This window comes from Manihot esculenta, chromosome 3 (assembly GCF_001659605.2).
Source record: "Manihot esculenta cultivar AM560-2 chromosome 3, M.esculenta_v8, whole genome shotgun sequence".
NCBI classification, from domain to species: domain Eukaryota; kingdom Viridiplantae; phylum Streptophyta; class Magnoliopsida; order Malpighiales; family Euphorbiaceae; genus Manihot; species Manihot esculenta.
Window position 1 is genome coordinate 21,407,918 of NC_035163.2, and position 72,089 is coordinate 21,480,006.

The 72,089-nt window shown below is 40.2% G+C and overlaps 3 protein-coding genes across 3 annotated transcripts in view; 1 reads left to right on the forward strand and 2 right to left on the reverse strand.

Moving 5' to 3' along the window:
- Nucleotides 1-47,783: 47,783 nt before the first annotated feature.
- LOC122723292 (rhamnogalacturonate lyase B-like) lies at nt 47,784-54,647 on the reverse strand. The gene is made up of 16 exons (XM_043955076.1): nt 54,547-54,647; nt 54,316-54,382; nt 54,071-54,192; nt 53,931-53,981; nt 53,720-53,839; nt 53,519-53,638; nt 53,288-53,423; nt 53,026-53,196; nt 52,717-52,869; nt 52,431-52,628; nt 52,195-52,336; nt 51,949-52,108; nt 51,742-51,858; nt 51,527-51,653; nt 51,216-51,442; nt 47,784-47,814 (listed from the first exon to the last, which is right to left on the reverse strand). Exons 1-16 carry the CDS (start codon nt 54,645-54,647, stop codon nt 47,784-47,786), a joined length of 2,043 nt encoding a protein of 680 aa, XP_043811011.1.
- Nucleotides 54,648-61,592: 6,945 nt separating this feature from the next.
- LOC122723293 (rhamnogalacturonate lyase B-like) lies at nt 61,593-69,083 on the reverse strand. Its single transcript, XM_043955077.1, has 18 exons — nt 68,914-69,083; nt 68,731-68,793; nt 68,348-68,459; nt 67,673-67,749; nt 64,707-64,773; nt 64,462-64,583; nt 64,322-64,372; nt 64,111-64,230; nt 63,910-64,029; nt 63,679-63,814; nt 63,417-63,587; nt 63,107-63,259; nt 62,821-63,018; nt 62,585-62,726; nt 62,339-62,498; nt 62,132-62,248; nt 61,917-62,043; nt 61,593-61,832 (listed from the first exon to the last, which is right to left on the reverse strand). Exons 1-18 carry the CDS (start codon nt 69,081-69,083, stop codon nt 61,593-61,595), a joined length of 2,346 nt encoding a protein of 781 aa, XP_043811012.1.
- A 2,944-nt stretch (nt 69,084-72,027) lies between these two features.
- The window catches only part of LOC110612057, a 590-nt gene continuing 528 nt past the window's right edge, over nt 72,028-72,089 (forward strand). Inside the window, exon 1 of the mRNA XM_021752704.2 lies at nt 72,028-72,089. This exon is cut by the window's right edge and continues 528 nt beyond it. The gene's annotated coding sequence lies outside the window, so the exon portion shown is untranslated.

Consider the following 72,089-nt stretch of genomic DNA (forward strand, 5'->3'; position numbering starts at 1 on the left):
GTTTAAGCTAGTCTATGCATGTGGGAGTGAGTATGCATGATGGGGAGAGAGTATGTGAGGATTTGGGTTGTTTTGATGGTTTTGGCCTATGTGGGTCATAAACTATCTATGTATGTTTTTGATGTTGTTTTCAGAGTTTAATCAAGTTGTTAAGCTCCTTTGTGCATGGTTATGGGTTTATGCATGTGTTTGTGAAGTTGGGTGCTTGTTTTGGGGTGTTTGGAAGGTTTGGGAGGCTTGAATGCATGAGAAGCTGAGTTCTGCCCTTCTGGGAAGAACTCAGGTTCGGCCGCCGAACCTGCCTTTGGATGCAGGGATTGGCCGCCTAACCTTGCCCCCGAAAGTTGAGTTTTGGCTTGAAAGCAGACTTTCGGCCGCCGAAGGAAGGTTCGACCGCCGAAAGAGCCCGAGTTTCATCTCTGGAGAGAGGGTTCGGCCGCCAAAGGTGCCGCCGAAAGTGCCCTGTCCAGCCTTTTCATGGTTGTTTTCTATGCATGTTTAAGTGATGTTTAGGGGGGATTTTGGGTAGTTGTTTATGAGTTGTTTAGAGTGTGTTTGGCGCCTCATTCGAGTCCACCTGTGTAGGATCGGACCCGAGGGACCGAGGAGGCCATCAGTGTTAGCAGTTGCAGAGTCAGTCCAGCGTCTGCCAGAGGTGAGTAGAACTAAACTTAATCTTTATTTTACGAAATCAAATGCCTAAAGCATGTTCATGCATCATGTTTATATTTAATATGTTGATTGCACTAGTTACACGAATATGACGCATTGCATTCTTTACTGTTGATGTGGATGGACCAAGGCGACCCCAATGGCCCATAAGTCTGTCACGACAAGAGAAGTCCTGTGGAGCTCCTTTGAGGGCCGGGCACCATGTAGAAAGTCCTGTGTGAGCTCCTTCGGGGGCCAGGCACCATGTTATGTAATGAAAGTCCTGTGTGAGCTCCTTTGGGGGTCAGGCACCGACAGAGGGAGCTTTGGAGGTCATGTCCAATCCGTTATGTGAATTGTTTGTGCTGTGACGCATTTCATAAAAGCATGTAATTAATGAACTGTTTTATTGTTTCTACTCACTGGGCTTTTTAGCTCACCCCTCACCCCTAACCCCAGTTTTGCAGGTTAGAGGTAGGCCAGGAAGACGTCAAGGGTAAAAGTATTGTTTATGTAATAGAGCAGTGTTTTAGTGTGGACATGTAAACTAAACTGAGATAATGGAATGTAAGTTTAGTTATGTTTATATATTAGTACTGTGCTTGGCCCTAAGACTTGGTTAGTCCCTTTTTGTACATGATGTATGTTATGTCAGATGTTGAGTTGTGTTGAACTAAATTGGTGGCATGTGTTGTTTACTACGCTAGTGTTTGATGAGGACCCTAGTGGAGGTCTTATGTTTGTGGTTTTGATGCATGCACAGGTTAGGTTCTAGTTCTTTGGATGTGACTCCGGCTTGATGTATGTTGTGTTGACCCAGCTAGAGTTTTGATGAGGGCTCTAGTAGGGGGGGTTCTTTATGTTTCCAGTTATGTCGCATGCAGGTCAAGCTCGGTCTGTACATCTTATATTATAGTTTTTATGTTAAAGTTTTGATCATGTATGGGATTTGAACAGGTGATAGGAGGTATGTTTGGCTTGCTACGGGTCCCGGCAGCCTTAAGCCAATCTGGATCCTAGCGCCGGTAGCGGTTCGGGCCGTTACAGAAGGGTATCGGTTTCCGGGTCGTTACAGAGTGTTATCAGAGCCTTGGGCCTCAAGTGTACGGTGTGTTGCACATCGGAAAGAGGTTGGCTTAGAGGTCATAGAAGGGCAAGCACAATAGGAAAAATCATGTCCACTAGGATAGGATGTAGAGTCCTGTCTTGAATGATAATGATGTGGAATGCCATGATTTTATGCATGTGCATTAATGTTATGTATGTTATGCTATGAATGCTATGTATGTTGCAGGTTCATGTGTTTTCATATGAACCGTATGATGCTAATGATTGTTTATTTGCTTGTGTGTTGTTCTTCAGAGGAGCCAGAATGCGAGGTGCTCGTTGATCTGTGGAATCGACTGGAGTTCCATCTGAGAGGGAAGGTTTGGACACCTTTCCCCCTACTCTGCCAAGAGCGCAGTCGTGGGGAGTCAACAGATGGGGAACATCAAGGGACCCCGAAAGGTCTTTTGATGTGAGCAGAGAAGGAATGGCTCCAAGAAGGATGTCAGCTAGTGCGAGGGAAGTAGAGTTGGAGGTTTAGAGAAGAGATGTCAGTTGGGGAATCAGAGTGCCAGAAGAAGGTATGGAAGTTTTTCTGGAGGATGCTCAGACTCAGGATTCTAGAATTTCAAGTTCAGGAGGGATTGATCCCTCCACTCTGAGTACAGCCTCCACGAAAAGTAAGAAGTGGGGCAGAACCCGGAGGGGGAAGAGGAAGAAGTTTTGGAAGAATTTGAAAGCTAGTCTGGGATTAGGTGATGGTTCGAGCTCTGGCTCAGGCAGTTCAAGATGCTTGAGGTGCGGAAGGCCGCACAAGGGAGTCTGTCTGATTGGGACTAATCTATGTTTTAGATGCGGTCAGGAAGGGCACATGGTACGTGAGTGTCCCATTGCGCCCTGGTTGGCACAGTCTTAGCGGGCATCTTCAGGTAGAGCGGCTCAGCCAGCAGTTCCAGCCATGGTTCAGGTTAGTGGTCGAGGCAGAGGGAGAGGGTTAGTCCCTCATTCTTTAGGTTCCCGTGGAGAAGGTCCGTCAGCTTCAGCTCGGATCTTCACCCAAGCTCAGCAGGAGGCAGACACATCGAACATGGTGGTGCCAGGTACGCTCACTTTTGAATGTTCTGATGTGTATGTTGTTGTGAACCCTGGTGTTTCTCTTTCTTTAGTTGCTCTAGGAGCCGTCGAGAGGTTGAGTTGATAGCTTCTGGGCTAGAGTGTTCTCTTTGGGTTAGTGGACTCATGTGTGATCCATCTGTGGCAGAGTCAGTCTGCCGGTTCAGTTCTGTGACAGTTGAGGGTAGATGCCTTCCACCCGACTTTGAGGTTCTAGACTTGATTGTCTGGACATCAGTTTAGGGTTGGACTGGGTTTTTCTGCTCGTGGTGCTATCTTGGTCTGTAAAGACAAGGTAGTCAGGTGCAGAGGACATGATGGGTCAGAAGTTTTCTTCTGAGGGAACACAGTAGGGATGCCTAGAGGTTTGATGTCAGCCTGTCAGGTTCGTAGGGTGCATAGGAGGGGTTGTCAGAGGGTTCTAGCTCTTGTTTGAGAGTTTAGTAGTCGGGTCGGGGAACCAGTCTCAGTGCCAGTTGTAGAGAGAGGTAGTAGTCAGAGTAGGGGTGAGACTTGGTAGAAAAGGGGGTTTTATCCGATCTAGTACCTCACCCTGGATTGTTCCAGTGTGGTGGTGGGAAAAGAAGGGTGAATCTTCGAGACTTTGTAACGACTGTAAGCAGTTAAACAGGATCACTACCAAGGGCAGGTATTCCCATACAGGATTGATGATCTATTGGATCAGCTAGCAGGGGCTGGTTGTTTTCCTAGATAGATCTGAAATTCGGGTACTACCTGTGAGAGTTAGAGTTAGTTTTGGGTTAGCAGTGAGAAGAAGCCAGTTAGTAAAGATGAAGAGAAGAGTAAGGATCAGAGAAGCGCAGTGAAAGTCAGTGGAGTTCAGGAGTAGGTTGGGTATTGCTAAGGTGATTCTTTTGGCAAGGGTGATTTCCCTATGGAGAGAATCCATTCGGATTTCCATGTTCCTGTGTTATGGAAGTTCGTGTCAGATCCAAGTAGGGTTTGTAAAGAACCAGAGGTGGAGATCTCAAGGGATCTCACCTATATTGAGCGGTTAGTGCGGATCATGGACGCATAAGTCAGGAAGTTGAGGAACAAGGAATCCTGATGGTGTAAGTCCTTTGGGATCGCCACAGTATGGAAAGGTGTGTTTGGAGGACCCGCGAGTTTATACTCCAGCAGTGCCCGTGTGTCTCTCTTTTATGAGAGAGATTTTTAAGTTTTGCTTGCTTGTTGCTTGCTTGTTTATGTATGATTGATGCTATGTTTTGAGAATGCCTGTTTGTTTGTGGAACATTCGAGGACGAATGTTCTTAAAGAGGGGAAGAATGTAATACCCGGCTAGATTCCGGCATCGGAATCCCTACCTTCCGGCGGAATCTCCATTGGAATCTGGAAATTCTGAAGATGCTAGAGGCTTCTAGAAGGGTAAAATGTGTTTTCTAAAATGTTTTTATTGATTTTATGGTTTTAAATGGAAAATAATTTAGTTTTTAAAAGAAAAGACCAAGGAGGCATTTGCCAGGTTCGGCCGCCAAAAGTGAAGTTCGGCCGCCGAACATGGGAAGGTTTTGGGAGCGCTTTTGGCCTCCGAAAGTCTTGTTTGAACGAGCCAAGGTTCGGCCGCCGAACCTCAAGTTCGGCCGCCGAACATGCATGAGTTTAGGGGGCACGTTAGGCTGCCGAAGGTCTTTGACCAGGCCACCTATAAAGAGCCCTCAGATCGGAAATGGGCGAGTTTTCTCCCCATTCTCGAGCTCAGGTGAGTTTATGTCCTCCTTTGGTCATTTTCATGTTTTTCTTCATCTCCTTCATGTTTTCATGAGTTGTATGGCTGTTTTGAAGAGTTTTCAAGCTTAGATCAAGTTTTGGGAATTTGGAGACCCAAGGAGTTAGTTCCTCCCATCTCCAAGTTAGAGCTCGCACAAACCCTCGATCTTCAAGAGGTAAGTGTGGATCTTTGCTTTCCTTTATGTTTTAATGAAGTTTTAAGAGGTTTTTATGGTTGAGTATGGGTAGATATGCATGTTTAGGTTTATGTGGGTTTTATGCCCAATGTATGCTTATATATGTTTATGAGTGTTTATGTGATGTTTTGATGAAGTTTAAGCTAGTCTATGCATGTGGGAGTGAGTATGCATGATGGGGAGAGAGTATGTGAGGATTTGGGTTATTTTGATGGTTTTGGCCTATGTGGGTCATAAACTATCTATGTATGTTTTTGATGTTGTTTTTGGAGTTTAATCAAGTTGTTAAGCTCCTTTGTGCATGGTTATGGGTTTATGCATGTGTTTGTGAAGTTGGGTGCTTGTTTTAGGGTGTTTGGAAGGTTTGGGAGGCTTGAATGCATGAGAAGCTGAGTTCTGCCCTTCTGGGAAGAACTCAGGTTCGGCCGCCGAAAGTAGCTTCGGCCGCCGAACCTGCCTTTGGATGCAGGGATTGGCCGCCTAACCTTGCCCCCGAAAGTTGAGTTTTGGCTTGAAAGCAGACTTTCGGCCGCCGAAGGAAGGTTCGGCCACCGAAAGTGCCTGACTTTCGTCTTTGGAGAGGGACTTTCGGCCGCCGAAGGTGCCGCCGAAAGTGCCCTGTCCAGCCTTTTCACGGTTGTTTTCTATGCATGTTTAATTGATGTTTAGGGGGGGTTTTTGGGTAGTTGTTTATGAGTTGTTTAGAGTGTGTTTGGCACCTCATTCGAGTCCACCTGTGTAGGATCGGACTCGAGGGACCGAGGAGGCCATCAGTGTTAGCAGTTGCAGAGTCAGTCCAGCGTTTGCCAGAGGTGAGTAGAACTAAACTTAATCTTTATTTTACGAAATCAAATGCCTAAAGCATGTTCATGCATCATGTTTATATGTAATAGGTTGATTGCACTAGTTACACGAATATGACGCATTGCATTCTTTACTGTTGATGTGGATGGACCAAGGCGACCCCAATGGCCCATAAGTCTGTCACGACAAGAGAAGTCCTGTGGAGCTCCTTTGAGGGCCGGGCACCATGTAGAAAGTCCTGTGTGAGCTCCTTCGGGGGCCGGGCACCATGTTATGTAATGAAAGTCCTGTGTGAGCTCCTTTGGATGCCGGGCACCGACAGAGGGAGCTTTGGAGGTCATGTCCAATCCGTTATGTGAATTGTTTGTGCTGTGACGCATTTCATAAAAGCATGTAATTAATGAACTGTTTTATTGTTTCTACTCACTGGGCTTTTTAGCTCACCCCTCTCCCCTAACCCCAGTTTTGCAGGTCAGAGGTAGGCTAGGAAGACGTCAAGGGTAAAAGTCTTGTTTATGTAATAGAGCAGTGTTTTAGTGTGGACATGTAAACTAAACTGAGATAATGGAATGTAAGTTTAGTTATGTTTATGTATTAGTACTGTGCTTAGCCCTAAGACTTGGTTAGTCCCTTTTTGTACATGATGTATGTTATGTCAGATGTTAAGTTGTGTTGAACTAAACTGGTGGCATGTGTTGTTTACTACGCTAGTGTTTGATGAGGGCCCTAGTGGAGGTCTTATGTTTGTGGTTTTGATGCATGCACAGGTTAGGTTCTAGTTCTTTGGATGTGACTCCGGCTTGATGTATGTTGTGTTGACCCAGCTAGAGTTTTGATGAGGGCTCTAGAGGGGGTTCTTTATGTTTCAAGTTATGTCGCATGCAGGTCAAGCTCGGTCTGTACATCTTATATTACAGTTTTTATGTTAAAGTTTTGATCATGTATGGGATTTGACCAGGTGATAGGAGGTATGTTTGGCTTGCTACGGGTCCCGGCGGCCTTAAGCCGATCTGGATCCTAGCGCCGGTAGCGGTTCGGGCCGTTACAGAAGGGTATCGGTTTTCGGGTCGTTACAAGATATCTGGCCATGAAATTCCCAACAGAAGCAGGGGTGGTAGTAGTCAGAGGAAGCCAGGAAGAGGCAAGAGCAGTGTACCTGGCCACGGTATCAGAGCCGAATTCGGCAGGAGAAAAGCTTGACTCGAAAGTTCTAGAGGTCCGAGATGAGAAAAAAGAGGCCAGAACAGAGCCGGTCGGAGAGCTGGAGACTTTTCCCTTATCAGAAGCAGAGACAGATAAGGTCTTGAGTCTTAACACCGGCCTTACTGAAAAGCAGAAAACGGAAGTCATGGCCCTGATCCGAGGTGACGCATCAAGCTTTGCCTGGAAGCCTTCTGACATGTCCGGGATTGTAACGACCCGAAAACCGATACCCCTCTGTAACGGCCCGAACCATCACTGGCACTAGGATCCAGATCGGCTTAAGGCCGCCGGGACCCGTAGCAAGCCAACTATACTCTCTGTGTACCTGATAAATCCCATACATGATACAAAACGACTCAACAATCCTGTAAAACTCTGTAGGCTTAACTACTGCTACTCAGATATGTCAATCTGAAATGGCCCTCAGGGCCTATACCAGGGACTACTATCTGTTGTGGGTCAAGGGATTGAAACCCTTTTAATCTGTAACACGTCTCACTGGTATCACATCAAAGCCATACATTAAGCCTAATACACACATTTCTCATCAAGAAACGTAAAACAAGATTTATGTACCAAGGGATTAATCATACATCACACAACACAACAGCAAAGACACTAGGGAAAGTACAAGTCTATCTAGTATATGATAGTACATAGCTATACATTACATTACAACTAAGCTTTTAATTACATCATGTCCACTATACTATTACAACATACATTCATGCATAACTTTCCTCTGTACTCTTGCTGACTTTAACTTCCCATAGCTATCTCACGACCTGCAAAACTGGGATTAAGGGAGTGGGATGAGCTCTAGAGCCCAGTGAGGAGAAACAATAAAAAACAGTTCATTCATTACATGCTCTCATGAAATGCTTCACATCACAAACGTATCATCTCAAGGATGAATTTGTCACCAATAACCCTCAACTACATGTTATAATAATGCCAACTGTGCCAAGGAGACTATGTCATCACCTGGTCTACACTTATCTCTCTGATATCATAACATGACCAACTGTGCCAAGGAGACGAGATCTCACCTGGTCTACACTTAACTCTGATTTGACAGCCCAGCTGTCTCACTCATAGTACCAGGAGCGACCTGGACTATCCAGGGGCGACCTGATATGGCTATCTCATGCCATAACTCTGTATCTGCTCTCTGTCAAGGGCTAAGGATCATCCAACATTCATTCACAGGAACAACAATATATGCAATGCATCATATTCGTGAAGTCTAATGTAACACAACCTAATACATAACATGGCAGTTTATGATGCATGGATCATGCTAGAATCGTGTCATTTCTCAAGATAAAATATTAAGTTTAGTTCCACTCACCTGTAGCCTCTGCTTGGCTAACTCTGGGCCAACTCTAACTCTGACGCAGCGACTACTGCTCAACTCTTCGATTCCTCGGGTCAAATCCTACAATGGAGGACTGAAATGAGGCACCAAACATACTCTATACAAGTGAATAACAACTCCCCAAAACCCCTCTAGAACACCTCAAAACATGCATGCAAAACAAGCAAAGGAAGGCTGGACAGAACACTTTCGGCGGCAGGTTCGGCGGCCGAATGTCCTCTCCAGAGCCGAAACTCAAGCACCTTCGGCGGCCGAAGCTTTACTTTCGGCTGCCGAATCTTTTCGGGGGCAAGGTTCGGGGACTAACACTCACTCCAGAGACGAAAGTCTCTAACCTTCAGCGGAACCTTCGGCGGCCGAATCCCCTAAACAGAGCCGAACCTCAAAAACACTCGGGGGCAAGCTGTGGCAGCCTAAGCCACCATGCAAGGGGTTCGGCGGCCGAATGCTCCTTCGGCTGCCGAACCTGAGTTCTTCAAGAACTCAGCTTCTCCCGCAACCTAGCTCCTCCATCCTTTCCACCTCTCTAAACATGCATAACTCCATTTCTCAACACACATATACTCAAGTATATAAACAAAGGGGTCCAAAACTACCTAAATACCCCAACACAACAACATACATAACACATATACAAGCTTTCATGCATAAACTATCAAAAACATCAAAACCAAACCTACATATGCAACTCTACCCTTAACCTCGTTAAAAGCTGTCATAAATCATTAAAACAAGTTGAAAAACTTCCCTTACCTCTTGAAACTAGAAGCTGAACAACCTGAACTCAAAACTATGCACCAACACCTCTTCTCCTTCACCAAACCACCAAAGCTCACTTTTGACTCAAAACCTTCAAAACCATGTGAACAAAGCCAAACCTCTGCATAAGTTGATAAAACTCTGCAGATGAGTCATGAGAGACGTGGCCAAATCCTCTGTCTGTGATCTGGAGGCAACACCTGGCCGTTTCACCGACGGAGGAGTGCACAATAGCTGGCTGACCAGCTCAACTTCGGTTGTCGAATCGCATGCAAAACCATGCAACATTCGGGGGCTGAACTTGAACTTCGGGGGCCGAACATTGGGCACTTTCGGCGGCCGAACTTTACCTTCGGCGGCCGAACATGGCAAAATGCCTTCTTGGCCATTTCTCTTCAAAACTCAATCCCTTTCCATTCTAAACCTTTAAAACACTTGAAAACATTTTATTCGTACCCTTCCAGAGACCTCTGACATCCTTTAATTCCACCGGACGGTAGGAATTCTGATGTCTGAATCTAGCCGGGTATTACATTATTCCCCCCTTTAAGAACATTCGTCCTCGAATGTTCACACAACAAACACATATGCAAATAAGCAATTAAGGAAAGCCTAACACTTGCCTCTACAAAGAGACACAGATACCACTGGAGTAAAACTCCTGGGTTGGCTATACTTCCTACCTCTTACCTGTTTAATCTGTGTCCACACTCTATACTGACTGCTAACTTTTCTGTCTCTTTGGCTCTTCTCAGCGTTATTCTCATTATTCTAGTTATACGACTCTTGCTTTTCTTTACTCATTTCGGTCAGAGGAGCAATAACTCTAAGGATATGCTAGATGATTTGGCTATAGCTTTCTTTCTCTCCCCTTACCTTAGAACGCGTATGGTGACACATCATGAGTCACACAAACATGCCCCGAAATCGAACTCAGATGACAGAACTGGGCCTCTATGCCATGGTCTCTGATCTACAACACGTCGTAGATAATGGGCATGCTTCTCTGCTTTTCTAAACTATTCTACGCTTTTGCTGCGCCACTCTGATCCTTGCCCGCCTTTCTTCTTCTTTACTATACTGGCTTTTTCTCTCACTCTCTCTCTCTAACTTTCAACATCTAGTTCCCAACTCTTAGATCTATCGTGGAGGATAATCAGCTCCTACTAGCTGTCTCCACAGATCATTACTCCTGCGTGGGAACACCTGTCCTTGGTAGTGACTTTGTGCAACTGTTCACAGTTGTGACAAAGTCTCAAGGTTTCATCCTTCGTTTCTCACAACGACACTGGAACATTCCAGGGTGTAGTACTACTAAGTCGGATAGAATCCTTATCTACCAAGTTCACAACTATTCTATGATCTCTCTCAATCTTGCAACTGCTTTTCTAGTTCTTATAGCTTTTTCAACTCTTACATGCTACAGGTACCATTTCAAAAGAAGAGGTGAAGATGACTCTAGTCTCCATCCTCACTTAACTGCCACACTTAGTGGTACAACCAATGGAAAACCTGTTAGCTTGTTTGGATAACACATAACACTCTTTTCCTTTTTCTGTCTATGAGTACTGAGGCTGGTTCCCTGACCTGGCTAGTATGCTCTCGAACAAGAGCAAGAAACCCCTAACTACCTTTCCTAACGAATTCATGAGCCTGTAGGGCTGATATCAACCTTCTGGGTATGCTATACTGTCCCCTCTAAGGACTAACTCTGATCCAACCGAGCCTCTGAACTCTGAACTTTCCTACCTTGTCTTTGCAGACCTAGGTAGTTCCTCGAGTAGCTAGCCAATCCGCCCTAGGTTGACATCACCAGTCACCCCTAGAACCATAAGGTCAGCTGGAAGGCATCTACTACTCTCAACAAACTCTATACTGAACCGACAGACTGACTCTGCCACAGATGGATCACACTCTTGGGTCCACTGACCCAAAGAGAACACGCTAAGCCCAGAAGTTATCAAACCCCCCTCTATCTATGGCTGTCAAAACCAGAGGAAAAGAAACATCAGGGTCCATTATGACCTACACATCTGAACACCCTCAAGTGAACGTATCTGACGTCACCGTGTTCGATGTGTTCGCCTCCTACTGAGTCAGGATGAAGATCCAAGCTAAAGCTAATGAATCTTCCCTCGGGAATCGACCAAAGAAAAGGAGAACTCTCTTCTCCTGCCTCAATCACTGTCCTGAAACATGGCTAGAGCTACAGGCTGAGTGACACTACTAGAAGTCATCTGCTGGGACTGTGCCAATCAGGGCCGCAGTAGGACACTCACACAAGATGAGTCCTTTCTGCTCGCATCTATACATGCCGTAGTCCCATACCAACAGACTACTTTTGTGTAAACTCCACGCCTCACATAGCTAGAACTCTCTGAAATAAAGCTCAATCGCCATCTAATCCCAGACTAAACTGAAATCTTTGTCTAAACTTTCTTACTTTACGTTTATTTTATTCTGTTCTTTCTCTGCTCTGTTCTATTTCACTTACTCTTCTCTTACTTACTTTTCTTCTTTTTCTTACTTTTCACTTTCTTACACTATTTTCTGCCTTATTTCTTTACTGGAGGTCTACACTCAAAGATGAGAGATCACTCTCTCTCTACTTGGATTACTACAATCCACGGCTATAGCTCTCAAGCTCTTTTCTGGCTCACTAACCTTTAACCCTTCACTCGTCTCTGAACCTTTATATCTGAACATCTAACTCTATTACCCTTTACTCTTCTCACATCAACTGATATTCTACTAGTGTCTAGAAAACCATACACATCAGAATACTCAAAGTGAGCTTACCTGGCACCACTGCGTTCGGTGTGTCTGTATCTGATTGAACCTGGGTGAAAATCCGAGTCGGAACTGACAGACCTTCACTTAAGGAACTATCTCTGCCCTGCACCAAGGCTGGAGCTTCTGGTGGACTTTTATTGTCTGAAGATGTCTGCGGGAACTGTGCTGATATGGTCATAGTGGGACACTCTCATGCCATGTGCCCCTCCTGTCCGCACCTGAAACATGCTGTTGTCCCAGCCCGACAGACTCCTTTGTGCCTCCTACCGCACTTCGCACATCTAGAACTATCCCAACCAGAACTCGAACCCTCGCGAAAACCCATGCCAAACTTTACCCTAGTCCAGAACTCTCTTTTCTTTGACCCTTTCAGGCCTCTCACTTTCTTTTTATTCTTTGCAGCAGCCTCACCCAAAGGGAAACGATCATTGTTCTCTGGGTAAGTTTCTATACTCATGTTTTCTATCTGCCCTGGCTGCTCACATTCACTCTGTTTACGCTCTCTTAAGCTATCTGGACAAGCCCATCCTGCAAACTCTGTAGCAAACTGCTCCCAAGATAAGCTTTCTACCCTCGGGTTCACATACTGGTTGAACCATTCCCTTGCCTTCTCACATTTCAATGTGACCCCTGCCATCTGTATGGCTCTACTCTCACTGGCGCCTAACTCATCAGTTATCAGCTTAACCATTCTAAGATACTCAACAGGGTCATCGCCAGTCTCAAATTTGGGAACATCCAACCTCAAATAGTCTGTCACCTGCACCATACTTCCTCTAGGTGAACTAGGCTTGGGTGTTTGGACAACTGGGGCTATTGGTTCTATTGGTGGTGGAGGAGGTGCAACATTCCATGGGGTAGGGTTTACTGAATCTGGGTAACAAAAGAAAGGTGGGAACATGGTATACTGTGGATATGACGGTGGATATGGCGGGTAAAAGGAAGGATAAGGCATAAAGGTGGGATATGGGTTATACCTAGGCAACTCTGCTGTACCCCCCATCAGATACTCTGCCCCCCACAGGTAGGGTGGATACTGAGGTGGAACAAACCTCGAGGCCTGAGTGCCTCCTTGTGACTCACCCAAATCTCCTCCTAGCCTGCTCCTGCCACAATTATCATCTCGACTCTACTCATCCTCCTCTATTTCTCTCATATACCCTGACATACCACTCTGAACAACTCCCCTTCTACGCTCATCAACAGACCTTCTAGGGTCTCTTGATGTACCTTCTCTGCTTAAATTATCTGATGTTGCCCTTTGCAGCACGGGGAGATGAGCATCCATGTCCTCATCCTCCGACGGAGCTCCAGTCAATCTAACAGATCGACGAGTTCCTCTCATCCTGCCTCTGAAAAGCACAACATCACACACACAAATATCAGCAAATGATCCATGTGAGAACACATGAATTCTCAGCACATATCAAACATATCAATAATGCACATGCAGCTCATCATGGCATTTCACATCAGCATGCAAGACAGGACTCCACATCCTATCCTAGTGGACATGCTTTTACCTATTGTGCTTCCCCTCCTATACAAGACAACACCTCTTTCCGATGTGGGATATCTCTAGTCCTTGAGTATCTTTTCTCAACACATCGTACTCTTGAGGCCCTATGCTCTAATACCAATTTGTAACGACCCAGAAATCGGTACCCCTCTGTAACGGCTCGAACCATCACTGGCACTAGGATCCAGATCGGCTTAAGGCCGCCGGGACCCGTAGCAAGCCAACTATACTCTCTGTGTACCTGATAAATCCCATACATGATACAAAACGACTCAACAATCCTGTAAAACTCTATAGGCTTAACTACTGCTACTCAGATATGTCAATCTGAAATGGCCCTCAGGGCTTATACCAGGGACTACTGACAGAACGGTTGTCGAAGCCGGTCAAAATAAATAACCTGTTTAACTACCAACGATATTAAAATTACAGACAGTGGTAAGAGGATCGTATCCACAGGGAATTGATACTCGTTTACCTTCCTTGAATAGACCAAATTAAAGAGAGCAGAAAAGAAAAGAAAGTGCAAGTGCATGTAAAGTAAAAATGGGGGTATTGAGATTGATTTGATTAAGCTAATGAAAAGAGTAATTAAAAAGTAAGCAGAAAGTAAATTGAGGGTAAAACAATGATGGTAAAAGCTCTAGTTGAAGATTTAGATCTACTTTAGTTGATGGGATTGATCATTGACTCAAAAGTTCCTTTGTTGATTCAATAAATTGGCCATGGAGATTGAAGAAGCTTCTCACATCCATAGTCTCTCTTTTAGATTAAATTAATTAGGGAAAGTCCACCAATCAATTACTAATTAACAATTGCCAAAGAACGTCTTTGAGCCTTAGGCCTTTTGCAAAAGTCAATCGCATAAAGTAATGGAGAGAACCAATTCTAGTCACCCACATGCATGGAGACAACACTAGATCATGCAATTTCCTTGGTTGTGCACCAAGTGTTCTTATGTTTAAACGATTCAAGCAAATACGGACTTAAAATCATTCAAAACAACAATATATCACTTTGCAACAAAAATCAATGGAGATCTTAAATAACAAAGCAATAATATCCTTAAGCATGAAATCACAAGAATACTGAATAACAAAAGGTAAAACAATGAATGTCCAAGTCTCTCAATCCACAATACAACTAAAGCTTCACTTGATCTTCAACTAGAATGAAAGGTTTCAGCCACTCATGGCTGAAACAAAAACCATAAAGAAAGGTAGAAGAAGAAAAGAAGAAGCCGAAGGTGGTGGAGGCGCGGCCTTGCTTGATCCGGATGGAGAAGGAGAAGATGAGTCTGAAAGTGTCCAAATTCGTGGCTTGCCAAAGAGAGTACCTTTTTATAGAGTTTTGATGCTGCCTAGGTCTTCCTTATTAGTGTAGAGGCTGCCCAAGTTGCTGCCCAAACTCAACTTGCTGCCCAAGTTGTTGCAGAAGAAGAAAGAATCGTAGTGCATGCACTTCAGAAGGCAGGTGCGCGCAGATGGCTTTCAGAATAGGAAAGGAGCGTACCTTGTGTCTGAAAAGGAAGGAAGAGCGATCCAAGGATGCCAATAGAGGAAGAAAAGTCGTGGCTTGCTCTGCAGGAGAGAGGCATGCGCGCGGATAGCACTGAAAGGGAAGGAGGCGCGCGGATCAGGCTTTGCAGAAGAGGTAGGCGCGCGGACAGCACTGTATAGGAAATATTTGCTGTCCAAACTTCCTATTTAGATGGATCCTCTATTGAATTATGAATCTGGACTGTATGAAGGCCAAGTGCATAGAGATCTCCTTCCTGAATAGGGAGTGACGTGCAGATTGTGTTGCAAGAGGCAAGTGGTGCGCAGTCATTGAATGCAGAAGGGAAAGTGGATCTGCCAAGTCTTTCCTTTTTAGGTGGAGCCTTCGTTTGAATTTTAAACGTTGAACGCAGAAGAGGCAAGTGTGCCTTCATGAGATCTCGCTGCCTAAATTGGAAGATATGACTGCTGCAGTATGTGCACATCTTTGAATAAGGAAAGAAATATCTGCGATTTGAATTTTAAATAATCCTCTGACCGAGCTTTCCTTATTTGCTTTTGCCTCTGCACTTTCCTCATTTGAAGACTTTCCTTTTTTGAAAATTTGCCTTATTTGAAGACTTTCCTTTCTTGGCACACGTTCTAAACAAGGCAGGAAGGATTCTGCAGTTCGAATTTCGGACAGTTTGCTGGCTGCGCTCTTTGACTCTTTCCTTGTTTGGCACTTTCCATATATGAAACTTTCCTTATTTGGAACTTTCCATATATGAAAACTTTCCTTTTCTGGAACTTTCCATATTTGGCACTTTTTGGCAGTTTTAACCACATTTTCTCCAGAATGTCTTTTCACACCTAGTTTCTGTAGAACATGAACAAAACAACCAAATTAGGCAGAAACTGTGCAAATAAACATCATTAAGATCATGATAATATGGCCTAAAATGCGCTCTGTCAAATACCCCCACACCTAACCCTTTGCTTGTCCTCAAGCAAACAAACACAGTTGAACAAACTCTCTTCACTTAGATCCTTTATGTCTACTTAAGCTCTTACTCTAGACCCCTATTTTGAATCATTGCAATAAAGAATGTATGCATCAAGGTTACTTACCTCTTTCCTTGTTTCCCTTTACTTACCATGGTTAGGATTGGTTTTCCTCAAAAGAGAGATCATACATGCATTAGTTCTTGTTCATTCAAAGACTTAATCTAGCTTTCAGAGTGACTTGCCCTTACCTTGAAGTACTTAATTCAGCCTTTTTGCACTTTAAACTTGCTTGGATAAGTCACCAACCTTTTGACGTGAAGGTACATATTGGTGATACCCACCCCCAGTTACTCAGTTGGTCACCTGTCCAAGTGGCTACTAGCTCTGTTCATAGTCTGTTGACCATTGGAACAATTTTCACATTGTGCTTATGAAGTCTAGGCCTTTTCTGAATTTCTTTTCTCAATGATTTGGGCAAATCAACACCAATTGCTAACAAGTCACATTAAGTTCATTCACACAATTTCAATTTATTCTCATCAGTTGAGGGTCATCAATATGTTTTTCACCATGGCAAGCTCAAGGATTCAATTCAAAAGCAATTCCCAAACATGAATACATCTTATTGCAATTGATTCAACCTAGGTTTAAAGAGTCATCACATCAATGGGGTCATGGAGAGAAAGTTCATTCAACATAGTTTGTTCAGTTTGAGTAAAGCAAATCAAGAAGAAGATTGTGGATGAGTGTGTTATTGAAAGCAAGAAAAAACGAAAAATTTTAAAAAACTGAAAGCAAAAAAAAGCGCAAACTGAAAAACTGAAAGCAAAGACGCAAAAATCTAAAGCAAAAATTAAAATGCAAAAATTAAAATGTCGTACCCCCACACCTAAATCATACATTGTCCTCAATGTAATAGAAACATAAAAGAACAAAGAAACTGAGTACTTCCCTTGGTGTGGTTGGCATGGTGCGATGAGCCTATTCAGAGTGAGTGACGATCTAGTGGAATTTCTTCCACTAGTTGTACTTTGAATCCTTCGTAGTAAGGCTTCAGGCGATGGCCATTCACCTTGAACTGCTTTCCTGTATCTATACTGCGAATGTCTACTGCTCCATGAGGGTAAGTGTACTCAACAATGAATGGTCCAATCCACCTAGATCGTAGCTTCCCTAGAAACAATTTCAAACGAGAATCAAAAAGTAAGACTTTATCACCAACCTCGAAGTGCTTCCTTGAAATTCGGTTGTCATGGGAGGCCTTGATCTTGGTTTTGTAGTCCCACGAAGTGTCATATGCATCTCTTCTTATCTCTTCTAGCTCTTGCAGTTGCAACTTGCGATGGTGTCCAGCTTCTTTTAGATCCATGTTGCAATTCTTGACAGCCCAGTAGGCTTTGTGCTCTATTTCAACTGGAAGGTGACATGCTTTTCCATAGACCAGTCTATAAGGAGACATACCTATGGGTGTTTTGTAGGCTGTTCTGTATGCCCACAAGGCGTCTTCCAATTTTGTACTCCAATCTTTTCTGCTAGGTGACACGGTTTTTTCTAGAATGGCTTTGATCTCTCTGTTGGACACTTCAGCTTGTCCATTAGTCTGCGGATGATATGCGGTGGATGTTCTGTGCACCACATTGTGCTTCTTGAGAAGATTTGCAACGACCTTGTTGCAAAAGTGGGTGCCTCTATCACTGATGATTGCCTTGGGAACTCCATGCCTAGCAAAAATGTTAGTTTTTACAAAATCAACTACTGCCCTTGCATCATCTGTCTTAGTTGCTTTGGCCTCCACCCATTTGGACACATAGTCCACTGCAAGAATGATGTAAGTGTATCCAAAAGAAGGTGGGAAGGGGCCCATGAAATCTATGCCCCATACATCAAATACCTCACAAACCATGATGGGGTTTTGTGGCATTTGGCTTTTGTTGCCAAGATTTCCTGTTTGTTGGCATCTACCACATGTCCTGCAAAACAGATTAGCATCTCGAAAAAGAGTAGGCCAAAAGAATCCACATTCAAGTATTTTATGAGCTGTTTTTCGTGGTCCGAAATGGCCACCACAACTGTATGAGTGACAGAATGTGAGTACTGAAGCGATTTCTTGATCTGGAATGCATCTCCTTATCATCTGATCAGAACAATGTCTCCACAGGTATGGTTCATCCCAAACATAGTACTTTGCATCATTCTTTATTTTGTCTCTTGTGTGCTTGGGCATGTCAGAAGGTAGATTACCTGTAGCAAGGTAGTTTACAATATCTGCGTACCATGGTTCATCATCCTGGGTGTGGTGGACCTGCTCATAGAGGTCATTCTCACTCTCTTCAGACTTCAGAATTTGTTGTGAAGGGGATTCTGTTTGTTCATGAACCATTTGCGCTGGAGCTGGAGGCAGAAGATGTTGCGGAAGTGGCTCAGGAGGCGCCGATTGAGGCATTGAGGAGTTCGGCGGCCTAAGGATGCCTTTCTGCGGAAGCTGAAAGGTCTTCTGCGATTGGTCCTGCAGTCCTTTCTGGAGTGGTGCGATTTCCACCTGTTCTTCCTGCAGTGGTTTGCAGCTCAGCTCTTGAATGCTGCAGACGGTTTCTGTCAATTCTGGCTCTTCATTTTTCAGATCAGATTCCCTGCAAAAGTCACGGTTTAGCACATCAGCATGATTCTCATTAAAAATCTGTTGACTCAAACAATCAATCATGTCTAAACCATAAACAGGGGAAAAATCGTGGGGAAATTTCATTGCATCATAGACATTAAATTTGATTACTTCCCCTTCAAATTCCATGGTCAAGGTACCATCGTGCACATCTATTTTGGTTCTGGCAGTGCTCAAGAAAGGACGTCCAAGAAGGATGTCTGAAGATGTGCTGCAGCGGTCTTCCTTAGTGTCAATCATGTAAAAGTCTGCTGGGAAGACAAGCTCATCTACTTGCACTAGAACATCTTCGAGCACACCTTTTGGGTATACCACGGATCTGTCAGCTAGTTGAATTACAACTCTAGTTTCCTTCAGTGCACCTGCATTCAAAGAATTGTAAATGGACAGGGGCATAACATTTATTGATGCACCTAGATCACACATAGCCTTTCTAATCCCAACATTTCTTATCTTACAAGAGATTGCAAACATGCCCTTGTCCTTACACTTGGCTGGAAGTTCTCTTTTAATGACAGCTGTAACAACTTCACCTACACTTACCTTTTCCCTCTCTGCCAGCTTCCTTCTGTTGGTACATAGTTCTTTCAAAAATTTCGCGTACCTGGGAATCTGCTTCACAGCATCTAGCAGAGGTATGTTGATCTGCACCTTCCTGAAGGTGTCAAGGATCTCCCTTTCCTCTTTTTCTTTCTGTGCTTTCTCAAATCTCTTCGGAAAAGGGGGAGGGATCTGAAAACGTACCTGGGGGTCATCCTTTTGCGCAGAAGGTGCTTCAGTTTGCGCAGGAGGATGGCTAGCTGGCTCAGGTGGATGTTGCGCAGGGGTGGTTTCAGCCGAAACCTCTGATTCTTGCGCAGGAATGGTTTCTGGCTCATCTGTCTTGGCATGTTGGAGCTCCTTCCCACTTCTCAGTGTTATAGCATTCACATTCTCTCTAGGATTGTCTTCTGTTTGAGAAGGTAACTTACCTTGAATGCCAGATCTGTTCATTGCGGAGGCCAATTCCCCGATCTGCAGTTGCAGCATTTGTATCGTCTTTGTCAACTCACCAATGGCATGGTCTGAATTTGCAGGTGCTGGTTGGACTTGATTCCTGGGGCTGATCTGATTGTTTGCCCTGGCGTAGCTGAAATTGGGATGGTCTCTCCAACCTGGGTTATATGTGTTAGAATAAGGATCACGTCTTACCTGATTGTTGTACCCTCCAATTGCATTAACGTGCTGGTCCTCTTCTTGAAGTGTGGGACATTGATCAGTTGGGTGTCCCACATAGGCAAATAAACCACATGGTCGAAGTTGCTGAGGCTGTTGGACTTGATGAACTTGTTGAGCTTGGCTAAGGAGAAGCTTTTCCACAAGACAAGTTAGCTTTGAAACTTGAGAATCAGAATTACTTACCTCATGGATCCCTCTTTGCATCTGCTTTTCCTCCCCATATTGCCTAGATGAGGCTGCAAGAGTGGAGATCAGCTCCCTCATCTCTCCAGGTGTCTTGTCCTTGATGGATCCCCCACAGGCTACATCGATGTATCTCTTTTCTGATGACAACAATCCTCCGTAGAAAAATTGTATAAGGGACCTGTCTGTCATATCATGTTGTGGACAACCTGTACAAAGCCTTTCAAACCTTTCCCAATAGTCATATAAATCTTCAGCAGGTTTCTGTCTTATGCTAGTTATTTCTCTTATTATGCCAATTGATTTAGATGTTGGGAAGTATTTGTTCAAAAAAGTTTGAACCATTTCTTCCCAAGAATTAATAGATCCAGGTGGCAAATAGAATAACCAATCTCTAGCAAGGTCCTCAAGAGAGAAAGGAAAAGCTATTAATCTAACATGTTCTTCAGTAATTCCTTGAGGTCTCATGGATGAACAAATAATGGTGAATTCCTTCAAGTGCTTGTGTGGGTTTTCATTTTCTAACCCTCTAAATTTTGGGAGAATATGAATCAAACCTGTTTTGAGCTCAAAAGGAACGGTCAGAGGTGGATAGTTGATGCACAGAGGTGCTTGATCACCTGTTGGGGTTGCCCATTCTCCCATGGTTCTTATTCTTGGCTCTGGGGCCCTTACGGCTGGATTTCCTTGAGGTATTTCCTCACGGACAGCATGTTCAGCATCTACAGCAGGTGGTGCCACGTTTTCAGCCATTTCAGATGGTTCAGGATGCGTTGGAGTGGTTTCAGAAGGCTGATCTGCGATTTCAAGGTGTCTTTGCGCAGATCCGGATTGCGCAGTCCTCAAATGTGTACCTGTTTGCTTACCTAATCTCCTGATTGTGCGCTCAATTTCTGGATTGTAAGGTAGAATTTCCTCGCGTCCAGATCTGGTCATAAAAGAAAGAAAATAAACAAGTTAGACAACTCCCCGGCAACGGCGCCAATTTTGACAGAACGGTTGTCGAAGCCGGTCAAAATAAATAACCTGTTTAACTACCAACGATATTAAAATTGCAGACAGTGGTAAGAGGATCGTATCCACAGGGAATTGATACTCGTTTACCTTCCTTGAATAGACCAAATTAAAGAGAGCAGAAAAGAAAAGAAAGTGCAAGTGCATGTAAAGTAAAAATGGGGGTATTGAGATTGATTTGATTAAGCTAATGAAAAGAGTAATTAAAAAGTAAGCAGAAAGTAAATTGAGGGTAAAACAATGATGGTAAAAGCTCTAGTTGAAGATTTAGATCTACTTTAGTTGATGGGATTGATCATTGACTCAAAAGTTCCTTTGTTGATTCAATAAATTGGCCATGGAGATTGAAGAAGCTTCTCACATCCATAGTCTCTCTTTTAGATTAAATTAATTAGGGAAAGTCCACCAATCAATTACTAATTAACAATTGCCAAAGAACGTCTTTGAGCCTTAGGCCTTTTGCAAAAGTCAATCGCATAAAGTAATGGAGAGAACCAATTCTAGTCACCCACATGCATGGAGACAACACTAGATCATGCAATTTCCTTGGTTGTGCACCAAGTGTTCTTATGTTTAAACGATTCAAGCAAATACGGACTTAAAATCATTCAAAACAACAATATATCACTTTGCAACAAAAATCAATGGAGATCTTAAATAACAAAGCAATAATATCCTTAAGCATGAAATCACAAGAATACTGAATAACAAAAGGTAAAACAATGAATGTCCAAGTCTCTCAATCCACAATACAACTAAAGCTTCACTTGATCTTCAACTAGAATGAAAGGTTTCAGCCACTCATGGCTGAAACAAAAACCATAAAGAAAGGTAGAAGAAGAAAAGAAGAAGCCGAAGGTGGTGGAGGCGCGGCCTTGCTTGATCCGGATGGAGAAGGAGAAGATGAGTCTGAAAGTGTCCAAATTCGTGGCTTGCCAAAGAGAGTACCTTTTTATAGAGTTTTGATGCTGCCTAGGTCTTCCTTATTAGTGTAGAGGCTGCCCAAGTTGCTGCCCAAACTCAACTTGCTGCCCAAGTTGTTGCAGAAGAAGAAAGAATCGTAGTGCATGCACTTCAGAAGGCAGGTGCGCGCAGATGGCTTTCAGAATAGGAAAGGAGCGTACCTTGTGTCTGAAAAGGAAGGAAGAGCGATCCAAGGATGCCAATAGAGGAAGAAAAGTCGTGGCTTGCTCTGCAGGAGAGAGGCATGCGCGCGGATAGCACTGAAAGGGAAGGAGGCGCGCGGATCAGGCTTTGCAGAAGAGGTAGGCGCGCGGACAGCACTGTATAGGAAATATTTGCTGTCCAAACTTCCTATTTAGATGGATCCTCTATTGAATTATGAATCTGGACTGTATGAAGGCCAAGTGCATAGAGATCTCCTTCCTGAATAGGGAGTGGCGCGCAGATTGTGTTGCAAGAGGCAAGTGGTGCGCAGTCATTGAATGCAGAAGGGAAAGTGGATCTGCCAAGTCTTTCCTTTTTAGGTGGAGCCTTCGTTTGAATTTTAAACGTTGAACGCAGAAGAGGCAAGTGTGCCTTCATGAGATCTCGCTGCCTAAATTGGAAGATATGACTGCTGCAGTATGTGCACATCTTTGAATAAGGAAAGAAATATCTGCGATTTGAATTTTAAATAATCCTCTGACCGAGCTTTCCTTATTTGCTTTTGCCTCTGCACTTTCCTCATTTGAAGACTTTCCTTTTTTGAAAACTTGCCTTATTTGAAGACTTTCCTTTCTTGGCACACGTTCTAAACAAGGCAGGAAGGATTCTGCAGTTCGAATTTCGGACAGTTTGCTGGCTGCGCTCTTTGACTCTTTCCTTGTTTGGCACTTTCCATATATGAAACTTTCCTTATTTGGAACTTTCCATATATGAAAACTTTCCTTTTCTGGAACTTTCCATATTTGGCACTTTTTGGCAGTTTTAACCACATTTTCTCCAGAATGTCTTTTCACACCTAGTTTCTGTAGAACATGAACAAAACAACCAAATTAGGCAGAAACTGTGCAAATAAACATCATTAAGATCATGATAATATGGCCTAAAATGCGCTCTGTCAACTACTATCTGCTGTGGGTCAAGGGATTGAAACCCTTTTAATCTGTAACACGTCTCACTGGTATCACATCAAAGCCATACATTAAGCCTAATACACACATTTCTCATCAAGAAACGTAAAACAAGATTTATGTACCAAGGGATTAATCATACATCACACAACACAACAGCAAAGACACTAGGGAAAGCACAAGTCTATCCAGTATATGACGGTACATAGCTATACATTACATTACAACTAAGCTTTTAATTACATCATGTCCACTATACTATTACAACATACATTCATGCATAACTTTCCTCTGTACTCTTGCTGACTTTGACTTCCCATAGCTATCTCACGACCTGCAAAACTGGGATTAAGGGAGTGGGATGAGCTCTAGAGCCCAGTGAGGAGGAACAATAAAAAACAGTTCATTCATTACATGCTCTCATGAAATGCTTCACATCACAAACGTATCATCTCAAGGATGAATTTGTCACCAATAACCCTCAACTACATGTTATAATAATGCCAACTGTGCAAAGGAGACTGTCATCACCTGGTCTACATTTATCTCTCTGATATCATAACATGACCAACTGTGCCAAGGAGACGAGGTCTCACCTGGTCTACACTTAACTCTGATTTGACAGCCCAGCTGTCTCACTCATAGTACCAGGAGCGACCTGGACTATCCAGGGGCGACCTGGTATGGCTATCTCATGCCATAACTCTGTATCTGCTCTCTGTCAAGGACTAAGGATCATCCAACATTCATCCACAGGAACAACAATATATGCAATGCATCATATTCGTGAAGTCTAATGCAATACAACCTAATACATAACATGGCAGTTTATGATGCATGGATCATGTTAGAATCGTGTCATTTCTCAAGATAAAATATTAAGTTTAGTTCCACTCACATGTAGCCTCTGCTTGGCTAACTCTGGGCCAACTCTAACTCTGACGCAGCGACTACTGCTCAACTCTTCGGTTCCTCGGGTCAAATCCTACAATGGAGGACTCAAATGAGGCACCAAACATACTCTATACAACTGAATAACAACTCCCCAAAACCCCTCTAGAACACCTCAAAACATGCATGCAAAACAAGCAAAGGAAGGCTGGACAGAACACTTTCGGCGGCAGGTTCGGCGGCTGAATGTCCTCTCCATAGCCGAAACTCAAGCACCTTCGGCGGCCGAAGCTTTACTTTCGGCTGCCGAATCTTTTCGGGGGCAAGGTTCGAGGACTAACACTCACTCCAGAGACGAAAGTCTCTAACCTTCGGCGGCCGAATCCCCTAAACAGAGCCGAACCTCAAAAACACTCGGGGGCAAGCTGTGGCAGCCTAAGCCATCATCATGCAAGGGGTTCGGCGGCCGAATGCTCCTTCGGCTGCCGAACCTGAGTTCTTCAAGAACTCAGCTTCTCCCGCAACCTAGCTCCTCCATCCTTTCCACCTCTCTAAACATGCATAACTCCATTCCTCAACACACATATACTCAAGTATATAAACAAAGGGGTCCAAAACTACCTAAAAACCCCAACACAACAACATACATAACACATATACAAGCTTTCATGCATAAACTATAAAAAACATCAAAACCAAACCTACATATGCAACTCTACCCTTAACCTCGTTAAAAGCTGTCATAAATCATTAAAACAAGTTGAAAAACTTCCCTTACCTCTTGAAACTAGAAGCTGAACAACCTGAACTCAAAACTATGCACCAACACCTCTTCTCCTTCACCAAACCACCAAAGCTCACTTTTGACTCAAAACCTTCAAAACCATGTGAACAAAGCCAAACCTCTGCATAAGTTGATAAAACTCTGCAGATGAGTCATGAGAGACGTGGCCAAATCCTCTGTCTGTGATCTGGAGGCAACACCTGGCCGTTTCACCGACGGAGGAGTGCACAATAGCTGGCTGACCAGCTCAACTTCGGCTGCCGAATCGCATGCAAAACCATGCAATATTCGGGGGCCGAACTTGAACTTCAAGGGCCGAACATTGGGCACTTTTGGCGGCCGAACTTTACCTTCGGCGGCCGAACATGGCAAAATGCCTTCTTGGCCATTTCTCTTCAAAACTCAATCCCTTTCCATTCTAAACCTTTAAAACACTTGAAAACATTTTATTCGTACCCTTTCAGAGACCTCTGACATCCTCTAATTCCACCGGACGGTAGGAATTCCGATGTCTGAATATAGCCGGGTATTACAGGGATTGACCCTGAAGTGATTACACACAGGCTGAACGTCCTTCCGGAGACCAGACCAGTAAAGCAAAAGAAGAGGGTAGTGGGAAGAGAGAAGCAGCAGGCCACCAGGGAGGAAGTGCAGAAGTTAGAAGAGGCAGGGTTTATCAGGGAAGTGATGTACCCTCAATGGTTAGCAAATCCTGTATTAGTCAAAAAAGCCAATGGAAAATATAGGATGTGTATAGATTTCACTGACCTGAATCAAGCATGTCCCAAAGATTGTTACCCCCTCCCTGATATGAATAAAATGGTCGACTACACGGCCGGTTTTGATTATATGTCGTCTTTGGATGCTATGTCTGGTTACCATCAAATTCCAATGGATAGGTCGGATGAAGAAAAGACCTCATTCATAACAGAAGATGGGACCTACTGCTATAGGCCATGCCTTTCGGGCTGAAAAATGCCGGAGCAACATACCAAAGACTGATGAATAAAATCTTCAAAGATCAGATCGGCAGGAATATCGAAGTATATGTGGATGATATGGTGGTGAAGAGTCCGACTTTTCAGCAGCACTTGGTTGACCTGAGGGAAGTGTTCGAGGTGCTGGAACAGTACCGAATGAGGCTAAACCCAGCAAAGTGTAGCTTCTTTATCAGGGGAGAAAAGTTCCTGAGATACATGGTGAGTGGGAAAGGCATCGAGCCTAATCCCGAGAAGGTGGAAGCTATCTTGAACATGCCCGAACCGACCTGTGTTAGGGATGTCCAGAGACTTACTGGAAGAGTGGTGGCACTCAATTGTTTCATGTCGAGGTCGGCAGAGAGATGCTTGCCGTTTTTTAAGAAATTGAGGAAGGTCCCGAACTTCGAATGGACCGAGGATCGCCGAGAGGCTTTCAAAGAGCTCAAAAGCTATCTTAGCTCACCTCACGTGCTTAGCAATCCGTTGGAAGGAGAAGAGCTCCTGATTTACTTGTCGGCCTCGGAACAAGCTATCAGTGCTGTATGGGTGAGAGTAGAAAGAGGAGAGCAGAAGCCTGTTTTCTATGTCAGCAAAGTACTTAAAGACGCCGAGATCAGATATCTGAACATCGAGAAGATAGCATATGCTATGTTGCTAGCAGTCAGGAAATTCAGAGTCTATCTGGAAAGCCACCAGGGGGTAGTAATGATAGACCAGCCGCTGAAGAAGATTCTCCACAGACCGGAAACCTCAAGTCGGATGCTGGCATGGTCCATCGAGATTAGCCCTTACTGTTTAGATTACCGACCTCGGACCACCATAAATCTCAAGCCCTTGCTGACTTCATAGCAGAGTGCTCGTTCAATGAAGAACAGATGGAGCAGGGTGAGTCATCTTTGGCAGCGTTGGGGAATGAGAGAGAAGGGTAGTCCTCTCAAGAATTCAATTGGAAGCTGTATGTAGACGGGGCATCTGGCACTGGGGGCAGCGGTGCAGAAATAATGCTAAAAGGACCTGAGGGTTTCAAAGTCTGTTATGCTCTGCGCCTGGAATTTAAAGCCTCCAACAATGTAGTAGAATATGAAGTTATGATAAATGGGATGCTGGTAGCAACAGAAGTAGGGGCAACTGACCTCGAGGTGAATAGTGATTCCTAGTTAGTGATTAACCAGATTACCAGGGCATATCAGGCCAGAGACCCTACCATGCAGAACTACCTGACAAATGTAATACCCGGCTAGACTCCGGTATCGGAATTCCTACCGTTCGGTGGAATCTCGGATGTCGAAAACCTCTAGAAGGGTAAAGCCATGTTTTCATAAAATGTTTTAATGTATTTTATGGTTTTAAGCAAGAAAGAAAATTGAGTTTTGAATGAAAAAGACCAAGGAGGCATTTCCAGGTTCGACCGCCGAACCTCAAGTTCGGCCGCCGAACATTGGATAGTTGAGGGGGGCAAGTTAGGCTTCCGAAAGTTTCAAAGGTTCGGCCGCCGAACCTCATGTTCGGCCGCCGAACTTGCATGAGTTTTGGAGGCACTTTAGGCTGCCGAAAGGTGGTCTGGCAACCCCTATAAAAGGACTCCATGGCCGAAACGGGCGAGTTTTCTCCCCATTTTCGGCCACGGTGAGTTCCTGCTCTCCCATGGTTGATCTTTGATGTTTTTCCTCCAATCTTTCATGTTTTAACAAGGTTTATGTTGATTTGAAGATATTTGAACAAAAAGATCAAGTTTTGAAGCTTGGAGACTAAAGAGTTGATTTCTCCCCATCTCCGAGCTAGGATCGTCTCTCCTCTCATTCTTCAAGAGGTAAGAGTAGATCCATAGTCCATTTCATGTTTTAAGCAAGTTTTATGAAGTTTCTTGGGGTAGAAATGCATGTGTAGGTTTATGTTGAGTTTTTGGTTAAATGTGTGTTTATGAGTAATGTATGTTGGTTATGCATGTTTGATGTGTTGTAGTTAGGGTTTAGGATAGTTTGAAGACCCTAGGAGCCTATATGCTTGAGTATGCATGTTGTAGAATAGGAAAATGCATGATTGAATGAGTTGGGAGGCATTTATGCATGAGAAAGGCTGGGTTCTACCACTTTGGGAGGACCCAGGTTCGGCAGCCGAAGGCTCTTTCGGCCACCGAACCTGCCTGTGGAGGCCAGCCTTTGGCTGCCGAACCCTGCCCCCGAAAGTAGACTTTCGGCTCTAGAAGGGAGTTTCAACCGCCGAAGGTGCCGCCGAATATGCATGAGTTTCGTCTCTGGAGAGAACCTTCAGCCGCCGAAAGTGCCGCCGAAGGTGCATGACTTTCGGCTCTGGAGGGACTTTCGGCCGCCGAACCTGCCGCCGAAAGTGCCCTGTTCAGCCTTCCTTTGCATGATTTATGTGATTGTTTTAAGGTGTTTTAGGGGGTTTTTGGGGAGTATTTTAGAGTCATGTTCATGGATGTTTGGTCCCTCATTTGAGTCCACCTGTGTAGGTTCGGACCCGAGGAACCGAGGACCTCAGCAGTGAGATAGCTGCTTCAGAGTCATTAGAGCTTCAGCCAGAGGTAAGTGGAATAACTCTTCACATTCAAAAGCAAATAAATAAATTTTGAGCATGATACATGCATCATGTATGCCATGAGATATACTAGGTTGTTTGCATTAGAATTCACGAATATGTTGCATTGCATTATTTGATGTTGATGTGGATGGATGTTGGATGATCCTTTAGTCCTCGTATGATATGATATGATGATGATACAGTATGGAAGACCAGTGAGGCCCATTCTACGCCCCTGGCACTATGGTAAGAGAAAGACCAGTGAGGCCCATTCTACGCCCCTGGCACAGTTGGAATGTTATGCTATGTTATGCTATGGTAAGAGAAAGACCAGTGAGGCGCATTCTACGCTCCTGGCACAGTTGGAATGTTATGCTATGTTATGCTATGGTAAGAGAAAGACCAGTGAGGCCCATTCTACGCCCCTGGCACAATTGGACTATGTTGAGGACTATTGGTGACAAGTCCATCCTTGATGTGAATTGTTTGTGATGTGTTGCATTTCATGAAAGTATGAAATTTAAATTGAATGTTTATTTATTCTGCTCACTGGGCTTTATAGCTCACCCCTCTCCCTTAACCCCCAGATTTGTAGGTACAGGGTAGACCAAGAGGTCAGCAGGAGTAGAGTCATGTTTTTGTAATAGCTAGATGTGGACATGAATATGATGTAATGTAAAAGTATATTATAGAAATGTAATGTAATGATGCTTATGGAGGTTTAGAGTTGTGCTTGACCATAGTATGTTGTTAATCCCTCTCTAGTACATGATCTTAAATGTTTAATGATGATTATTGTGAACCAAGCTTAATGTATGTTATGTTACCCCATTGGAGTATTTGATGAGGACTCCAGTGACAGGTTTTATGTTGTGATTTGTGCATGCACAGGTTAAGCTTGGTGAAAGAAAGAATGAATGAATGAATGATTAAATGAGAAAGTTTTAAATTTTTATGTAATTGTTGATCATGTATGGGATTATACAGGTATAAAGGATGAATGTTTGGCTTGCTACGGGTCCCGGCGGCCTTAAGCCAATCTGGATCCTAGCGCTGGTAGCGGTCTGATTTTCGGGTCGTTACAATAAAGGTAAAGGCTATAGAAGCCGAGCTCAAAAGTCGAGGAATCACAGTCAAATACCAGAGAATACCTCAGGAGAAGAATGAGGAGGCAGACTTGCTCAGTCGGTTGTCTAAAGAAGAGCTGGAACAACTCCCTGATGAGGTATACATATAGCACATTAACGTACCTGCCTTTGATAAAATGGCCCTTGTAATGCAGGTTGAGCAAAGCCAAAGCTGGATGACCCCATACCTGGAATACTTGGAGAAGGGAAAGCTCCCTGAAGACAAGGATGAAGCGAAGAAGATAGCTGTTCGAGCTGCTAATTACCAAGCAATAAAAGGGACCTTGTACAGAAGGGGAAAATCCAGCCCGTGGCTCCAATGTGTGAGCCCGGAAGAGGCAATAAAAGTGATGGAAGAGATACACCGAGGAATGTGTGGAGCTCACGAAGGAGCAAGAACGCTGGCTAATAAAATATTCAGGCAAGGGTATTACTGGCCCACTATTAAAAAGGAGGCAGAAGAGTTTGTCCGAAGATGCGATATATGCTAGAGGTTTGCTAATGCCATCAATGTCCCAGCCACTCCTCAGTCCAGCATATCCAGCTCGTGGCCATTCTCACAGTGGGGAATAGACATCCTAGGACCTTTTTCCAAGACCACGGGGCAGAAGAAATTTATAGTGGTAGCTGTGGAGTACTTCTCGAAATGACCAGAGGCAGAGGCAATCCCCACAATCACAGCCCGTAAGATGATAGACTTCGAATGGGGCAGCATCATCTGCAGGTTCGGAATACCGAGGGTAGTCATTTCAGACAACGGGAGACAATTTGACTGTAGTGCCTTCAGAGCATTCACGGCGAACATGGGCATATGGTACAAATTCTCTTCGGTGGCTCACCCTCAGACCAATGGCCAAACAGAAGTCACTAACAGAGCTATCCTCCAGGGATTGAAGAAGCGGCTAGATGGGGCAAAGGCAAATTGGGCAGAGGAGCTCAACAGCATCCTGTGGACACTCCGAACTACCCCCAGGACGTCCACCAAAGAGACACCTTTTGCACTTGCATTTGGCACTGAGGCTGTGGTCCCAATCGAGTTGCAGGTTCCTACCCATCGAGTCCAATTCAGTAGTGAGAGCACCAATGATGATAAGTTAAGAAGTAACCTGGATGCTCTGGAGGAGGTAAGAGAAGAAGCTCAAATCCGTATTGCCGCGTATCAACAAAGAGCAGCTCGTTATTACAATCAAAAGGTCAGAGAAAGAAGCCTGAAAGTAGGAGATCTGGCCCTGAGAAATCTGGAAGCTACGGAAAAAAGAGCGGCTGTAGGAAAGCTGGCGCCGACTTGGGAGGGCCCGTTCAAAATAGTCAAAGTAGTCAAACCAGGGGTATATCGGATCGAAGAATTATAGGGAAACCCTGAGCCTCATGCTTGGAATATCCAGCATTTGAAAATGTACTTCTCCTAAGATGTTATTAAATGTAAAAAGACTGATTGTATTTCAAAAAGCACAGTAATAAAATAGACGTTGTTATCGTCCAATTCTTTATTTGCCATAACTTACATTGCTTTTATGAAGAGAAATAGAAAAGAAAGATAAAACAGGCATAAAGGCCCAAGCCTCAGGGAGGTAGGTGACCGGGATCCCCAAGGTCTCCCGGCGCTACAAAACCGAACTGAAATGACGAAGCGACAGTAAGGCCACATTGTCTGAATCTTGTGCAAGATCTCAGGGAGGTAGGTGATCGGGATCCCTAAGATCTCCCGGCGCCACAGACCGAGCTGAGATGATGAAGCGACAGTAAGACCACAGTGCCTGAATCTCGCGCAAGGCCTCAGGGAGGTAGTGACCGGGATCCCCAAGATCTCCCGGCGCCGCAGACTGAGCTGAGATGATGAAGCGACAGTAAGGCCATAGTGCCTGAATCTCGCGCAAGGCCTCAGGGAGGTAGGTGACCGAGATCCCCAAGATCTCCCGGCGCCGCAGACCGAGCTGAGATGATGAAGCGACAGTAAAGCCACAGTGCCTGAATCTTGCGCAAGGCCTCAGGGAGGTAGGTGACTGGGATCCCCAAGATCTCCCGGCGCCGTAGACCGAGCTAAGATGATGAAGCGACAGTAAGGCCACAGTGCCTGAATCTTGCGCAAGACCTCAGGGAGGTAGGTGACAGGGATCCCCAAGATCTCCCGGCGCTGCAGACCGAGTTGAGATGATGAAGCAACAGTAAGGCCACAGTGCCTGAATCTTGCGCAAGACCTCAGGGAGGTAGGTGACCGGGATCCCCAAGATCTCCCGGCGCCGCAGACCGAGTTGAGATGATGAAGTGACCGGGCTCCCCAAACGCCCCTGGCACCACAAAGCCAGGCTGAGATACACAGATCTGAGCTCGGATAAAACAATCAAGAGAATAATCAAGGCCAAGAGAAGGCAAACGACAGAATAGAGGTTACAAATCCTCCGTGACCCAAGCAAAATAAATTGAAGGCACAAAGCAGTGAATAAAACCATGGCTTCAGCCCTACTCAACGCGGGACGGAGAACAAAACACGGGAGTTAAGCTCGTCATATTAAAAGGTACATGATTGAACTTATGATTATTATGTAAAGGCTATACACCCGAACTCATATTAATGAAGTAATGAAAGAAAAATGAAGATGTTCTTGCGAGAATCATAAAAACTCGTAAGCTGAAAGTCCAGTCAACTGTTAAAACTGAGCTCAGGGTGAAGACCTAATGTGGTTGAATCCTGCGAGAGATTAAGTAAACATACAGCTTAAACGTTTTTATCCTTAAGGCAAATTCAGCTCGGAAAAGGCTTGCAGACAAGAATCCCTTTGTGAGATTGGAAAAATTCATAAGTTAGAAATTTAGTTTATTGATAGAATTTTAGCTCTAAATTGGCTCAAGGGCAAGAAATGAAAAATAGTATAATTGATTCCTTATAAAAGTTACTGAGTATATGGGTTAAATGTTTTATTCTTAACATATTGGATTTTTACAGAATGAGTAGTTTGGTAAAACCAGAGAAATAAACAAAAACAAAAGATAACCCAAGTATGAACAACAAACAAAAGTAAAATTTCATTAAAAGAAAAATAAAAATTACAACCTATTCTAAGCACCTATTCTACTGAAGGAAAAACTGTCCTTAAAGGACTTACATGCCTAGGTGTATCAATATCTACATTGCTATTGTCTACACTACTATCTACAAAGGGTACAATTGCCCCTGCTTGGGGCCCTGCGTCCTCTTCCCCCTGAGGCCCAGCATCTTCGCCCTCCTCTCCTAGCTCGGCATCCTCCTCAGAAGGTCCAGCTGCAGTGCGAGGAGCTCCTTTGGGTAAGGGTCTGTCATCCTCTCTGTAGAGCACCTCCTCGCCATCAGAGTCTTCCTCAACAGCTCGGAGTTCAGCCAACGGGGTGGAAGGGGCATATCTGGCAGTCCTCAAGCATTGATTGTAACCAGAGACGAACATACGGAAGCTCTTATTCCATATAGCCGTCTTCATCTCGCCAGAGGCTTTAAATTCCGCAAGTCGCTCCTCGCAGGCCTCAGCTATCTTGGTTTTCAGCTCCAAAGAGTCCTTATAGCTCTGAAGATAAGCCTCACAGGCCTGCTCAATCTCTTTTTTCAGTTCGGCCGACTCCTTTTACTCCCTTAGCCGTTCCTCGCACTCCAGCTGGACCCCATCTTCTGCAAGTTTGGCGTCCTCTAGCAGAGCTGAGCACCTCTTCTTAAGAGCCTCGACTTCCTGGCAGAGATGCTGGTTTTGAAGTTTAGATGCTTCTACTGCCAAACCCAGGTCTTTCTCATTATCAGCATGCTTGCTCAGCTCCTGCTCGAGGACCACGACCCGAGCTAGGGCTTCATCCTTCTGCGCTAGCAAGGCATCAAAATTTGCCTTCAGCGCCTCGTGCTGGTACCGGGCCTCGTCCCTTTGGCTCATGGCCTCATCTCTTCCCCGCTGAACCTCCTCCAGAGAGGACAGCTGCTCTAATGCTTCATATCGTCGAATCTCTGCCGCAGCTGCCCTCCCATCAGCCCTCTTGAGGGCCTCCAACGCAGTAGATAGCTTTACCTGGAGGGACTTGGAGTGCTCTTGTGCAGCTGCAAGATTGCTCCGGGCATCGCTAGTCGCCGACAAGTTCTCCTCAAGACGCGCCTCCTCGATACGGTTGTAACGACCCGAAAATCGGACCGCTATCGGCGCTAGGATCCAGATCGGCATAAGGTCGCCGGGACCCGTAGCAAGCTTGACATACATCCTGTGATCCTGTTTAATCCCATACATGATCAACAACATACATAAAAATTTGAACTTTTCTTTTACCAAGCTCAACCTGTGCATGCCCATAAACATATACATAAACATAAACATAAACCCCACACTGGAGCTCTCATCAAATGCTCCAACGGGGCATCTCATCATACACAAGCTTGGTGGAACATAAACATCATAAAACATAGATCATGTTTACAAAAGGGATTACTATACAAACTCAGTCAAGCACAATTTCTAAACCTCAATCTCAATATTAACATAACATGACATAACTATTCGCAACATTACATCATTTTACAATTTATCATGTCCACAGTCTATCTATTACATACACATGACTTCACCCATCTTGACTTCTCTGTCTAGTCCATACCTGCAACCCTGGGGGATTAGGGAAAGGGGTGAGCTACTAGAGCCCAGTGAGCAGAATAATAAAAACATTTAAATCATATGCCATAATGGAATGCAACACATCACAGACAAATCACATCATGAATGGTATTGTCACCAATAGTCCTCTACATTTCAAAGTGCCGGGACGTAGAATGGGTCAATCAGTCTTTCTCTTAAACATATCATAACATAACATTTCCAAGGTGCTGGGACGTAGAATGGGTCAACCGGACTTCCATACCATGACATACCGTACCATATCACATCATATCATATGAGGACTAAAGGATCATCCAATAACCAATCCACATCAACATCATAGAATGCAATGCAACATATTCGTGAATTCTAATGCAAACAACCTAAGATATCACATGGCATTCATGATGCATGAACATGCTCAAACTTTATAATTTATTTGCTTTAAAATATAAAGGTTTATTCTACTCACCTCAGCTAGCTCTGACAAAGACTGAAGCAGCTGACTCACTGCTGGGGTCCTCGGTTCCTCGGGTCCGAACCTACACAGGTGGACTCAAATGAAGGACCAAACATACTAGCACATGACTCTAAAACATCCCCTAAAAACCCCCCCTAAAACACCTCAAAACCATCATGCAAAATATGCAAAGGAAGGCTGAACAGGGCACTTTCGGCGGCAGGTTCGGTGGCCGAAAGTCCCTCCAGAGCCGAAAGTCAGATAGGTTCGGCGGCACCTTCGGCAGCCGAAAGTGCCCTCCAGAGACGAAAGTCTCTTTTCGGGGGCAGGCTTCGGCAGCCGAAAGGCTTGCCTCCAAGGTAGGTTCGGCGGCCGAAAGTCCTTCGGCTGCCGAACCTGGTTTCTGCCAAAAGGGCAGAAACTCGGCTCCTCATGCACATTTGCCTCCCAAAACCTTCAATCAAGCATTTTTCCTATTCTACAACATGCATACTCAAGCATAACAGCTCCTAGGGGCTTCAAACTATCCTAAACCCCATCTACAACACATCAAACATGCATATCCAACATACATTGTCCATAAAACACATAAAACCTAACAATGCTCAACTAACATAAACATACATTTCTACCCCATGAATCAACTTAAAACTTGTTTAAAACATATAGTGAACTCAAGATCGGCCCTTACCTCTTGATGATCAAGAGGAAAACGACCCTAGCTCGGAGATGGGAGAGATTGAGTTTCTTGAACCTCAAAGCTCCAAAACTTGCTTTATACTCAAAAATCTTCAAAACAAAGTAAAAACTTGTGAAAATCGTGAAAGATCTGAAGGAAGGAACTCAAAATCGACGAGGGGTGGCGGAGAGCTCACTTTGGCCGAAAATGGGGAGAAAAGGCTTGCCCGTTTTTGGTTATGGGACCCCTTTATAGGTGGCTGGCCAGGCCACATTCGGGAGCCAAACGTGCCTCCGCATGCATGCCATGTTCGGCGGCCGAACATAAGGTTCGGCGGCCGAACCTGGGCTTCCCTCACTTACGCTTTCAGGGGCCTAAAGCGCTCCCGAAGTGCATGCATGTTCGGCGTCCGAACCTGAGTTTTCCTCCAAGGCTATTTTCATGCAAAAACTCATTTTCCTTCTAGCTTAAAAACATAAAATACATTAAAACATTTTATAGAAACATGGTTTTACCCTTCTAGATGTCTCCGACACCCGAGATTCCACCGGACGGTAGGAATTCCGATACCAGAGTCTAGCCGGGTATTACATTCTCCCCCCCTTAAGAACATTCGTCCCCGAATGTTCCTCAACTAGCACATGCAAGGCACACAACATAACATACACATAAAACACATGAACTCACAAGGAACTAACCTTAGAAAAGATAAGGGTATTGTTGGAGCATGGACTCCCGTGTCTCCCAGGTGCACTCTTCCATATTGTGGTGGTTCCACAGGACTTTCACCATCGGGATTTCCTTGTTTCTCAGCTTCCTGATCTGGGTGTCTATGATCCGTACTGGCTGCTCAACATAAGTGAGATCTTCTTGGATCTCAACATCTGGCTCACTAAGAACCTTGCCCGAATCTGACACAAACTTCCTCAACATGGAAACATGGAAAACCGGATGGATTCTTTCCATTAAAGCAGGTAAATCCAGCTTGTACGACTCATTCCCAATCTTTTGCAAGATTTCAAAGGGTCTGATGTATCGTGGGGCTAGTTTACCTTTCTTCCCAAAGCGAACCACTCCTTTCATAGGAGACACCTTGAGCAATACCAGATCCCCCTCCTGAAACTCTACTTGCCTTCTGCGGATGTCTGCATAACTCTTCTGTCTGCTTGCAGCAGTCTTGATCCTTTCTCTGATTATGGGTACCACCCTGCTGGTGATCTCTACTAGCTCAGGCCTTGCCAAGGCCTTCTCTCCAACTTCCTCCCAGCAAACAGGTGACCTGCACTTCCTTCCATATAAAGCTTCATATGGAGCCATCCCGATGCTAGCATGATGGCTGTTATTGTAGGCAAACTCCACCAAGGGTAGATGCTGCCTCCAAGAACCGCCAAAATCCAGCACACACATTCTAAGTATATCCTCTATCGTCTGGATGGTCCTCTCAGATTGTCCGTCCGTCTGTGGATGGAAGGCAGTACTGAAATCCAACCTGATACCCATGGCATTCTGCAGACTCCGCCAAAACCTGGAGGTGAACTGGGGTCCTCTATCGGACACTATTGAAACAGGAACCCCATGCAGCCTGACGATCTCATCAACATACACCTGCGCTAACTTGTCCACAGAATAGCCACTCCTGACAGGGATGAAGTGAGCAGATTTGGTGAGTCTGTCCATAATCACCCATATGGAGTCCAATCTGTTAGACGCTGCCGGTAACCCCACTACGAAGTCCATAGCTATATTCTCCCATTTCCACTCTGGAATAGGTAGCGGGTTAAGCATTCCAGCCGGCTTCTGATGTTCCAGCTTCACCCTCTGACACACTTCGCAGGCTGACACAAACTGTGCCACTTCTCTCTTCATAGCTGGCCACCAATAAACTTTCTTCAGATCTTGATACATCTTGGTGGCTCCGGGGTGAACGCTGTATCTTGCATTATGAGCCTCTCTCATAATGTCTCCTTTTAGCCCTATATCGTCTGGTACACACAATCGGCCCCCACAGCGGAGGATCCCCTTGTTGTCGAATCTGAACTCACTATCCTTGCCTGACTGAACAGCCCTGGCAATCTTCACTAATTCTGGGTCCTCATGCTGTTTCTGAGCCACCTGCTCCAGAAACACAGGCGCCACTCTCATCTGAGCAATCAATGCACCTGTACCAGACAACTCCAACTGTAGACCTTCATCAATGAGCTTGTAAAACTCCTTCACCACTGGTCTCCTCTCAGCCGTGATGTGGGATAGACTGCCTAGTGACTTCCGGCTTAGGGCGTCTGCCACAACATTCGCCTTACCCGGATGGTACTGAATCTTGCAATCATAGTCACTCAGCAGCTCTACCCATCTTCTCTGTCTCAAGTTCAGATCTCTTTGACTCAGGATGTACTGCAGGCTCTTATGATCTGTGAAGATCTCGCATTTAACCCCATAGAGGTAGTGCCTCCACATCTTGAGTGCAAAGATTACTGCTGCCATCTCCAGGTCATGTGTGGGGTAATTCAACTCATGCTTCTTCAGCTGTCTAGAAGCATAAGCAATCACCCTTTCATTCTGCATTAACACACAACCCAATCCCACTCGGGATGCATCACAGAAAACTGTGAAATCCTCATTGCTAGCTGGCAAAGCTAACATTGGTGCTGACGTTAACCTCTTCTTAAGCTCTTCAAAACTCTCTTCGCACTGGTCAATCCACACAAACTTCTGATTCTTCCTGGTTAGTCTGATCAGAGGAGCTGCAATTTTTGAGAAGTCCTGAACGAACCTCCTGTAGTAACCTGCCAAACCCAAGAAACTTCTAATCTCTGTCACTAACGTGGGTCTAGGCCAGTTAGCCACAGCTTCTATCTTCTTGGGGTCCACCTCTATCCCATTTTCTGACATAACATGCCCCAAGAATGAGATGCTCCTCAACCAGAACTCACACTTGGAGAACTTGGCATACAAGCCGTGTTCCCTCAAAGTCTGCAGAACCAACCTCAAATGATGGGCATGCTCCTCTGCATTCCTGGAATACACTAAGATATCATCTATGAAGACAATAACAAAGTGATCCAGGTACTGGCTAAACACTCTGTTCATGAGATCCATGAATGCTGCAGGGGCGTTGGTTAACCCGAACGGCATTACAAGGAACTCAAAATGCCCATATCTGGTCTTGAAAGCCGTCTTTGGCACATCTTCTTCTCTGATCCTCAGCTGATGATACCCGGACCTCAGATCTATTTTGGAGAAACAACCCGCTCCTGCTAGCTAGTCGAATAGATCATCGATCCTTGGCAATGGGTACTTATTCTTGGTAGTGACTTTGTTCAACTGCCTGTAGTCGATACAAAGTCTAAGGGATCCATCCTTCTTCCTCACAAACAGCACTGGAGCACCCCAAGGTGAGGTACTCGGTCGGATGAAACCCTTGTCTACCAGCTCTTACAACTGCTCTTTCAATTCCTTCAACTCAGCTGGAGCCATCCTGTAGGGAGGGATAGAGATCGGTCTGGTTCCAGGCATCAATTCTATCTCGAACTCTATCTCCCTAGCAGGTGGTAAACCTGGCAGTTCGTCTGGGAAGACGTCTAGAAACTCTCTAACCACTGGCACCGAGGCGGGTTCTCTCACCTGATTGCTAAGCTCTCTCACATGAGCCAAATACCCCTGACATCCCTTCCTAAGCAACCTACGAGCCTGAAGAGCTGATATCAGACCTCTAGGTGTACCCCTCCTGTCTCCCCTGAAGACAACCTCTAACCCATCCTGACCTCTGAACCTGACTACTTTGTCCCTGCAGTCCAAGGTAGCACCATGGGTAGATAACCAGTCCATCCCTAGAATGACGTCAAAATCTGTCAAGTCTAGAACCACAAGGTCGGCAGAAAGGCATCTTCCTTCAACAAAGACTGGACTGCACTAGCAGACTGACTCTGCCACTGATGGATCACACTTGGGTCCACTGACCCAGAGAGGACACTCTAACCCAGAGATCATCAGACCCAACCTCTCTACGGCTCTCGGAGCAATAAAAGAATGAGATGCACCAGGGTCCATCAAGGCATACACATCTGAACAACAAATGACTAAGTTACCTGCCACCACGGTGTTAGATGCATCTGCCTCCTGCTGAGTCATCGTGAAGATCCGTGCTGGAGCTGATGGACCTTCACCTCTGAAACCCGCTGAAGAAGAGGCTGACCCTCTCCCTCTGCCTCTGCCACTGGCCTGTGTCGTGGCTGGAGCTACTGGCTGGAGCTACTGGCTGTGCTACACTACCTGAAGCTGTCTGCTGGGACTGAGCCATAGGTACTGTCCTAGGACACTCCCGAGCCATGTGTCCCTCTTGCCCGCATCTGAAGCAGGCTGCTGTCCTAGCCCGGCAAACTCCTTTGTGTGGCTTACCACACCTTGCACAAACGGCATTATCCGCACCAGAGCTTAAGCCACTCCCTAATCCCAGACTGGACTTGATCTTGTTCTAGAACTTATTCTTCTTCGGCTTCCTAGTGGTGTTACCCCACCTTTTGCTACCTGAAGCTGCTGCACTCAAGGATGAGGGATCCAGCCTTCCCCCCACCCGGGGTCTTGGAACTAGAAGACTGTGCCACTGACTGCTTAACTGTCCCCTGAATGATGGCACTGGCCTCCATTTTCTGGGCCATATCCACTATGGCATGGAAGCTCTCCCTATCTGCTGACTGGATCAAGGAGGAATACCTGGAATGGAGTTTCATGATATACCTCCTTGACTTCTTCTGGTCTGAGTCAAGATTTTGCCCTGCAAATGGCAACAGCTCCAAGAATCTGTCTGTGAACTCATCCACACTCATATCATTAGTCTGCCTCAACTGTTCAAACACTATCATCTTCAGCTCCCTTGAACTATCGGGGAAAGCCCATCCTGCAAACTCGTTTGCAAACTCTTCCCAAGACATGCTGTCCACCCTCGGGTTCACATAATTCTTAAACCACTCTCGTGCCTTCTTGCACTTAAGCGTGAACCCAGCCATCTGAATGGCTCTACTGTCATCAGCCCCAATCTCATCTGTGATCACCTTGACCCTTTCAAGATACACAAACGGGTCATCCCCTTTTTCATACTGAGGAGCACCCAGCTTCATGTAGTCGGTCATCTTGACCTTGCTCCCACCTGATGAGCTAGGCTTAGGTACTGGGGTTTCTGAAACTGTGGGTTCTGCTGGTGGAGGAGGAGGAGCAGCATCCCCTGGGATAGGGTTTGCTGGATTTGGATAGTAGGGCGGGGGTGGATACATTGGGTACTGTGGATATGGTGGGTAGTAAGGTGGGTATGGCATCTGTGTGGGATAAGGGTTAAAGCTAGGGTAATCCGATGTGCCCCCATCGAATACCCGGGGTTTCGTGAGAAAGGTGGGTAGTAAGGTGGCTGAACAAATCCCGAGGCCTGAGTGCCTCCTTGGGACTCTCCCATTCCCTCTTCTGACATGCTAACCCTCAGACTGCCATCCCTTCTCTGATCAACATCCATATCATCCCCCATGTCCTCTGACATTCCTCCCTGAACTGTTCCCCTCACTGATCTGCTTCTACCTAGAACCAAAGACCTTCTAGGGTCTCTTATTGCTCGTTCTCTGCTGGACCTACTTGACATTGCCCTAGGCAATGCAGGAGGACGGGCGCTCGTGCCTTCATCCTCAGGTGGTACTCCAGTCAATCATGCAGATCGACGAGTCCCTCTCATCCTGTTTTCTGAAAAATAGTACACATCACATAAACATTAGTATCATATGGTTCATGTGGGAACACATGAACCCGCATCACATACATCACATACAAAACATATCATTCATATCATAGCATTAATGCACATGTATATAATCATGGCATTTCACATCATTATACAAGACAGGACTCCACATCCTATCCTAGTGGACATGATCTTTCCTATTGTGCTTGACCTTCTATAACATCTATGAGCCCGACACTCTAGGTCAGACCATATGAACTTAGGGCTCTGATAACATTCTGTAACGACCCGAAAATCGGACCGCTACCGGCGCTAGGATCCAGATCGGCATAAGGCCGCCGGGACCCGTAGTAAGCCTGACATACATCCTGTGATCCTGTTTAATCCCATACATGATCAACAACATACATAAAAATTTGAACTTTTCTTTTGCCAAGCTCAACCTGTGCATGCCCATAAACATATACATAAACATAAACAAAAACCTCACACTGGAGCTCTCATCAAATGCTCCAATGGGGCATCTCATCATACACAAGCTTGGTGGAACATAAACATCATAAAACATATATCATGTTTACAAAAGGGATTCCAATACAAACTCGGTCAAGCATAATTTCTAAACCTCAATTTCAATATTAACATAACATGACATAACTATTCGCAACATTACATCATTTTACAATTTATCATGTCTACAGTCTATCTATTACATACACATGACTTCACCCATCTTGACTTCTCTGTCTAGTCCGTACCTGCAACCCTGGGGGATTAGGGAAAGGGGTGAGCTACTAGAGCCCAGTGAGCAGAATAATAAAAACATTTAAATCATATGCCATAATGGAATGCAACACATCACAGACAAATCACATCACGGATGGTATTGTCACCAATAGTCCTCTACATTCCAAAGTGCCGGGACGTAGAATGGGTCAACCGGTCTTTCTCTTAAACATATCATAACATAACATTTCCAAGGTGCCGGGACGTAGAATGGGTCAACCGGTCTTTCTCTTACATAGTGTTGGGACGTAGAATGGGTCAACCGGACTTCCATACCATGACATACCGTACCATATCACATCATATCATATGAGGACTAAAGGATCATCCAATAACCAATCCACATCAACATCATAGAATGCAATGCAACATATTCGTGAATTCTAATGCAAACAACCTAAGATATCACATGGCATTCATGATGCATGAACATGCTCAAACTTTATAATTTATTTGCTTTAAAACATAAAGGTTTATTCTACTCACCTCAGCTAGCTTTGACAAAGACTGAAGCAGCTGACTCACTGCTGGGGTCCTCGGTTCCTCGGGTCCGAACCTACACAGGTGGACTCAAATGAGGGACCAAACATACTAGAACATGACTCTAAAACATCCCCCAAAAACCCCCTAAAACACCTCAAAACCATCATGCAAAACATGCAAAGGAAGGCTGAACAGGGCACTTTCGGCGGCAGGTTCGGCGACCGAAAGTCCCTCCAGAGCTGAAAGTCAGGCAGGTTCGGCGGCACCTTCGGCGGCCGAAAGTGCCCTCCAGAGACGAAAGTCTCTTTTCGGGGGCAGGCTTCGGCAGCCGAAAGGCTTGCCTCCCAGGCAAGTTCGGTGGCCGAAAGTCCTTTGGCTGCCGAACCTGGTTTCTGCCAAAAGGGCAGAAACTCGGCTCCTCATGCACATTTGCCTCCCAAAACCTTCAATCAAGCATTTTTCCTATTCTACAACATGCATACTCAAGCATAACAGCTCCTAGGGGCTTCAAACTATCCTAAACCCCATCTACAACACATCAAACATGCATATCCAACATACATTGTCCATAAAACACATAAAACCTAACAATGCTCAACTAACATAAACATACATTTCTACCCCATGAATCAACTTAAAACTTGTTTAAAACATATAGTGAGCTCAAGATCGGCCCTTACCTCTTGAAGATCGAAAGGAAAACGACCCTAGCTCGGAGATGGGAGAGATTGAGTTTCTTGAACCTCAAAGCTCCAAAACTTGCTTTATACTCGAAAATCTTCAAAACAAAGTAAAAACTTGTGAAAATCGTGAAAGATCTGAAGGAAGGAACTCAAAATCGGCGAGGGGTGGCGGAGAGCTCACCTTGGCCGAAAATGGGGAGAAAAGGCTCGCCCGTTTTCGGCTAAGGGACCCCTTTATAGGTGGCTGGCCAGGCCACATTCGGGAGCCGAATGTGCCTCCGCATCCATGCCATGTTCGGTGGCCAAACATAAGGTTCGGCGGCCGAACCTGGGGTTCCCTCACTTACGCTTTCGGGGGCCTAAATAGCTCCCGAAGTGCATGCATGTTCGGCGGCCGAACTTGAGGTGCGGCCGAACCTGAGTTTTCCTCCAAGGCTATTTTCATGCAAAAACTCATTTTCCTTCTAGCTTAAAAACATAAAATACATTAAAACATTTTATAGAAACATGGTTTTACCCTTCTAGAGGTCTCCGACACCCGAGATTCCACCGGACGGTAGGAATTCCGATACCAGAGTCCAGCCGGGTATTACAACGGTGGTCTACGGAGTCCCTAAGAGCGCGATCCCGGGCATCTATCTCCATGAAAATGCCCATTGCCTGGCAAAAGAGAAAATAAATGAAGTCAGAAGGTAAAGAAAGGTAAAAGAAAATTAAAAATAGAAAAGGAACAAGCGTGAATTACCATCAAGAGCATCTCTCTGGCTGTATCCCCAAGCTGCTCTCTGGACCGAGCCCGGAAGGCCGCCTGCTCTTGAGTAGAGCTGGCCAAGAGGCCAGTGAGAGCCAGCAGGCGAGGATCTAAAGCCTCCACGACCCCTCCAAACATCCGCTCCCGGATTATTTTTGCAATCACGCTCGCCTGGGACTGATGGGTGATGTCCTCTGTGTTCAAGATATCATTATCTGGGGCAGACAGCAGAGGCACCACCGGAGTCTTCTTCTTCTCTAGCAGAGGCAGAGCTGGGGTAGTACGTCTGGAGGCCCGAGATTTCTTAGGAATAGGGACATGAGCGTCAGAGGGAGGAGGACGCTTGCTCCTTGCCCCCTTTGTAATGCCCTCGAGGGCAATCAACGACTTCCCCTGAGGAAGGACCTCATCTACGGGCTCAAACCCGGCCCTCTCCTCGGTAACAGGGGCGACCTCGACAGGAGTCCCCTAAACGCTCTCACCAGCAGGGACAATCCCCATCCCCCTTCAAGGACCCTCTCTTCAGTTGTGGAGGCCTCGAGCCTCTCCCCGGAAACATCGCCAGAAGGCAAGGCAGGCTTCGTCCTCACCAACTCGGTGTCTTCGACCGGCCTAGGAGCCACCCTCGGAGCCTTTCTCGTCCCCTCAGTAGAAGTCCGTGGGGACCTAGGGGCTTGAGCAGATTGAGGAGCCGAGCTCGACCTGCTACGGCTAGATGGCCTGGAAGACCTGACACCTCGGGAGCTCGGCTTGGGAGCTCGGGAAGAGGCTAGAACAGGAGGCCGTTCAGCCGACCTGGACGAAATAACTTCGGCAACCTTCTAAGCAGCTTCTCCCACCGATCACCCGGCCAGGAGGGAGTCCAGAGCTGCGTTCATGCTCTCCCGTGATAGCGTGAAGTTCTTCAGAGACTTAATCTGGTCCATTTTCACTCCGGAGGCTGCGAAAATCCAAAATCAGGGCAAGTTAGAGCAACCCTCAGCAAAAATCACAAAAACATGACAAAACAGGTAAATGAAATAAAGTACCCGCGTCCTTGATATCCCAAAGGTTGGACGCATACATGCACTTTTCGACATCATACTTCTTTTCAATAGAAGTCAGTCGAATGTACCCGACCTGCTCAGTAAGGCTCAGTTGGGGGAGGTCGTTGCAGCCTAGATGGACGTCCTCCCAGGAGAGATCTACCTCCCAGGACAACCCAGACTCTTTGTTCAGTTCGACTATTGTGAACCCCTCGACCCAGCCTTTTATCGAGTTCTTGTGACCCGTAAAGAGGGACAGCCCCTACGGGGGGCAAAATAGTAAAAGCCTTGACTCGCTTTCACTAGCCTAAAGAAGGTGATGAAGAGACGCGCTGTGGGTGTGAACCCCCAGCTCAGGCAGATTGACTCGAAAAAACACATGAACAAGACAGAGTTGGGGGTAAGCATTTGAGGGGTTATCTCGAAATACCGGAAAGTTTCGATGAAGAAGGGAGAGAAAGGAAAGGACAAACCATATTCCTTCTGTTTAGCGAAGAAAACCAAACAGAGGTCCTTCTGAGGGTTGATTAGACTAGAGGGAGGAGGGTCGGGAAGAACGATCCTCTCGTTCCGGTAAGGAGCCCGAATGTGAAAAGGGGGGTATCCAAGTATTCCCTAGAAAAGAAATTTCTAATGGTGGATGGAGTGATGCTAGACTCTAGGTTAACAACGTCGGGAAGACTTGGGATATCCATAGAAGGATGAAGAGCGAAGAACGTACCTTGAAAGCAAAGAGGGTAGAGAGACGAAGCTAGCAAAGTGCATAGAGAGCAAAGGGGAGCAAGAGTTTTGAGAAGACAGAGGGAATTCGAAATTTGAAACAGTAATAAGGTGAAAAGATGTTTTGAGGCAGACTGTACTTAGACGGCGCGGTCATAATGATTCTCGATATTTACCCCCTCATCAGTCGGAAAATAACTGATGAGAAGGTAAAGGGGCAATTGATGACCGCTGGATTTCTCCACCCCGGTCTGAGGTCAGGCCCATAACGACAGCCCATTACTTGGAGATCCTCAAGTCTCCCGCATGAGTCAAGTCCAGCCCGCTCAGCCTTAAGACCAGGCTCCACCTAGATTTCTCAATCAGGCCGGCCCAGCCTTTTCGACCCAATGATCAGATCTCCTCTGGGCTCAGCCTTAATCTCATCTTCCAACCCAACCCGGAAAAAGGAAGGTGGCCAGCCCATCCGCCTGGTGGGTCCATCCGCATGCGTGTCAGAGGAGAATTAAATGGCCGTTACCCGATACTCTCGTACGTCCGTATCAGTATGGCAGAGACATGTGGCCCAATGGAAGTAAGGCCATGACACGTCCTGGCAGACAAGGAAAAAGAATAAAAGGAGAGAAACACTCTCCTCTCGGATCAAGTTTTTCCAAGCCTACAGAACCCTTGTAAAACCCTATTTTCTGGATCTCAGATTATCAGTGTATTTCAAATATAAAAATAATCTTTTCACCACTTGCCAATGTGATATAGTAGGCGAATGCATAAATTGAGATAACTTATTGACTGCAAAATTGATATCCGGCTTGGTGAATGATAAATATTGAAGCTTGCCAATTGCTTCACGATATTGGGTCACATATGTGGAACCTGGAACCTGTACCATCCTGCAATGTAAGCAGAGTAGAAGCCATAGGAGTAGAAATACCATGACAGTCATGCATATTTACTTCTTGATAAGATCAAATATATACTTCTATTGTGATAACATGAATCCTTCAAGCATTGTGGACACTTTGACTCCAAGAAAATAATGAAGTAACCCAAGATCTTTAAGAGAAAAATGTTTGGATAAGGTAGAAACCACATTAGTAAGAGCAATCTGATCATTACCTGTGATGATTATATCATTAACATAAACCAAAACATAGATTGTCTTGACGAGATCATAATTTGTATTTTGGGTTCAAGATGTATAGATTAGCTTGCTTAATCATCTGAGTAGGAAGTTCAGCGGAACCATCAACAAAATGAAATAAATCATAACCATATAAAAGAGTAAAAATTTAGGCTTTCCATGTTAGAAAGTTTGTAATGTTGGACAGCTTGATAGGAAGCTGTGATGTGATGAAGGGTTGAATGTGATGAAGGGTTGAATGTGATGATTTGATTGTTTTGAAGAATGGTTGATATATGTCTAGTGTTAAGTACCGTGGGAGTTCTTGGTGAGGATGAGTCAAATTCAGTTTGAGTTGTAATTGGATTGATTTAATGATCGTGGAAAGGAAGGAAAAGTAAGTATAGTATCGTGCATTAATTATTAGGAATAATAAATTTAATGCGATTCAAACATTTAATTACATCTATAGTGACTAGGATTTTTTTATTTTAGTGTGAATTTTGGATCTCAGTAATATTTGGATTTCCTTTAACTTGGAAATTGCTCCCGAGTGTATGCCACTATCCGCTGATGAAACAGAATACCTGATGGCTCTAAAAGCTGACAAAGCTATGTGGACCACCTGTTGTAAAAGTATTTGGAGGCAGAAAGCTCGTATGAACTGGTGCAAACTAGGTGATAGAAACACTAAAATTTTCCACTTGCGATGTTCCAATAGGTGGAGGAAAAACTCAATTCTTCGAATCTCAGATGGATCTTCCTCCTTTACCAATGCTTTGAGCATCAAGAAGGTTATCCTGGACCATTTTAAGGATCGGTTTTGCCAACTTAAACCTTTCTCTGGTTTTTACCCAAATATGGCTTTACAGTATTTGTCTTCTGAAATCGGCCTTAATCTTGAGCTACCCTTCTCTCTAGATGAAATTAAAGCTATGGTTTGGGACTGTGACTCCACCAAGGCACCTGGACCTGATGGTGCTAATTTCTTTTTCTATAAGCGAGCTTGGATTCTTATTAAGGATGACCTTCTGGAGCTTTTCAATTCTTTCTTCTCAAGCGCTTCTTTGCCTAGCTCGATTCATGCATTCTTTATTGCCTTAATTCTAAAGGTAAGGTGTGCATCAAAAGCACAAGACTTCAGGCCCATATTTCTCATCAATGGCATATAAAAAGTTGCTTCTAAAGTTCTGGCACGCAGGCTCAAAAGGGTCCTTCCTTCCATCATAAACAAGAACCAGAGCGCTTTTATCTCAGGCAGACAAATCTTAGATTCTTTCCTTATTGCCTCTGAAGTAATTGAGTTTGATAAGAAATAGGGAAAAGGGTGCTTCTTGTTCAAGATTGATTTTGAGAAAGTCTTTGAATCTATTTCCTGGAGTCATTTGGATCACACTATGTTTTGTATGGGTTTTAGTGTAAAATGGAGAGCATGGATCTCATCTTGTATGTCGAAGGCTCGAATTAATATTCTGATTAATGGCTGCCCTTCTGAAGAAATCTATATGAAAAAAGGGTTGCGCTAAGGTGACCCTCTCTCATCTTCTCTTTTCATCATTGCAACAGAACCTCTGAGTTTCCTCATTAGTCAAGCTTTGGAGCAGGGTCAGCTTAAAGGAGTTGAGTTAGAAGGTGGCAGTAATTGTATCTCTATTTTCCATCAATTCTTTGCCGATGACACTATTTTCTTTAGAGAGCCTAATTTGGACAATAGTGTTGTTATTACGAGAATTCTTAGATGCTTTCAATACATGTTCGGGCTTTCTGTTGATTTTCACAAAACCATGTTGTTTAGTATCAATGTTGACTTTGATCTTATTCTGCAAGCCTCTAATTTTTGCTGCTGCAAAGTGGGATCTCTTCTTACCCGATATTTGGATTTCCCTCTTGGAGCAAAATGTAGAAGAAGTAGCATCTGGGAACCTGTTTTGCAAAACAGGTTCATCTGGTTCTCATAAAATCCTGTATAAGCAACCTTCCTCTCTATTTTTTATCAGTCTTTAAGATTCCTAAAAATATTGCAAAGAGAATGGAAGTATGTATGAGAGACTTCTTTTGGTTAGGGGTTTTAAAGAAAAAGATTCATCTGGTTCGTTGGGATTCTCTAATTCAACCAAGAAAAAATAGTGGTTTGGGCATAAAAGACATCTCCCTAGACAATCAAGCTCTCTTATTTAAATGGATTTGGAGATTTAATCAACAACCCGATTCTCTTTGGGCCCAAGTTCTGAAGGCTAAATACTCTTTTCAATCAGAAAGTGGTATATCTTTAGTAGTGGGGAATAATCTGTCACCCATGTGGAAGGATATACAAAAATTCCTGAGAACAAATGGGTCATTCTCTATCTTGAATAACATCTCCTCTGCTATTGGGAATGGAGAAAGTACGAAGTTTTGGTATGATAAATTGTTAGGTGAGGTTCCTCTTAAATTTCACTTTGGTAGGCTTTTTAACTTATGTTCTAATCCAGATACTTTGATTTCTGACCTTGGTTGGGAAAATGGGACCTGGACTTGGAAATTCTTTTAGAGAAGAAATTTATGGAATTGGGAATTGCAATTGTTTGCACAACTTCTGGCTATTATTAGTGGTGTTAATCTCTGCCAGTTGAAACACGACCGGCTGATTTGGAAACCTGAAATTAATGGCATTTTTTCTGTTAAATCCTTATATAATTGTTTGTTGTCTTCCTCTTGTGATCCGAACTGGAGTATGCCCTTTGTGTCGCTGGGTTTAGCTCCTCCAAAAGTTGAAAATCTGGTTTGGTTAATCAATTATGACAGATTATGCTTAAGAGATTGGCTGTCATTTGGGAATTATACCTCTTGACCAGAACTTGTGCTCCAGATGTGGTATGTATTCAGAATATGTTTCGCATATTTTTATCCACTGTATCTTCTCGTGGAGTGTTTGGGTTTGGTTCTTGAAATGAGAAAATGTTTGAAAGTAAATTTTTGTCTGTGGATTGCATTTGTTCCTTAATTTTGCATCGAGTTTCCATATGGCTTAAGGTTGCTGATGTGTCTTTTTATCATTCTAGGCTGAATCTGCTTCTATCCCCAGAGACCATTAAATGCTAGTTAGCTCCTCTCCCTCTCCTCGGCCGTTCACCCAATGGGAAAACCAACATATGATTGATTTAAATGGAATGTGGATGGATTTACTATAGGAAAACCTCGCTCGGCTGGTAATGGTGGAGTTCTTCGTGACTATAATGATAAATACTTATGTATCTTTTCCGGTTTGGTTGGTGTTCTTGACTGAAATGAGGCCGAATTTTTATTCATCGAAAAGGCTTTGTCTATTATTTTAAAAAAGCCTAGTGTTTGGAGAGATTGTGTGGGAATTGTTTTAGAATCTTATTCTAAAAATGCTGTTTCCTGGGCTTCTTCTTCTGGAAACCATCCATAGAAGCTTGAGAATATGTATAGTTCTGCTGTTAATCATGCTAATTTGTTTTTCTTGCTGCGTTTTGAGCATATTTTTCATGAAGCCAATTGGGTTGCTAACTCTCTCGCAAAATAAGGAGTGCATAGAGATGAACGTCTATGTTGGTTATCCTTCCTGTTTTGGTCATGGTTTTTTATGTTTTGCTGTTCGTTGTTCTCTTCTCCTCTTTGTTTTCGGTACTTATCCTTGAGGCTGTTGTTGTTTTTGTCTTGATTGTATCTTATTCGTTTGAGGTTCTCCAGATTTTTTCACTTAGCATACAAATATTTAGGTTCAAGTTGTTTAGTTAGCAGTACGTGCGATACTAAATTTTTCTTGGATTATTAATAAAATTTCTATTCTTATAAACAAAAAAGAAAAAACTCCTTATGCACACGTACTTTTATTAGTTGTTAGGCCTCCAGCTCCATTTGTTTGCCTTGTGTACAAACTTATATATAAAAAGCTTTATTGAAGAATAAGATGTTTCCATTTATATTCTTGTTCATTTCTTATTATAATGTCATGGCCATAATCACTGCTTTAAAAAATCTAAGACATTGTTTGGTTGGTAATAACTCGATTAAGAAACTTTAAGTTTCCAAGAGATGCTAAAAATTTTGTTTATTTAATTAACTACTTACTTTGACTACCTAAGAAAGCTCTTCATTTATTCTAGTTACTTCCCTTAATTTTAAGTTACATTCTAGGAAGTGAAATCAAATGAGCTATTTAAACCAATCAAGACCTATGATAAGTTTTAATTCACTTTACTCATTTGCTTAATTTATCTTTTTGTTATGGCTACTAAATCATCTTTCGGATCATTAAATCAATCTATAGATCATTTAACAAATCCATTAAATCCTTCTGCTTCCTAGTCTATTGAAAAAATCTCACTTCAGTACCTGCTTCTCACTATTCATTAGAGCAGACAAACATGATTAGGTAAGAACTAGGCTCACCGCGGTGAACAAATATTTATTTTGCTTACTCATTTATTTGCAATTAGATAAGGAAGTGAGGACTTTGTTGAGTTAAATTACTTTGGCCATCTCCTCAATCGTGAACCCAATAGTTATAAATAGCCATTTTGGATTTCTATATTTTTTTATCTACAGAGGAAATTTAGAAAAAATTATAATTTAGTCCCTCATATTTTAAAACTCGCATATTTAGTTCTCAATATTTCTAAAACTCACCTATGGTTATTTAGATATAAGCGAGATAAGTATTATATATGTAATCGAACTCTATTTAGATATAAGCGAGATAAGAATTATATATGTAATCGAACTCTCTCATGAGTTGACTTCACTAAAAGTTGTTAAGATATGTTCTACGTTACTTGGTGATTATTTTTTTCTTGTTTTTATAGAATTGCTCCTACTTATATGATGATTATTTTGTGAGTGTTTTGATAATGTTATTTTAATAGATAAGCAATCGATTTCAAAATATTAATTAAATGAATGATAAAAGACAAAAATAAAAAGTTCAAAATATAGTAGCTATGCATTAAAAAAGAAAAAAAAAGTCTTTCTAAATATTTATATATATAAACATTTTACAAATCAATGTTTTACCAACCATTATTAAGCTTTTATTGGTGCTTCTAAACGAATATAATCATACATAATGCCATTGAAAGGGCTTCCCTTTCTAGACTGAGTAAGATAAATTATATTCTTTCCTTGGAGAAGTTGAGTACTTGGTACTTGAATGCTATACAACCAATATAAGCCATGAATTCCCATTCTTGCAATAGCATTATCCCTGCCTATTAGCCTTGTTGTGAAAAGAGGTCGTTTAGCTTTGGCATTGTTGAACCGCACCTTTTTCATATATGATAGATTTTTTATTATTAAATTTAGGATATAAGAATAATGAAATTGCTAATTAAACAGTGAATGACATACCTGAAGTTCAGAATTAGTAGCTGATGCCAAGGCTATTTGTAGAGTGTAACTTCCACTTAGCTTTGCACTTTTAAGTTCAAATATGATCTGCCATGTAGTTGCCTCATATGCCATATTTCCTACCCTTCTGCAATGTGAATAACCAACCTTAGAATAACTATTATTATTATACTTAAGGTAATTAAGGATTTAGAGGAATAGGTGTTAATAAGTACCTATTAACATGGGCATAGAACCAATCTTTAGCATAATTACTAACACCAACTGTATATATGAGATCATTCTTAGGATATAGATCGGTATATCTGTCCCACAATCCATATTGTCTAAATCTGTACAAGAAAGGCAATAATAAAAAATTATGCATGATATTAACTTTGGATGAAACAAGAAGGCATGCGGCAATGTGGAAGAGAGCTAACTTATTTGCTGGGCTATTAATATACAATTTGTTGATGAGTGTTGGGTTTGGGTCTGGTATATAGAATTCAGCAGCGGTACGATCAGGAATGCCTATTTCCCAAAGAGTTGGACCATTTCTTGGAGGATCATATGTAAGGACACCCAATTTGATATTAGATCCTGTAGTTCAACATGTACATAATTTCATCAACTAATTAAAGAAAATTAGTTTAACTATTTATAAAACTACTATAAGCTATAAATACCCGGTTGAATAATGATATCAACATTATACTTGTAATCTCCAATAAAACCAGGAACAAATGCATATAAACTATATTTCCCAGCTCTGATGTTTTTAATTGAGAAACTTCCTTTCTTATCAGCTTGAGTCCAAAATTGGTAACCCTATAAGTAAATCGAAAAGGCATAGAAATGTTAGCCAAGAAATTCCTCATCTCACTAGATAATTTGGGAATAAAATTTCACATTTGTTTCTAACCTTTGCTTCTGTTTGCCATGAGCCCGCAACACCTGGCGCTGCCAATCCCACATAAGCAAAACTTGCATCCATCGATCTTTTATTAATGTACTGCTCACGAACTACTAATCGACCTACAACATTTCCCCGTTGACCAGAAGAAGGGAAATCTTGAGATCGAGGAAAATTATATGGCCAGCTTTTAACTTCAGTTGACATCTAATAATCAACAAGATAGCATGAGTACTCAAAATTGCGTCCAAGATTCTCATGAATAAAAAGAATGAATATGCAAAGAGATATGTACTTGTCTTTTAGCATCTTCCCAGAGAGCTTTGGGATTTACAGAAGGAACAGAATTAAGATAGACGAAAACAGGGCCAAAAACTTTTTTCCATGGCTCTCCATTTCGATATGCTGCATTTAAGTCCTTTCCAGCATAATGAACACTACCAAACATCTAAAAAAAATGAACGAACTATAATTAATATATATAAATGATAAAAAAAAATTTTGAAGAGAAATGACCATCTCATGTTGACAACATTGAGGCGTTCTACTATTAATATTATAAATTGTTAACAATAATGAAAATTTCTAAATATCATGTACTGACATTGAGAACAATAGGCCCCACATGAGAGGTCAGGTCTTGCTTGACAGGTCCAGCATCGCGAAATTCATTACTGGGTGTGATCATCCAAAATCCGACTGGTGGATCATTTGATATCCATCCATGTACCTTGTTATCTTTATTCTCACAAGAGTATTGGTATTTGTCATCCACCTGCTTACACCATTCCAACAATATTAATGGATCAAACCACTCTGCACTATCAATTTACTAGTGGGAAATTGAAATGACAAGAGTTAATTACCTCCCCTTTTTGTTTAGGGTTGACTGGATTGGTTAAACGAACAGCTTCAGGAAAGGCTAGAGGCTGGCCAGTGACACGATCTTGAGGCATTGGCATTTCTCTTTGCCTATCATCGGATATTGCCATGTAGTGAAACCTGACCATTGATTTCATAAATAAATGTTCTTACGGCCTTTAATTGATTAATATAAAATAAATAATGATAAAAATATTGATTAATTATTCATTTACTTTTTACTCTGAAGCTTGAAAACCACCCTAATTTGATCCATATCAACGTCAGGCCACCCTTTCAAGCGTTCCATTATGGCATACAAATAAAGTCCTGAGCTTCCACGCTGAACTATGTACCTATAACGTTGAAGTCGGTGTGTAGAAATCAAACTTTCATAAACTTTGTTTATTTCTTATATACAATGAACTAGAGCTCACCTTTTGTCTACCTTCAAAGGGACTATGGTTTTATCCATTGAAGGGCTCCAAATCTTAGAGAATGAAATCTCTACTCGGTCATTATTTTGCACTATAATACTAAACTTGGTAGCTTGCAGCCTAAGAATTATAGTAACAATTAAAATTTCAACTTGGAAACAACATAAGCTTAATTAGAGTTTATAAAGTATTAATTTAGATATGGGTTTACTTGTCAAAGATGTTAGACTCTCCAGGTCGGTTCCATACCACGTCCCAGTATCTAAACTCCAAGAATTACTAACCATGATTAGAATTTATAATCACAAAGTAATGAACAAATAGAAAATGATAAAGGATTAAATGACATACCCTCGATTATCTTCTTTGTTCTTGATTTCAAGTGCATTATCGATTGTTTTGTATTTAATTCCAATAACATCACCTCCTGGATTAGAGAAAGTGACTTGGACAATTCCATTGTCAACCACCACCTTATTTAAACACATTAAATAATTAATTAATTGTATGGAATATGTCGATAATAATAAAATACAACTAGGGAGATTTATAAATAACAAATAATAAAAGTAAGATGGAAAATTTAAGTATATTACTTGCTTATCAGTTACTTGTAGCTGCACCCCAAGAGCTGGGTTGTTATTAGTTCTACTTGGAACTTTTCTGCAAATGGAAAAGTATGCATGTTATGCCTAATAAGTTTAATTAACTTACTTTTTTTCTCTCCCTTTTGTCACCACATACCACAAAAAAAAAAAATAAAATAAAAAGAAGTAATGAAAATCACAACGAATAAACAAATAAAGAGGAAGATCACGAGGATGAACCTTGCTGGGATATTCGCAGAGGAAGCAATGAAAAAGAAGAAGAAGAAGCAAAGAACGATAGCAGGCCAGCTAGACCCCACAAGCAAATGCATTTTGCCCATTTTGTGCTTTCTATAAAACACGAAGCAAGGAAGAAAGAAATTAAATAACTCAAGAAATATAAGGTTGATCAAAGAAAATTATAATAATGGCTGAACAGAAAATATAAGACATACTTTGCTTAATACCACTATGTGCTCTCGAATATTGATTGTCAATACAAAAGAAAGTATTGAAAAAGAAAGAAGGCTAAGAAATATGACAAAGAGGAGTAGTATAATTTTATTTTCCCTCTTAATAGCAATCAATCAAAAAGAAAAAAGCCAAATGCCACTCGGAGGTGGAGAGGGAAAACCCACGCTCCGAGTGGGAAGGAAGATAGGTTTCCCTCTATTCAGACGAGAAAGGAAGGAGCCGACAGTGCGGCAAACAATGAAAACTTACTCCAAAGAAAGAAATAGAAAAAAAAAAGAGTACCTCTCTCTAAAAAATTTTAGAGAGAGGTTCTTTTAAATAAATGTCTAGTTTGGAATTGCCCAATGATAACTCATGAGAATCTAAGGTGGTTATAAAGGTGTAATTAAAGCACTAAAACATCTAACATCTTCTATTTATGGCATTTCTATTTTAATGTGATGATTCTTCCTTTAGAATCGTTCATGGTGTTAATTTTGGATTTTTTTTGTTTTCTTTACTTGCTGTTTATTGATATACTAAAATATTTTGTATTAGAAAATTGAAAGGAAAAATAAAAGAGAGTGGAGGAGGTCATGCTAGAGAGCGAATTTATTGACGGCCACACAAAAAACATTTAAAAATAGAAAAGAAAATTTACATTCCATTAGTTTGTTGAAAATAACTTATATTTAGAAAATATTTTCTGTATAAAATATTTTTTAAAAATATAATTTATTTTTAATCACTTCATTTTAATTTTAAAAAATAAAATTTATTAATAAATTTATATATAAAAATTTAACAAATATCACATAATTGTAAAAGGATTTCAATGTCCATAATCGATTGTGTTATAATTCAGCTACGCATACAAGCATGGTTGTACCTTTATAAGTTCAAAAATTTGGAAATAAAAATAGGCTAAATTAATTTGATTCAATTTAGTTTGATTTTATTTTGAAACTCTTTAATTTTAATTTAGTTAGAATAGTTCTATGAAAAAGGCTAAACCAATTCAATCCATCCAAATTATATATTCTTACTATTTTGATTTTATTTATATTTTAAGTAATCATAATATTTTGATTTTTCATGTAGTATCTTAATGATTTATTATTTAGTTTGTCATATCAAATTATCAACTTAATTAACGGATAATGACTTCATTAAAATATAAAATTTTTTAAAAATTATGGCATTTTAAAATAATAAAAAGTTTAAATTGCAAAGATACAATTATAAGCTTATCTCATTACAATAACAAAAATTATTGCTATCTTCTCATATTTTTTCTTAAAAATATAATTTAGAAGATGATGGTTGTAATAATTTATTATAAAAAGTTTAGTTAAAAAATATTGATTATAATTAAATTAATTCAAAATTTATAATATTTTGTATTATTAACTTATAAAACTTTTATAAAATATATTTATAATATTTTTAACTGTAAAAAAATGAATATGATTTAATATTTCACAAGCACAATTATAATTTTTAAAATAATAGTTTATCATTTTAATAGCTTGTCGATAACAATCTAGAAATTATATGTGCATTTTTATCTCAAACTCATAAAAAAAAGTTATACATCTGATCCCTCTCTTTACAAGGAAATCCATTTCCTGTATTCCTTGGATTATGATCGATTTTTTTTTTCTCTGAGCTGAGTTCTATATAGTTTAAAGTCATTAACTAGTTTCAATAATTTAGCTAGGCAGTTTTAGTTAGTTAATTAACTCCTTCTCTTTTATAGGAAATGTGAGGATACAAGCTGACGCCATATTATTTTGTGAGACCTATTCTTTAATTTTAAATATGTTTGGGAATTATACCTCTTGACCAGAACTTGTGCTCCAGATGTGGTATGTATTCAGAATATGTTTCGCATATTTTTATCCACTGTATCTTCTCGTGGAGTGTGTGGATTTGGTTCTTGAAATGAGAAAATGTTTGCAAGTAAATTTTTGTCTGTGGATTGCATTTGTTCCTTAATTTTGCATCGAGTTTCCATATGGCTTAAGGTTGCTGATGTGTCTTTTTATTATTCTAGGCTGAATCTGCTTCTATCCCCAGAGACCATTAAATGCTAGTTAGCTCCTCTCCCTCTCCTCGGCCGTTCACCCAATGGGAAAACCAACATATGATTGATTTAAATGGAATGTGGATGGATTTGCTATAGGAACACCTTGCTCGGCTGGTATTGGTGGAGTTCTTCGTGACTATAATGATAAATACTTTATGTATCTTTTCCGGTTTGATTGGTGTTCTTGACTGAAATGAGGCCGAATTTTTATTCATCGAAAAGGCTTTGTCTATTATCTAAAAAAAGCCTAGTGTTTGGAGAGATTGTGTGGGAATTGTTTTAGAATCTTATTCTAAAAATGCTGTTTCCTGGGCTTCTTCTTCTGGAAACCATCCATAGAAGCTTGAGAATATGTATAGTTCTGCTGTTAATCATGCTAATTTGTTTTTCTTGCTGCGTTTTGAGCATATTTTTCATGAAGCCAATTGGGTTGCTAACTCTCTTGCAAAATAAGGAGTGCATAGAGATGAACGTCTATGTTGGATGAACCTTGCTGGGATATTCGCAGAGGAAGCAATGAAAAAGAAGAAGAAGAAGCAAAGAACGATAGCAGGCCAGCTAGACCCCACAAGCAAATGCATTTTGCCCATTTTGTGCTTTCTATAAAACACGAAGCAAGGAAGAAAGAAATTAAATAACTCAAGAAATATAAGGTTGATCAAAGAAAATTATAATAATGGCTGAACAGAAAATATAAGACATACTTTGCTTAATACCACTATGTGCTCTCGAATATTGATTGTCAATACAAAAGAAAGTATTGAAAAAGAAAGAAGGCTAAGAAATATGACAAAGAGGAGTAGTATAATTTTATTTTCCCTCTTAATAGCAATCAATCAAAAAGAAAAAAGCCAAATGCCACTCGGAGGTGGAGAGGGAAAACCCACGCTCCGAGTGGGAAGGAAGATAGGTTTCCCTCTATTCAGACGAGAAAGGAAGGAGCCGACAGTGCGGCAAACAATGAAAACTTACTCCAAAGAAAGAAATAGAAAAAAAAAAGAGTACCTCTCTCTAAAAAATTTTAGAGAGAGGTTCTTTTAAATAAATGTCTAGTTTGGAATTGCCCAATGATAACTCATGAGAATCTAAGGTGGTTATAAAGGTGTAATTAAAGCACTAAAACATCTAACATCTTCTATTTATGGCATTTCTATTTTAATGTGATGATTCTTCCTTTAGAATCGTTCATGGTGTTAATTTTGGATTTTTTTTGTTTTCTTTACTTGCTGTTTATTGATATACTAAAATATTTTGTATTAGAAAATTGAAAGGAAAAATAAAAGAGAGTGGAGGAGGTCATGCTAGAGAGCGAATTTATTGACGGCCACACAAAAAACATTTAAAAATAGAAAAGAAAATTTACATTCCATTAGTTTGTTGAAAATAACTTATATTTAGAAAATATTTTCTGTATAAAATATTTTTTAAAAATATAATTTATTTTTAATCACTTCATTTTAATTTTAAAAAATAAAATTTATTAATAAATTTATATATAAAAATTTAACAAATATCACATAATTGTAAAAGGATTTCAATGTCCATAATCGATTGTGTTATAATTCAGCTACGCATACAAGCATGGTTGTACCTTTATAAGTTCAAAAATTTGGAAATAAAAATAGGCTAAATTAATTTGATTCAATTTAGTTTGATTTTATTTTGAAACTCTTTAATTTTAATTTAGTTAGAATAGTTCTATGAAAAAGGCTAAACCAATTCAATCCATCCAAATTATATATTCTTACTATTTTGATTTTATTTATATTTTAAGTAATCATAATATTTTGATTTTTCATGTAGTATCTTAATGATTTATTATTTAGTTTGTCATATCAAATTATCAACTTAATTAACGGATAATGACTTCATTAAAATATAAAATTTTTTAAAAATTATGGCATTTTAAAATAATAAAAAGTTTAAATTGCAAAGATACAATTATAAGCTTATCTCATTACAATAACAAAAATTATTGCTATCTTCTCATATTTTTTCTTAAAAATATAATTTAGAAGATGATGGTTGTAATAATTTATTATAAAAAGTTTAGTTAAAAAATATTGATTATAATTAAATTAATTCAAAATTTATAATATTTTGTATTATTAACTTATAAAACTTTTATAAAATATATTTATAATATTTTTAACTGTAAAAAAATGAATATGATTTAATATTTCACAAGCACAATTATAATTTTTAAAATAATAGTTTATCATTTTAATAGCTTGTCGATAACAATCTAGAAATTATATGTGCATTTTTATCTCAAACTCATAAAAAAAAGTTATACATCTGATCCCTCTCTTTACAAGGAAATCCATTTCCTGTATTCCTTGGATTATGATCGATTTTTTTTTTCTCTGAGCTGAGTTCTATATAGTTTAAAGTCATTAACTAGTTTCAATAATTTAGCTAGGCAGTTTTAGTTAGTTAATTAACTCCTTCTCTTTTATAGGAAATGTGAGGATACAAGCTGACGCCATATTATTTTGTGAGACCTATTCTTTAATTTTAAATATGTTTGGGAATTATACCTCTTGACCAGAACTTGTGCTCCAGATGTGGTATGTATTCAGAATATGTTTCGCATATTTTTATCCACTGTATCTTCTCGTGGAGTGTGTGGATTTGGTTCTTGAAATGAGAAAATGTTTGCAAGTAAATTTTTGTCTGTGGATTGCATTTGTTCCTTAATTTTGCATCGAGTTTCCATATGGCTTAAGGTTGCTGATGTGTCTTTTTATTATTCTAGGCTGAATCTGCTTCTATCCCCAGAGACCATTAAATGCTAGTTAGCTCCTCTCCCTCTCCTCGGCCGTTCACCCAATGGGAAAACCAACATATGATTGATTTAAATGGAATGTGGATGGATTTGCTATAGGAACACCTTGCTCGGCTGGTATTGGTGGAGTTCTTCGTGACTATAATGATAAATACTTTATGTATCTTTTCCGGTTTGATTGGTGTTCTTGACTGAAATGAGGCCGAATTTTTATTCATCGAAAAGGCTTTGTCTATTATCTAAAAAAAGCCTAGTGTTTGGAGAGATTGTGTGGGAATTGTTTTAGAATCTTATTCTAAAAATGCTGTTTCCTGGGCTTCTTCTTCTGGAAACCATCCATAGAAGCTTGAGAATATGTATAGTTCTGCTGTTAATCATGCTAATTTGTTTTTCTTGCTGCGTTTTGAGCATATTTTTCATGAAGCCAATTGGGTTGCTAACTCTCTTGCAAAATAAGGAGTGCATAGAGATGAACGTCTATGTTGGTTATCCTTCCTGTTTTGGTCATGGTTTTTTATGTTTTGCTGTTCGTTGTTCTCTTCTCCTCTTTGTTTTCGGTACTTATCCTTGAGGCTGTTGTTGTTTTTGTCTTGATTGTATCTTATTCGTTTGAGGTTCTCCAGATTTTTTCACTTAGCATACAAATCTTTAGGTTCAAGTTGTTTAGTTAGCAGTACGTGCGATACTAAATTTTTCTTGGATTATTAATAAAATTTCTATTCTTATAAACAAAAAAGAAAAAACTCCTTATGCACACGTACTTTTATTAGTTGTTAGGCCTCCAGCTCCATTTGTTTGCCTTGTGTACAAACTTATATATAAAAAGCTTTATTGAAGAATAAGATGTTTCCATTTATATTCTTGTTCATTTCTTATTATAATGTCATGGCCATAATCACTGCTTTAAAAAATCTAAGACATTGTTTGGTTGGTAATAACTCGATTAAGAAACTTTAAGTTTCCAAGAGATGCTAAAAATTTTATTTATTTAATTAGCTACTTACTTTGACTACCTAAGAAAGCTCTTCATTTATTCTAGTTACTTCCCTTAATTTTAAGTTACATTCTAGGAAGTGAAATCAAATGAGCTATTTAAACCAATCAAGACCTATGATAAGTTTTAATTCACTTTACTCATTTGCTTAATTTATCTTTTTGTTATGGCTACTAAATCATCTTTCGGATCATCAAATCAATCTATTAATCATTTAACAAATCCATTAAATCCTTCTTCTTCCCAGTCTATTGAAAAAATCTCACTTCAGTACCTGCTTCTCACTATTCATTAGAGCAGACAAACATGATTAGGTAAGAACTAGGCTCACCGCGGTGAACAAATATTTATTTTGCTTACTCATTTATTTGCAATTAGATAAGGAAGTGAGGACTTTGTTGAGTTAAATTACTTTGGCCATCTCCTCAATCGTGAACCCAATAGTTATAAATAGCCATTTTGGATTTCTATATTTTTTTTATCTACAGAGGAAATTTAGAAAAAATTATAATTTAGTCCCTCATATTTTAAAACTCGCATATTTAGTTCTCAATATTTCTAAAACTCACCTATGGTTATTTAGATATAAGCGAGATAAGTATTATATATGTAATCGAACTCTATTTAGATATAAGCGAGATAAGAATTATATATGTAATCGAACTCTCTCATGAGTTGACTTCACTAAAAGTTGTTAAGATATGTTCTACGTTACTTGGTGATTATTTTTTTCTTGTTTTTATAGAATTGCTCCTACTTATATGATGATTATTTTGTGAGTGTTTTGATAATGTTATTTTAATAGATAAGCAATCGATTTCAAAATATTAATTAAATGAATGATAAAAGACAAAAATAAAAAGTTCAAAATATAGTAGCTATGCATTAAAAAAGAAAAAAAAAGTCTTTCTAAATATTTATATATATAAACATTTTACAAATCAATGTTTTACCAACCATTATTAAGCTTTTATTGGTGCTTCTAAACGAATATAATCATACATAATGCCAGTGAAAGGGCTTCCCTTTCTAGACTGAGTAAGATAAATTATATTCTTTCCTTGGAGAAGTTGAGTACTTGGTACTTGAATGCTATACAACCAATATAAGCCATGAATTCCCATTCTTGCAATAGCATTATCCCTGCCTATTAGCCTTGTTGTGAAAAGAGGTCGTTTAGCTTTGGCATTGTTGAACCGCACCTTTTTCATATATGATAGATTTTTTATTATTAAATTTAGGATATAAGAATAATGAAATTGCTAATTAAACAGTGAATGACATACCTGAAGTTCAGAATTAGTAGCTGATGCCAAGGCTATTTGTAGAGTGTAACTTCCACTTAGCTTTGCACTTTTAAGTTCAAATATGATCTGCCATGTAGTTGCCTCATATGCCATATTTCCTACCCTTCTGCAATGTGAATAACCAACCTTAGAATAACTATTATTATTATACTTAAGGTAATTAAGGATTTAGAGGAATAGGTGTTAATAAGTACCTATTAACATGGGCATAGAACCAATCTTTAGCATAATTACTAACACCAACTGTATATATGAGATCATTCTTAGGATATAGATCGGTATATCTGTCCCACAATCCATATTGTCTAAATCTGTACAAGAAAGGCAATAATAAAAAATTATGCATGATATTAACTTTGGATGAAACAAGAAGGCATGCGGCAATGTGGAAGAGAGCTAACTTATTTGCTGGGCTATTAATATACAATTTGTTGATGAGTGTTGGGTTTGGGTCTGGTATATAGAATTCAGCAGCGGTACGATCAGGAATGCCTATTTCCCAAAGAGTTGGACCATTTCTTGGAGGATCATATGTAAGGACACCCAATTTGATATTAGATCCTGTAGTTCAACATGTACATAATTTCATCAACTAATTAAAGAAAATTAGTTTAACTATTTATAAAACTACTATAAGCTATAAATACCCGGTTGAATAATGATATCAACATTATACTTGTAATCTCCAATAAAACCAGGAACAAATGCATATAAACTATATTTCCCAGCTCTGATGTTTTTAATTGAGAAACTTCCTTTCTTATCAGCTTGAGTCCAAAATTGGTAACCCTATAAGTAAATCGAAAAGGCATAGAAATGTTAGCCAAGAAATTCCTCATCTCACTAGATAATTTGGGAATAAAATTTCACATTTGTTTCTAACCTTTGCTTCTGTTTGCCATGAGCCCGCAACACCTGGCGCTGCCAATCCCACATAAGCAAAACTTGCATCCATCGATCTTTTATTAATGTACTGCTCACGAACTACTAATCGACCTACAACATTTCCCCGTTGACCAGAAGAAGGGAAATCTTGAGATCGAGGAAAATTATATGGCCAGCTTTTAACTTCAGTTGACATCTAATAATCAACAAGATAGCATGAGTACTCAAAATTGCGTCCAAGATTCTCATGAATAAAAAGAATGAATATGCAAAGAGATATGTACTTGTCTTTTAGCATCTTCCCAGAGAGCTTTGGGATTTACAGAAGGAACAGAATTAAGATAGACGAAAACAGGGCCAAAAACTTTTTTCCATGGCTCTCCATTTCGATATGCTGCATTTAAGTCCTTTCCAGCATAATGAACACTACCAAACATCTAAAAAAAATGAACGAACTATAATTAATATATATAAATGATAAAAAAAAAATTTTGAAGAGAAATGACCATCTCATGTTGACAACATTGAGGCGTTCTACTATTAATATTATAAATTGTTAACAATAATGAAAATTTCTAAATATCATGTACTGACATTGAGAACAATAGGCCCCACATGAGAGGTCAGGTCTTGCTTGACAGGTCCAGCATCGCGAAATTCATTACTGGGTGTGATCATCCAAAATCCGACTGGTGGATCATTTGATATCCATCCATGTACCTTGTTATCTTTATTCTCACAAGAGTATTGGTATTTGTCATCCACCTGCTTACACCATTCCAACAATATTAATGGATCAAACCACTCTGCACTATCAATTTACTAGTGGGAAATTGAAATGACAAGAGTTAATTACCTCCCCTTTTTGTTTAGGGTTGACTGGATTGGTTAAACGAACAGCTTCAGGAAAGGCTAGAGGCTGGCCAGTGACACGATCTTGAGGCATTGGCATTTCTCTTTGCCTATCATCGGATATTGCCATGTAGTGAAACCTGACCATTGATTTCATAAATAAATGTTCTTACGGCCTTTAATTGATTAATATAAAATAAATAATGATAAAAATATTGATTAATTATTCATTTACTTTTTACTCTGAAGCTTGAAAACCACCCTAATTTGATCCATATCAACGTCAGGCCACCCTTTCAAGCGTTCCATTATGGCATACAAATAAAGTCCTGAGCTTCCACGCTGAACTATGTACCTATAACGTTGAAGTCGGTGTGTAGAAATCAAACTTTCATAAACTTTGTTTATTTCTTATATACAATGAACTAGAGCTCACCTTTTGTCTACCTTCAAAGGGACTATGGTTTTATCCATTGAAGGGCTCCAAATCTTAGAGAATGAAATCTCTACTCGGTCATTATTTTGCACTATAATACTAAACTTGGTAGCTTGCAGCCTAAGAATTATAGTAACAATTAAAATTTCAACTTGGAAACAACATAAGCTTAATTAGAGTTTATAAAGTATTAATTTAGATATGGGTTTACTTGTCAAAGATGTTAGACTCTCCAGGTCGGTTCCATACCACGTCCCAGTATCTAAACTCCAAGAATTACTAACCATGATTAGAATTTATAATCACAAAGTAATGAACAAATAGAAAATGATAAAGGATTAAATGACATACCCTCGATTATCTTCTTTGTTCTTGATTTCAAGTACATTATCGATTGTTTTGTATTTAATTCCAATAACATCACCTCCTGGATTAGAGAAAGTGACTTGGACAATTCCATTGTCAACCACCACCTTATTTAAACACATTAAATAATTAATTAATTGTATGGAATATGTCGATAATAATAAAATACAACTAGGGAGATTTATAAATAACAAATAATAAAAGTAAGATGGAAAATTTAAGTATATTACTTGCTTATCAGTTACTTGTAGCTGCACCCCAAGAGCTGGGTTGTTATTAGTTCTACTTGGAACTTTTCTGCAAATGGAAAAGTATGCATGTTATTCCTAATAAGTTTAATTAACTTACTTTTTTTCTCTCCCTTTTGTCACCACATACCACAAAAAAAAAAATAAAATAAAAAGAAGTAATGAAAATCACAACGAATAAACAAATAAAGAGGAAGATCACGAGGATGAACCTTGCTGGGATATTCGCAGAGGAAGCAATGAAAAAGAAGAAGAAGAAGCAAAGAACGATAGCAGGCCAGCCAGACCCCACAAGCAAATGCATTTTGCCCATTTTGTGCTTTCTATAAAACACGAAGCAAGGAAGAAAGAAATTAAATAACTCAAGAAATATAAGGTTGATCAAAGAAAATTATAATAATGGCTGAACAGAAAATATAAGACATACTTTGCTTAATACCACTATGTGCTCTCGAATATTGATTGTCAATACAAAAGAAAGTATTGAAAAAGAAAGAAGGCTAAGAAATATGACAAAGAGGAGTAGTATAATTTTATTTTCCCTCTTAATAGCAATCAATCAAAAAGAAAAAAGCCAAATGCCACTCGGAGGTGGAGAGGGAAAACCCACGCTCCGAGTGGGAAGGAAGATAGGTTTCCCTCTATTCAGACGAGAAAGGAAGGAGCCGACAGTGCGGCAAACAATGAAAACTTACTCCAAAGAAAGAAATAGAAAAAAAAAAGAGTACCTCTCTCTAAAAAATTTTAGAGAGAGGTTCTTTTAAATAAATGTCTAGTTTGGAATTGCCCAATGATAACTCATGAGAATCTAAGGTGGTTATAAAGGTGTAATTAAAGCACTAAAACATCTAACATCTTCTATTTATGGCATTTCTATTTTAATGTGATGATTCTTCCTTTAGAATCGTTCATGGTGTTAATTTTGGATTTTTTTTGTTTTCTTTACTTGCTGTTTATTGATATACTAAAATATTTTGTATTAGAAAATTGAAAGGAAAAATAAAAGAGAGTGGAGGAGGTCATGCTAGAGAGCGAATTTATTGACGGCCACACAAAAAACATTTAAAAATAGAAAAGAAAATTTACATTCCATTAGTTTGTTGAAAATAACTTATATTTAGAAAATATTTTCTGTATAAAATATTTTTTAAAAATATAATTTATTTTTAATCACTTCATTTTAATTTTAAAAAATAAAATTTATTAATAAATTTATATATAAAAATTTAACAAATATCACATAATTGTAAAAGGATTTCAATGTCCATAATCGATTGTGTTATAACTCAGCTACGCATACAAGCATGGTTGTACCTTTATAAGTTCAAAAATTTGGAAATAAAAATAGGCTAAATTAATTTGATTCAATTTAGTTTGATTTTATTTTGAAACTCTTTAATTTTAATTTAGTTAGAATAGTTCTATGAAAAAGGCTAAACCAATTCAATCCATCCAAATTATATATTCTTACTATTTTGATTTTATTTATATTTTAAGTAATCATAATATTTTGATTTTTCATGTAGTATCTTAATGATTTATTATTTAGTTTGTCATATCAAATTATCAACTTAATTAACGGATAATGACTTCATTAAAATATAAAATTTTTTAAAAATTATGGCATTTTAAAATAATAAAAAGTTTAAATTGCAAAGATACAATTATAAGCTTATCTCATTACAATAACAAAAATTATTGCTATCTTCTCATATTTTTTCTTAAAAATATAATTTAGAAGATGATGGTTGTAATAATTTATTATAAAAAGTTTAGTTAAAAAATATTGATTATAATTAAATTAATTCAAAATTTATAATATTTTGTATTATTAATTTATAAAACTTTTATAAAATATATTTATAATATTTTTAACTGTAAAAAAATGAATATGATTTAATATTTCACAAGCACAATTATAATTTTTAAAATAATAGTTTATCATTTTAATAGCTTGTCGATAACAATCTAGAAATTATATGTGCATTTTTATCTCAAACTCATAAAAAAAAGTTATACATCTGATCCCTCTCTTTACAAGGAAATCCATTTCCTGTATTCCTTGGATTATGATCGATTTTTTTTTTCTCTGAGCTGAGTTCTATATAGTTTAAAGTCATTAACTAGTTTCAATAATTTAGGTAGGCAGTTTTAGTTAGTTAATTAACTCCTTCTCTTTTATAGGAAATGTGAGGATACAAGCTGACGCCATATTATTTTGTGAGACCTATTCTTTAATTTTAAATAATTGTATATGTTATCAGCTATCAATATGTGTTTATAAGCATAACCTATCATAATTCAGGTTTGTTTGCATATGCATTTAGATGCGAAAAAGAATTATTTTGTATGTATATATATAAATTGCTAATAAATTTTAATAATATAATGTTACAGAAATTAGATTGATGACGTGGTCGGAATGGAATTATATTGTGATTGACTATACTTACAAAGAAGAGAATGGGAGGTGCTGGTGGGTGTCCACGGCAGCCACTCCAATGCTCAAATCAGTATACTGAAGAATAGAGAAAATGCATTAAATTACTTAGAACTTAAGTAATGTACAAGAATAGCGTATATTTCCTATATAATTCTTTTTCTTTTATACTTTAAAAAAGTGGGGATAAATATGGCATTTCCCGATTATTCGGAGTGATGTAGTAGGTTGCTTGATAAGTTATCTACTACCACAATTACAAACTTCCTTGACCTCGATGCCTTAAGGAAGGGGGCAAGGATGTCTATCCCCCACTAAAAGAAAGCACAGTGGCTTCCAATGGCTGCTTGCATTTCTCCTTGGGTCCTTAGAATATTTGCATGTACCTAGCATCTTCGACACTTTTGGACAAATTGCTTCGCATCTTACATGATCATTGACCAATAGTACCATTGTCTGAATGCTTTCTGAGTAATTGTCCAATCTCCTTCATAGTTATCGCAATCACCTTCGTGAATATCCTTTAGGATTTCCTAACCTTCCTCTTCTGTAACATATTGCAGCCATGGCTGTATGGAGGACCTTCTGTACAACCAACCATCAATTAGTGCGTATTTAGAAGACTTCTTTATTATTTGTTTGGCTGATAACTCATTGGCTGGAAGATCGTCTTGTGTCAAAATTTTGTATACGAGCGTCATCTATGACTTCCCTTCCTTTATGGGAAAAGATTCTTCTACTTCTATTACTGGAGTGTATAATTTCTCGAACTGAAACGGTTGAGTCAAGTGTTGTTTACCCGTCGCTGCCATTTTGGTTAGAAGATCCGCCTCTTCATTGTTGCCTTTGGCCACTTGTCATAGCTCACAACTGTCTTGCCCATCCTTGATCTTCTCCATTAGGGAACGAAGCTTTTCCTCTTATTTGATAAGATTTAGTTCTTGGACTTTGAATTGTCCCTAGAACTGATTAACAACTAATTGTGTGTCACTAAAAATAATGGATTTTTGTATACCTAATTTCTTAATGATTCTCAAGGCTATAATTATAGCCTCGTACTTAGCTACATTGTTAGTGACATTGAAGGTGATGTTTGCGCATATCGAAGCTTTATACTGATTTGCGACTACAACAAGATCCCAATCTTGGAACCCTCGGTCCTGCAAGCTCCATCTGCCCAAACCTTCCGCTCTTCTATGGTTGACTCAGGGGACTCTAAAGGTTCTAATGGTGGAGTCATTTTCGCAATAAAATCGGCTAGTACCTGAGCTTTCATTGCCTTCCTAGGAACATACCTGATGTCATATGCCGACAATGTTACTGTCCAGGTAGATAATCCCCCTGATAGCTCTGGTTTGTGCAGAACCTTTCGCACAGGATAGTATGTTCTGACTTCGATGGTGTGCGACTCGAAGTATGGTCATAACTTTATTGTTTTCTATGTCATAGATAAGTATAAAAATAAAACTTTACCTTCGACAGATGGGCTTAGCAATGGAGGAGATGATATAAAGGCTTTTAGATTTTCAAATTCCTCTACACACTCTTACCCATACTCAAACTTACCTTTGCCTTTTAAAGGTTTGAAGAACATGAGACATCTTCTGGCCGAGCATGATAGGAAACGACCTAGAACAGTGACTCACCCGTTCAACCTTTGCACTTCATTAATGATTTTGGGTGCTATGTTTTGGATAACACTGATTTTTTGGGGATTCACCTCTGTAACCTTTTTCTGATATGATATACCCTAGAAACTTTCCATCCTTTACTCTTAAGGTACACTTTTCATGGTTCAGTTTCATACCTGCCTTGTTCAGGACGTCAAAGACTTTTTGGATATCTTCTGGATGGTCTTCTAATGATCGGCTTTTTACCATCATGTCATCTACATACACTTTAACGGTTGAACCCACCATGTCCTTAAAGATTTCTGACACCAGCCTTTGGTACGTCGCCCAACATTTTTTAGACTAAAAGGCATTACCTTATACCAGTAAACTCCTTTGTCTATTATGAACGCAGTCTTCTCTGCATCCTTGATGTCCATCATAATTTAGAGGTATCCTAAAATGCCATCAAGGGAGGAAACCATCGCGTGATCCAAGATCGAGTCTACTAATTTGTCGATGGATCCTTCGAACATGTTTTATTTAGGTTGGTGAAATCTACGCACATTCTCCACTTTCCATTAACTTTCTTTACCAGGACCGCATTGGCCATCCATATGGGATACTGAATTTCCTTTATTAATCCTGCACTTAAAAGCTTATCAACCTCTTCTTTGATCACATGCTATCTCTCTGGTGCAAACTTTCTTTTCTTCTATAGGATTGGTTTGACGATTTTTTCAACAAATAGCTTATGGGTGATGAGAGCTGGGTTCACACCTGTTACATCTTTTGGGGACCAAGTGAAAGTGGTTACTCGGCTCTTTAGAAATTCTACTAGATGAGTCTTTGTTTCATTAGTTAACGCAGTGTTGAACCACACCTTTTGCTCCTTACATATCTGGACCTCCTCTATCAGGTCTGCCGGTTCTAGCTTCATGTGAGATTTTGACTTCTCCAGCAAGTTGATGGGCATGAATGCTTTTCTAAGACTTTTTGCTGGGTGTTCGTAGCCTTCTTTGGCTAATCTCAAATTGCCTCGAACCACTGCTATTCCCTCTAGAGCTGAAAGATTAAGACACATATCGCCCATGCTAATAATAATACCATGGCAGTTTAGAACTGGATGGTCAAGTATCACATTGTATGAAAATGGGATATCTACTACCGCGAACTCTATATATAACTCTCGCTTATTCTTTTCATCACCCAGTACTAAGGGAAGGTTGATGATACCCAGCACTGTCACAATCTTATCTCCTAATCTTACAAAAGGATAGAAAACTCTGACAAGGTTATTTTTATCCAAGTCTAACTTATTAACAACATTTAAAATGAGAAGGTTAACAGAACTACCTGTATCCACCGATACTCGCCTTACCTCGTATCGGTTCAGGAGGATTTTAATGACCAGCGGGTCGTTTTGAAAGATCCAATCACTTTATTAGCAGAATCAAACCTTACCTTTTGCTTAGTCCATGGTTCTTGATCGACAGATAGAATATCTTATGCTACACGCTTATTTTTTCCTTTGCCTTTATTAGATCCTCCTATAATGACATGTATAATTCCTACCATTTCATGAGATTGAGAGGAAAGGTTCCTCTTTTAGAGAGAAAAGGAACAAGAGCTCGGTGTTACTCCAAATGAATAGAGATGATTCAATGAAGTTCCCAACAATGGAACCAAATGATGTTGCAGGGATTAGATTAATGTCATTGTCAGAATAGAATTATGTTGTAATTGGTTAAACTATAAGGAAGAGAATGTAGGGTGGTGATGGGTATCTACGGCAGTCACTCCAGCACTCAAATCAGTATACTGAAAAATAGAAAGAATATACTGAATTACTTAGAATTTGAGCAGTGTTTAAGAATAGTGTACATTTACCTATATAATTCTTCTCCTGTGAAAAAGTTGGGATAAAGATAGTATTTTACGATTATCTGACGGTAATGTGACTAGTTACTTAGATAAGAAATATTGTCAAATTATAAATTGGCAATTTCGTAATTACAAGTGTAATGGAAATATATTAGATTGTTCATATTAACGATAATTTCGTGTTGAGATTCGTGGCAAATCTTGATAATGCATTTATAATTTATTTTAAGAAATTTATTATATTGTTTTGTAAATTTAAAAAATTAATTTACATTTTTTAATGATAAAAAATTATGTAAAATTTATTTTTCAAGTATTATAAAAATATTAATAATAATGTTTTAATCAATATAATAAAAATAATTATTATTTATAAAAGTAAATATTTATATTTAAATAAAAATAATAAAATATGAATAAATTAAATTAATTTAAATTTATCATTAATTTATTTAATATAAAAAATAATTATATTTAATTATATTTAAATTAATTTCAAATAAATAAATACTTTTATGAATAGAAATTAATTGAATTTTATTGATAAAATTTGATTTTTTTTTTGAAAAAATACATATTGAATAAGAAAATAATTCAAAATAAATGAATTTTCTTTTCTAAATTTCTATATTTGATAAAATTTATAGTGTAAAAATTTAAATTTCTTAATTTGAAATTAAGAATAAATCTTTTTAGAATTGTTATAATTTTATAATATATAATTTATATTATTTATATCAAAATTATTTAATTAGTTTTGACAACTTTTAATATTGACTATTAATAATATATTTATAATTAATATTAAAAAAAATATTATATTATTTTATTAATTTAAAAAGAAATAATTTTTATATTTTTAATGATAAAAATTATGTAAAATTTAAATATTATAAAACTAATAATAATAATTTTTCAATGAATATAATAAATGATTGTTACCAGTTCAAAAAAAATTAAATAAATGGTTGTTATTATAAAAATAAATATTTATATTTAGTTTAAAAATAATAAAAATATAAATTAATTAAATCAATTTATTTTTTTTAGAAATAAATTGAGTTATATTTATAGTTTATTTTTTAATAAAAATATATTAAATAAAAAATTAATGATTAAAATAAATAAAATAAATAATTAATAAATTTTAAAAAATTTTAAAAATATTTTAATATATTTTTTAAAAATTAATAAATTAATTAATAATTTTTTTAATATTATAAAAATTAAATAGTAAATATTTTTAAAATAAATAAACAAAATAATAAGCAAACAAATAAAGCAACGTGTACGTGTGTATAACCTGACAAGACCGCTACCGGGACAGAAAAAGCGCGTACAAAAATTCTTCAACCGGAGAATAAAATCGAGAATTTCCTAGATCACGCGCAGTGTTTTCTTCCTTCTTTCCAGCTTAAGCTCTACCTCTCT

What these genes read in the sequence shown, in the direction of transcription:
- LOC122723292 (XM_043955076.1), bottom strand. Translation starts at nt 54,647, where the DNA reads ATGGGCAAAATGCATTTGCTTGTGGGGTCTAGCTGGCCTGCTATCGTT. An exon ending in TGATATCATTATTCAACCGG is followed by an intron (nt 52,109 to 52,194) that starts GTATTTATAGCT and finishes GTTGAACTACAG; the next exon opens with GATCTAATATCAAATTGGGT. An exon ending in ATTAATAGCCCAGCAAATAA is followed by an intron (nt 51,859 to 51,948) that starts GTTAGCTCTCTT and finishes TTTCTTGTACAG; the next exon opens with ATTTAGACAATATGGATTGT.
- LOC122723293 (XM_043955077.1), bottom strand. Translation starts at nt 69,083, where the DNA reads ATGGTGGGTTCAACCGTTAAAGTGTATGTAGATGACATGATGGTAAAA. An exon ending in AACAAAGAAGATAATCGAGG is followed by an intron (nt 64,373 to 64,461) that starts GTATGTCATTTA and finishes CTTGGAGTTTAG; the next exon opens with ATACTGGGACGTGGTATGGA. An exon ending in ACCCTAAACAAAAAGGGGAG is followed by an intron (nt 63,588 to 63,678) that starts GTAATTAACTCT and finishes TGGTGTAAGCAG; the next exon opens with GTGGATGACAAATACCAATA.